Source organism: Malaclemys terrapin, chromosome 12 (genome assembly GCF_027887155.1).
Source record: "Malaclemys terrapin pileata isolate rMalTer1 chromosome 12, rMalTer1.hap1, whole genome shotgun sequence".
NCBI classification, from domain to species: Eukaryota; Metazoa; Chordata; order Testudines; family Emydidae; genus Malaclemys; species Malaclemys terrapin.
Genome location: NC_071516.1, coordinates 45,138,562 through 45,196,950, shown reverse-complemented (window position 1 = coordinate 45,196,950; position 58,389 = coordinate 45,138,562). Strand labels below are relative to the sequence as shown.

The 58,389-nt window shown below is 54.9% G+C and overlaps 3 protein-coding genes across 14 annotated transcripts; 1 reads left to right on the top strand and 2 right to left on the bottom strand.

Annotated features, from left to right (window-relative positions):
- Positions 1 to 4,245: 4,245 nt before the first annotated feature.
- On the top strand, positions 4,246 to 24,028 carry KHNYN (KH and NYN domain containing). Of its 6 annotated transcripts, none has more exons than XM_054045396.1 (10): positions 6,287 to 6,290; positions 7,425 to 7,534; positions 8,024 to 8,068; positions 8,813 to 9,077; positions 17,260 to 18,827; positions 19,841 to 19,971; positions 20,171 to 20,267; positions 20,848 to 20,955; positions 21,291 to 21,392; positions 21,672 to 24,028. In XM_054045396.1, exons 1-10 carry the CDS (start codon positions 6,288 to 6,290, stop codon positions 21,994 to 21,996), a joined length of 2,754 nt encoding a protein of 917 aa, XP_053901371.1. In that variant the 5' UTR covers position 6,287; the 3' UTR covers positions 21,997 to 24,028. The 6 variants fall into 6 exon arrangements, with proteins under 6 accessions (XP_053901375.1, XP_053901376.1, XP_053901373.1 ...); XM_054045395.1 differs by having other exon boundaries at positions 8,021 to 8,068; XM_054045400.1 differs by lacking the exons at positions 6,287 to 6,290; positions 7,425 to 7,534 and adding an exon at positions 4,246 to 4,289 and having other exon boundaries at positions 8,021 to 8,068.
- A 1,465-nt stretch (positions 24,029 to 25,493) lies between these two features.
- On the bottom strand, positions 25,494 to 27,213 carry LOC128846365 (uncharacterized). Its single transcript, XM_054045414.1, has 2 exons — positions 27,032 to 27,213; positions 25,494 to 26,613 (listed from the first exon to the last, which is right to left on the bottom strand). The coding sequence occupies exon 2, from the start codon at positions 26,596 to 26,598 to the stop codon at positions 25,567 to 25,569; it is 1,032 nt and encodes a 343-aa protein (XP_053901389.1). The 5' UTR covers positions 26,599 to 26,613; positions 27,032 to 27,213; the 3' UTR covers positions 25,494 to 25,566.
- A 2,755-nt stretch (positions 27,214 to 29,968) lies between these two features.
- LOC128846363 (uncharacterized) lies at positions 29,969 to 57,752 on the bottom strand. 7 transcript variants are annotated; one of them, XR_008446777.1, is made up of 4 exons: positions 34,890 to 35,153; positions 34,565 to 34,629; positions 32,911 to 34,014; positions 29,969 to 30,055 (listed from the first exon to the last, which is right to left on the bottom strand). XR_008446777.1 is itself a non-coding variant. In XM_054045407.1 (4 exons), exons 3-4 carry the CDS (start codon positions 34,589 to 34,591, stop codon positions 32,965 to 32,967), a joined length of 1,077 nt encoding a protein of 358 aa, XP_053901382.1. In that variant the 5' UTR covers positions 34,592 to 34,629; positions 57,348 to 57,427; positions 57,532 to 57,752; the 3' UTR covers positions 32,735 to 32,964. The 7 variants fall into 7 exon arrangements, 4 of the variants coding, with proteins under 4 accessions (XP_053901382.1, XP_053901380.1, XP_053901381.1 ...); XR_008446776.1 differs by having other exon boundaries at positions 30,008 to 30,094; XR_008446778.1 differs by lacking the exon at positions 29,969 to 30,055 and adding an exon at positions 30,429 to 30,445.
- Between the last annotated feature and the right edge of the window lie 637 nt (positions 57,753 to 58,389).

The window sequence follows — 58,389 nt, the reverse complement described above, 5'->3', positions numbered from 1 at the left end:
CAGAAAATAACTGTTGGGGATGTTGAAATGCCTATCATTAACCTTGGGGACCCAGCCTACCCCTTAATGCCATAGCTCATGAAGCCGTACACAGGCAGCCTGGACAGTTGTCAGGACCTGTTCAACTATAGGCTGAGCAAGTGCCAAACGGTGGTGGAATGTGCATTTGGACGTTTAAAAGCATGCTGGCGCAGTTTACTGACTCAGATAGACCTCAGTGAAGCCAATATTCCAATTGTTATTACTGCTTGCTGTGCGCTCCACAATATCTGTGAGAGTAAGGGGGAGACATTTATGGCGGGGTGGGAAGTTGAGGCAAATCGCCTGGCTGCTGATTACGCGCAGCCAGACACCAGGGCGGTTAGAAGAGTACAGCAGGGCACGGTGCGCATCAGAGAAGCTTTGAAAACCAGTTTTGTGACTGACCAGGCTACGGTGTGAAACTTCTGTTTGTTTCTCCTTGATGAACCCTCCACCCCCGGCCCTCCGGTTCACTCTACTTCCCTGTAAGCTAACCACCCTCGCCTCCCCCCTTCAAGCACCGCTTGCAGAGGCAATAAAGTCATTGTTACTTCACATTCATGCATTCTTTATTAATTCATCACACAACTAGGGGGATAACTGCCAAGGTAGCCCGGGTGGGGTGGGGGAGGAGGGAAGCACCGGGTGGGGGGAGGGAGGAGGGAAGGAAAAGGACACACTGCAGTTTTAAACTTTAAAACTTTAACTCTTATTGAAGGCCAGCCTTCTGATGCTTGGGCAATCATCTGGGGTGGAGTGGCTGGGTGGCCGGAGGCCCCCCCACCGTGTTCTTGGGCGTCTGGGTGAGGAGGCTATGGAACTTGGGGAGGAGGGCTGTTGGTTACACAGGGGCTGTAGCGGCGGTCTCTGCTCCTGCTGCCTTTCCTGCAGCTCAACCATACGCTGGAGCATTTCAGTTTGATGCTCCAGCAGCCAGAGCATCGACTCTTGCCTTCTGTCAGCAAGCTGACACCACCTATCCTCTTCAGCCCACCACTTGCTCTCTTCAGCCTGCGATTCAGCCCGCCACGTCTCCTCTCGTTCATACTGTGCTTTTTTGCACTCTGACGTTGACTCCCTCCTCGCATTCTGCTGTGCTCTGTCAGCGTGGGAGGACATCTGGAGCTCCGAGAACATATCCCGAGTCCGCCGTTTTCTCCTTCTAATCTTCACTAGCCTCTGTGAAGGAGAAACATTTGCAACTGGTGGAGGAGAAGGGAGAGGTGGTTAAAAAAGACACATTTTAGAGAACAATGGGTACACTCTTTCACGTTAAATTTTGCTTTTCACATTACACAGCACATGTGCTTTTGTTACAAGATCACATTTTTCCTCTTATATTGAGGGCCTGCCGGTTTGGTGTGAGAGATCACTCACGCAGTGCCAGGCAACAGAATTCGGCTTGCAGGCAGCCATGGTAAGCCACAGTCTTTTGGCTTTTTTAACCTTCATAACAGGTGGGAATGGTTTCAAACAGCAGCACCCTCATTTCCCATACCAAGGACCCGTTGGGTTGGCCATTTAAAATGGGTTTGCAATGTAAAAGGAGGGGCTGTGATTTCCGGGTTAACATGCAGCACAAACCCAACTACCGCCCCCCCCCCCCCGCACACACACACACACACAATTCTCTGGGATGATCACTTCACCCCTCCCCCCCGCCACGTGGCTAACAGCGGGGAACATTTCTGTTCAGCCGAGCAGGAACGGGCACCTCTGAATGCCCCCTTAATAAAATCACCCCATTTCAACCAGGTGACCGTGAATGATATCACTCTCCTGAGGATAACAAAGAGAGATAAGGAATGGATGTTATCTGCATGCCAGCAAACACCAGGACCATACGCTGCCATGCTTTGTTATGCAATGATTCCAGACTACGTGCTACTGGCCTGGTGTGGTAAAGTGTCCTACCATGGCAGATGGGATAAGGCAGCTCTCCCCAGAAACCTTTTGCAAAGGCTTTGGGAGTACATGAAGGAGAGCTTCCTGGAGATGTCCCTGGAGGATTTCCGCTCCATCCTCATACACGTTAACAGACTTTCCCAGTAGCTGCACTGGCTGCGATTGCCAGGGCAAATTAATCATTAATCATTAAACACGCTTGCTTTTAAACCATGTGTAATATTTACAAAGATACACTCACCAGAGGTCTCTTGTGTGCCCTCAGGGTCTGGGAGCACGCCTTGGGTGAGTTCGAGGGTTACTGGCTCCAGGTCCAGAGTGATAAACAGATCCTGGCTGTTGGGGAAACCGGTTTCTCTGCTTCCTTGCTGTGAGCTATCTTCATTGTCTTCATCATCATCATCTTCCGTGTACCCCAAACCCGCTTCTCTGTTGCGTGATTCTCCATGGATGGAGTCAAAGCACACAGTTGGGGTAGTGGTGGCTGCACCCCCTAGAATGGCATGCAGCTCCGCGTAGAAGCGGCACGTTTGCGGCTCTGCCCCAGGCCTTCCGTTTGCCTCTCTGGCTTTGTGGTAGGCTTGCCTTAGCTCCTTAATTTTCACGCAGCACTGCTGTGCGTCCCTGTTATGGCCTCTGTCCTTCTTGGCCTTTGAGACTTTTTCTAATGTTTTGGCATTTCGTTTACTGCTACGGAGTTCAGCTGGCACTGATTCATCTCCCCATATGGCGAGCAGATCCTGTACCTCCCGTTCTGTCCATGCTGGAGCTCTTTTGCGATCCTGGGACTCCATCATGGTTACCTGTGCTGATGAGCTCTGCGTGGTCACCTGTGCTCTCCACGCTGAGCAAACAGGAAATGAAATTCAAACGTTCGCGGGGCTTTTCCTGTCTACCTGGTCAGTGCATCTGAGTTGAGAGCGCTGTCCAGAGCGGTGACAATGAAGCACTGTGGGATAGCTCCCGGAGGCCAATAACGTCGAATTCCGTCCACACTACTCCAAATCCGACCCGCAAAGGCCGATTTTAGCGCTAATCCCCTCGTCGGGGGTGGAGTAAAGAAACTGGTTTAAAGGGCCCTTTAAGTCGAAAAAAAGGGCTTCGTCGTGTGGACGTGTCCAGGCTTAATTCAATTTAACGCTGCTAAAGTCGACCTAAACTCGTAGTGTAGACCAGGCCTAAGTTTCCTTTTACATCTTCTAGGCTCTTCCCTTTCTCTGGAGGTGACAGGAATATCAGGACAGGAATGTATTCCTAACAGCCAATAGCACCTTATTTCCATGGGACTAGTTTGGAATGTGAGGATGTGACCGTTCACTTCCCAGTTTATGGCTGCCTCTGCTGCTTAGCCGAAGGCCTTAGCCTAAGAACCAGGCCTCAGACTGCCACAGTACGAGAAGGCCCAGACACATACAGAGAGTGATTTTGATTCTTTCTTTTATACCTCTACAACTAGCTAAGTGATAAGAATACACCTAAATTCTTAAAGTATAGGCCTGTGCAGTCAGGCCTGAATATCGATATCCTACCAGGCATACTTCTAACAGGATGGTAACCCAAACTGTGAGACATTCAGATACTAATTTGATTCATACAAGTGACTGGCTCAGTATTGGATAACTGAGGTTATCTGAGGTCTGCACTAGCTGATTTAATGGTCCCTTTAAATCCATGAATATGAGCACCTATATGAACTATTTCCTGCTACCTGAAACTTGCATATGGGCCTTTAACATCCAGATTCACTGGAGAAATGTCAGCAATTTGTCAGCCATGAATTAAAATAAACATAAAGGAACTTTGCCCATTAACAAAGTGTTGTTTGGTTTTGCCCCCACCCCCTTGTTTATGTTTTTTGTGTGGATTTTTTTTTTAAGGTAAGAATTGGGAATGAAAGCGGAAACAAAAGGGATTGGCAGTGAGGTGTAGAGGACTGGACTGAGGGTCTGGACTCCTGGTTCTATCCCCAGCTCTGGGAGAGGAGTGGAGTCTAGTGGTTAGAGCAGCAGGGTTAGGAGCCAGGACTCCTGGGTTCCATTCCAGCTCTGGGAGGGGAGTGAGATCTAGTGAGTTGTTCCCCAGCTGTCCCACCCCAGAGCTGGCTGCATTTCAGTGGGTGGGTGAACACTTCCCTGCAGATAGTCTACAAAACTTGGCAGTAGAAACGTGTCCATCTCACTGAGGCCCCTTTGGGGCAGTTCACAAAGGGTTAAGAGAGGGCAGGGCTGGGGGAGGGATGAATGGAAGTTCATAGACCAGCCCCGCCCCCAGGAAGCTGGAAGCCACTGGCTGTATCAGGTGCATAGGACAGGTGTTTGGGACTCAGGACACAGCTCTGCCACTGAGTTGCTATGAGACCTTGGGTAAGTCCCTTTGCCTCTCTGCCTCAGTTTCCCCCTCACCCTGTGTCTGTTCAGACTATGAGCTCTTTGGGGCAGCGACTGTGTCTGTGCAGCACCCGGCACAACAGGGCCCTGATCTCTGTGGAGGGGCTCAGAAAATATGAGTCAGCCACACCTGGCAGCGGGGAGGCTGGAAGCCTCAGACTTTCCTCCCATTCATACAAAGAGCCAGCTGCACAAACCCACTTCCCCGGCCAGGGCGTCCCCGCCCCTGCCTCGCCCCAGTGTCACAACCTGGAATTTCCCAGCTGGGCCGGGCAGTGGTGGAAGGGGGCCTCTAGGGGGGGTGGGGAGAGCCAGTGACAGCCAGAGTGTATGGGGCCAGCTAGATAGACGGGATGGATGGGATAGACAGAAAAAGGAGTGGATGGATAGAGGGATAGAGGGCTTGGGGATGGATAGACAGAGGGGTGGATGGGTGGATAGATGGGGAGATGGATGGATAGATACATAAAGGGTGTATGGATGCATGGATAGCAGGGTGGATGGATGGAAGGATAAAGGAGCATACGGATGGATAGATGGACGGATGGGTTTGGGGATGGATGAACAGGCAGGCAGAGGCACAGCCAGCCATGGGGCCAGTGTGCAGTGGCCAGCGGAGGGGGCACAGGGCACCAGGCAGGGCAGAGGCCGGCAGGGGTGTGTGTGTGGCACTGGGCGGGGAAGAGGCCGGTTGGAGGGGGCTGGTTGGAGGGGGGCACATAGCACCGGGCATGGGCAGAGGCCGATTGGAGAGGGGCTCGTGGCACCGGGCAGGGCAGAGACCTGCGGGAGGGGGCATGTGGCACAGGGCAGGGCTGAGGCCAAAGGAGGGGGGGTGCTTGGCACCGGGGGGGGCAAAGGCCGGCGGGGGGGGGGGCGCCTGGCACCGGGGGGAGCAGAGGCTGGTGGGGGGAGCGCCTGGCACTGGGTGGGGGCAGAGGCTGGTGGGGGGAGGGCGCCTGGCACCGGGCGGGGGCAGAAGCCGGTGGGGGGAGGGCGCTTGGCACTGGGCGGGGGCAGAGGCTGGCAGGGGGGTACCTGGCACCGGGCGGGGGCAGAGGCTGGCAGGGGGTGTGTGCCACCGGGGGGGGGCAGAGGCCGGCGGGGTGGGGCGCCTGGCACCGGGGGGGGCGCCTGGCACCGGGGGGGCAGAGGCCGGCGGGGGGGGCGCCTGGCACCGGGGGGGCAGAGGCCGGCGGGGGGCGCGCCTGGCACCGGGGGGGCAGAGGCCGGCGGGGGGGGCGCGCCTGGCACCGGGGGGGGGCAGAGGCCGGCGGGGGGGGCGCGCCTGGCACCGGGGGGGGGCAGAGGCCGGCGGGGGGGGCGCGCCTGGCACCGGGGGGGGCAGAGGCCGGCGGGGGGGGGCGCCTGGCACCGGGGGGGGCAGAGGCCGGCGGGGGGGGGCGCCTGGCACCGGGGGGGGCAGAGGCCGGCGGGGGGGGCGCCTGGCACCGGGGGGGCAGAGGCCGGCGGGGGGGGCGCGCCTGGCACCAGGGGGGCAGAGGCCGGCGGGGGGGGCGCGCCTGGCACCGGGGGGGGGGCAGAGGCCGGCGGGGGGGGCGCGCCTGGCACCGGGGGGGGGGCAGAGGCCGGCGGGGGGGGCGCCTGGCACCGGGGGGGGCAGAGGCCGGCGGGGGGGGCGCGCCTGGCACCGGGGGGGGCAGAGGCCGGCGGGGGGGGCGCCTGGCACCGGGGGGGCAGAGGCCGGCGGGGGGGGCGCGCCTGGCACCGGGGGGGGCAGAGGCCGGCGGGGGGGGCGCCTGGCACCGGGGGGGGGGCAGAGGCCGGCGGGGGGGGGGGCGCCTGGCACCGGGGGGGGGCAGAGGCCGGCAGAGACAAGGGCCGGGGGAAGTGAAACTGTGCAGCAGCTGGAGCCTCCCCGGCCTGCTCGGGGCCCCGCGGGGAGGAGCCGCCGACAGCGTTTCCGCCTCGCTGCGTCGCCCGCAGCCTGCTCGGGGCAGCCCGGCCCGGGCCATGGTAAGTGCCAGTCGGGGGTCAGGGCGCCTGGGGTCTATGCGCGGCTCTGGGGGGAGTGGGGTGTAGGGAACGGGGGGGGGGGGGCTGGGAGTCAGGACGCCTGGGTTCCATTCCCAGCTCTGGGAGGGCAAAGTGGCATGGAGGGGGCTGGGAGGGGGTTGGGAGTCAGGACGCCTGGGTTCTATCCCTGGCCTCAGGAGGGGAGTGCGGTCTAGGGCAGGGGTTTTTAACCTTTACTGCCGCCTGCACCCCTTTGGTTCTCAAAATATGTTCTCGCGCCCCTTGAATCTAGATATATTTTTGTTTGTATATTACAGTAATCCTTAAAAAATGTAGAATGTTAATAAATACAGAGGTTTGATGAAACAAAGTAGTTGTACTGATGTGCCTGTGCTTAATTTGTGTTTTCGATGATTTACCTTCTAAAAAAATCTGGCATGTCTCGCACCCCAGAAAGGGCATCTTGCACCCCCAAGGGATGTGTGCACCCCAGGTTAAGAACCACTGGTCTGGGGGATAGAGTGCTGGGAGCCAGGACTCCTGGGTTCTATCCCTGGTTCTGCTACGGGCCTGCTGGCTCACCTTGGGCAAATAAATCCCTTCCCCTTCAGGTGACTCAATTTTCCCATCTGTACAATGGGGAAGACGATCCTGACCCTCTTCCTGAGGTGCTATGGCAGAGCCAGGGATTCCTGGTCACACACCAAACTTGTATCCCCTTGATGCACTCTGGTATCATTTATTATGAGCCATTATTATATTATTTATAATTCACTAGTTGCTATTTATAATAGTTATTATGCATTGTATATTAAATTAAACATTGTGATTATTCCATTTATTTAGTCAGATTGGTTATATATTATTTATAATTCATTAGTTTCCATTTATAATTCAACATTATTATGAACTATATATTTATTGTGAATATTATAAGGTGTTTACTATGAGAAACTATTTATGTCATTAATTACTATTCATTGTTATTGTGTATTGTATATTAATTATGGATTATGAATGAGAATATATTTTATAGTTCATTAATTACTATATATAATACATTATTATTGAAATTAATTGAATTTAATAGGCAGCAGGTTTAAAACAAATACAAGGAAGTTCTTCTTCACGCAGCGCACAGTCAACCTGTGGAACTCCTTACCTGAGAAGGTTGTGAAGGCTAGGACTATAACAGCCTTTAAAAGAGAACTGGATAAATTCATGGTGGTGATTAGCCAGGATGGGTAAGGAATGGTGTCCCTAGCCTCTGTCTGTCAGAGGGTGGAGATGGATGGCAGGAGAGAGATCACTTGATCATTGCCTGTTAGGTTCATTCCCTCTGGGGCACCTGGCATTGGCCACTGTCGGTAGACCGGATACTGGGCTAGATGGACCTTTGGTCTGACCCGGTACGGCCGTTCTTATGTTCTTATGTTATGATTTGTATATTAATATGATTATTTATTTTAGATTGATTATATATTATTTGTAATTCATTGGTATTATGCACTGTAGATTAATCATTGTGATGATCATTGATTGATTGAAGATTATTTACAATTCATTAGTTACTATTTATAATTCATCGTTACATACCGTATGTTAATTATTATGATTATTGTATATTTATGATCAATTATATATAATTTGGAATACATAAGTTAGTATTATCTTGCAGTATTATTAACTTGTAATATTTCATCTATTAATTATTATATATTTTTTGTTAGCAGCGCTCAAAGACCCAAGCCAGCACTACAAAAACGTTTGAAACTCAGGTAGGAACACGTCTGAGCGGTGATTCTGACCCGGGTTAAACCCACGCCTTTAGTTGGCTCCCAGAATGGCTGATATGGGTCACCTGGGAACCATCTGGAGCATTAAACAAAGATCAGAGCATTTACATTGGAGTCGCTGGGCTGGTTTAAAGCTTGATCCCAATGTAGCTTGTGTCCGGATGTAATCAGCTGCGGGGGGGATATTTACCAATATCCCAGTGCAATCTCTAGTGTGGATGCGCTTATACCAGTAGAAATGTGCTTCCACCAAAATTGATTCCCCTTCCTGTCTGGGAATAGTTGGTTGTGATGCTCAGGTTGGGCGCTATTTAGTATTCAGACTACGTGGGCGGCAGATCAGTGGGGGTACATCTTCCTGGCGGAGATAGCCCAGGGGTCGGCACTTGCCTTAGCCCAGCCCATTGTGGGAGCCAGACTCTGTGTCTCTGGGACTTCTGGGGGCGTTTCCCATGGTCCTTTGTGTTGCACCAAGCTGCTCCCAGTGCATTGTGGGAGCCCTCTTGGGGAATTATGGGAAGGCACTGCAAGACTAGGGGGTAGCCTGCGTTGCCAATGCAAAATCTAAGCCCCCCTCCCCACCCGCCAGCCAGGTCACCTCACCTGCCTCTCACCCATCGCCTGCCCGCCCAGCGCCCGCATTGCCCACCAGCTTGGCACCCGCCACCCTCACCCCCATGAATTAACGATGACCAATAATTAACCCCTCCCTCTGTGGCTGTCCAGGCAGGCCGAGGTGGGCACCGTGGCGCCAGGTGGTGCCATGGAGACGGGTGCCATGGCGACGGGGGCGCTGGACGAGTTTGCAGTCCCCGAGGAGGCCCAGGCAGCCGTCATCGAGCAGCGGCCCCGCATCGAGCGGCTCTTCGGCGTGGGGCTCAACGTGCTGGGGGTGCTGGGCGCCGGGCAGGGCCCTTCCCGCGCCCCAACGAGCGCTGGGCAGATCTGGCTGCAGCTGCAGGGCCCTCAGCAGGACCTGCAGAGAGCAAAGGTAATGGGGGGCTGCTGGGTTCTCCCCGCACACCCCCATCTCTCCCACGTCCCCGTCCCCCGACACCCCCCCATCCCCTCCAAGGCCTGCCATCCCCCACACTCCCGTCCCCCGACACCCCATCCATGCCCCCAACCCCTGACACACCCATCCCCATAAACATCCCCATCTCCCCCCACGCCCACCACCCCCACAGTCCCATCCCCCGATATGCCCCCATATCCCCACATCCGCTACCCCCACATTCCCGTCCCCGATCCCCCAACACACACCCATCTCCCCCCACGCCCGCTACCCCCACACTCCCGTTTCCCATCCCCCGACACACCCCCATCTCCCCCCATGCCCGCTACCCCCACAGTCCTGTCCCCCATCCCCCGACACCCCATCCATTCCCCAACCTGACACCCCCATCCCCCAACACACACCCCCATCCCCATACATATCCCCATCTCCCCCCACCCCCGCCACCCCACACTCCTGTACCCCATCCCCCAACATCCCATCCATCCCCCGAACCCCTGACAGCCCCCATCCCCTCACACCCCCATCCCCCAACACCTCCCCATCCCCATACACACCCGCATCTCCCCCCACACCCGCCATCCCCATAGTCCCGTCCCGCAACCCTCCCATCTCCCTCCATGTCCGCCATCCCCCACACTCCCATCCTCCCATCTCATCCCATGTCCGCCATCCCCACAATCCCGTCTCCTATCCCCCGATACACACCCTGTCCCCCACCCCCAATTCACCCCCTCACACCTCCTATCCCCTCATGCACCCCTGAGCTCCCATCCCAACCTCTGACACACACCCCATCACCTGACACCTCCCCATTCCCTAACACCCCCATCACCTGACACTTTCCTACCCCCGCAGACCTCCATCCATCTCCCCAACACACCCCCATCCCCCGACGCTCCTGTCCCACATCCCCCGAAACACCTACCCATCCCCTGACACCCCCATTCATTCCCCCAACCCCAGATATACACCCCCATCCCCACAAACACACACCCATCCTCAGACACTTCCCCATGCCCCCAAAACACACATCCATCCTCCCACACCCCCATTAATCCATGCCCTTCATCCCCCCTTTAATTATCTATCACCATACACACCCCTCTAGCTAGACATTTATTCTTCGATCCCTCATACACCCCCCTCCATCCATCCATCCATCCATCCACCTTTCATCCACCCCTTCATCCATCTATCCATCCCTTCACCCTTCCATCCACCCCCCTCCACAAATCCACCAACCCCATCCATCCATCCATCCATGGCCCTTCACTCTGTACATCCATCCATCCATCCATTCACGTCCCTCTACCCATCCATCCACCCACCCTGTCCATCCATCCATGCATCCATCCATCCATCCATCCATCCACTGCCCTCTACCCATCCATCCACCCACCCTGTCGATCCATCCATCCACCCATCCGTACATTATCCATCCATCCACAGCCCTCCACCCATACATCCGCCCACCCTTCCACACACCCTGTCCATCCATCCATCTGTATGTCCAGCCAAAACTCCTCTCCACCATTTCTAAGCTCTTTGTAAAATGGCCAACCTTTTCCAGCTTTTGTGCAGAAACATAAATCCACCCTCAGACTGTACAGCAGCAACGGTGAGTGTGCATATAACCGTAACACACTCGCCCTGCGTGTGCAAGTGTCCCAACCCCGCCTGCGTAAATATATCACGTGTGGATACTGACAACCATGGCCATTGATACTGATCACAAACCAGCAGGGGTGCAGAGCACAGCACGATGTGTGTGTGTGTGTGGGGATGTATCACAACCGTGAGTGTGAGATAACACTAAAGGGGTTTAATACACACACAGCCCCCATCTCCCTTGTATGTGTATCTATCACAACCCTGCATGCGGGTGTGTCACAATTCCAAAGGGATTCAGTCCGAAGGAATTTAACACCCCCGTCCCCTGTGTGTGTGTTTGTGTGTGTGTGTGTGTGTGTGTGTGTCCCAACACCTTGTGAGTAGGTTTCACACCATCTTGGGTGTGTGACACCTCCGGGTGTAGCTCCGCCAACACCCCGTGTGCAGTTCAACCTCATGACTCTGCTTCTCTCTGTGTTTACATTTGGTAGTTAACTCATATCACCTAAACCTCGCCACACCTGTCTCCACCCTGGGTGAATTTTGATTGTCACTCACTCCCCGGGTTCTGCACCAGTTGTTCTAACATTGAGTCTCTGTGTCTTCACACCATTCCTTGCCTCTGAAATCGATTGATGAATTTTTAACCAGTATTTATGCAGCCTGGACCCCACCACAGTCAATGGGGCCAGATCCCAGCTGCGGTCAATGGGCCGTAGCTCCATTGGAGTCAATAGGGCCAGATGCCAGCTGGGGTCAATGGGCCGTAGCTCCATTGGAGTCAATGGTGCCAGATCCCAGCTGGGGTCAATGGGCTGTAGCTCCATTGGAGTCAATAGGGCCAGATGCCAGCTGGGGTCAATGGGCCGTAGCTCCATTGGAGTCAATAGGGCCAGATCCCAGCTGGGGTCAATGGGCCGTAGCTCCATTGGAGTCAATGGTGCCAGATGCCAGCTGGGGTCAATGGGCTGTAGCTCCACTGGAGTCAATGGGCCAGATCCCATCTGGGGTCAATGGGCTGTAGCTCCATTGGAGTCAATGGGCCAGATCCCAGCTGGGGTCAATGGGCTGTAGCTCCACTGGAGTCAATGGGGGCAGATCCCAGGGGGGTCAATCAGCCGTCGTTCCATTGAAGTTGATGTGAACAGATCCCCAGTCGAGGGACAATGATTCACAGCCCGTTGGGGATTTGGCCCTGTGTTTATATCCCTTTGTCCTTCAGTGGCTCAAGAGCGTGGTACCAACCTCAGAGCAAACTTAGGAACCAGGCACAGAGCCCAAACTGGCTGGGAGTTCTGTGCTTAGATGTCATTGATCGATTCTCAGGTGTGAACTCTTCAGGCACTATCACAGCCTTAGCATGGAGTCACAGACAGTCCAATCTTTCTCACCACCAGGGGAGCCTACCTTTGTGACAGATGGTCCCTTATCTCAAGAATCACAGCAATATTCAGCTTCCTCCCCACCGCAAAGAACCGGTCACTTACCCTAGGTCAGTCACACCTTAGACCTAATGCTGAAGACAACCCTTGTAGTCAATCCTATAATAGATTCTCTCCAGTTTTATTACATAGGAAAGGGAAACAAGGGTAAAACAGGTAAACACCTACACACCAATGAGTTCCAAGCTTGGGTATAAAAAGTGAGAAACATTTCTATAATAAGCCAGCTCTATATGTCCTCCAGGGCTAGCCCAGGCCAAGCACTGGAGATCTTTTGCCTGTGCTTAGTAATCCTCACCCCGCCATGTAAGCATAAAGATACAGCTCCTCCTTGTTAGGGCTTTTTCCTTCCTTCCCCCTCTTCTGCTCTGAGCTGGAAACTCAGCCGACAGGAGGCATCGGCTTGCTCCGTGGGGTGGGGAGAGCAAAGGACAAAGTCTTGCGGCCTCTTTAATCTCCCGCGATTGTTCGGCATTGCTGGGACAGGAGGTTGCTGTTGGAGCCCAGTATTTTGCCCTAGTTCATGTCTTGCCCCTGCCCTCCTGCCTTTTACACCCGTTCATGTCCCTGTCCTGGTGATTTACAGGGCAGATATGACCTCCCGAGCAGGGATATTGGCGTTATAAGCGAGATTAACACAGGCCGCGGCTCACAAGCATCCCCTAAAGTCTCCACACATTCCTAGAACCCTAATACCGATTTCACCAGATAGGGTTACCAATTTTGTTTGGACGTATTCCTGGAGGTTTCATCACATCACATAATCTTTCATCAAAGACTAATCTTTAATTCCTGGAAACTCCAGGACAATCCTGGAGGGCTGGCAAACTTATCACCAACACTGATGCACAGGGGAGCCAGATGGGTGCCCACCCTCTATTTGTCAGTGTTCAGTTGAGGCCTGGGGACCTTGGCACGAGCTGGCACCTGGTCTGCCAGTATCACTGCCTCTGGTTTATTCTGGAAGGCGGGAGGCCCTACAGGGAGCTGACTTGCCATGACTCTCCGGCACCCTAGGAAGTGATTGTATTTCAGGACACGCCCCTGGCTGATTTTGCTTTCGATTCCACCCCAAGCGGCAGGGAATTTTTCTTCTTCTGCAGGCGTGAAACCGACGGGGGAAATTGCAGCCAAAATAACCATCTTCCCCCCGCCCCCCAGTCACGGCCACGCTCTGATCAGCTCTGCACACGGTGGTTTAGGAAGTACATGCAGCTGCGGAAGCCCAGGGCTGGGCTAGCAGGGGGCTGTGGGTCAGGAGTGAGGGGCACCTGCAGAGCTGGGGGTGGGGGCTGGGACAGCAGGGGGCTGTGGGTCAGGATCGAAGGGCATCATCACACCCTTTGTAGCCATTATTACCTGATAAGGGCAACTAGTGGGGTGTATGGAGATAGATAGCTAGATAGAGGGGGTGGACGGAGATAGATAGATAGAGGGGGTGGATGGTGATAGATAGATGGGGTGAATGGGGATAGCTAGATAGATAGATAGAGGGGGTGGATGGTGATAGATAGATGGGGTGAATGGGGATAGCTAGATAGATAGATAGAGGGGGTGGATGGTGATAGATAGATGGGGTGAATGGGGATAGATAGATAGATAGAGGGGGTGGATGGTGATAGATAGATGGGGTGAATGGGGATAGCTAGCTAGATAGATAGAGGGGGTGGATGGTGATAGATAGATGGGGTGAATGGGGATAGCTAGATAGATAGATAGAGGGGGTGGATGGTGATAGATAGATGGGGTGAATGGGGATAGCTAGATAGAGGGGGTGGATGGTGATAGATAGATGGGGTGAATGGGGATAGATAGATAGATAGATAGAGGGGGTGGATGGTGATAGATAGATGGGGTGAATGGGGATAGCTAGATAGATAGATAGATAGAGGGGGTGGATGGTGATAGATAGATGGGGTGAATGGGGATAGCTAGATAGATAGATAGATAGAGGGGGTGGATGGTGATAGATAGATGGGGTGAATGGGGATAGATAGATAGAGGGGGTGGATGGTGATAGATAGATGGGGTGAATGGGGATAGATAGATAGATAGAGGGGGTGGATGGTGATAGATAGATGGGGTGAATGGGGATAGATAGAGGGGGTGGATGGTGATAGATAGATGGGGTGAATGGGGATAGCTAGATAGATAGATAGAGGGGGTGGATGGTGATAGATAGATGGGGTGAATGGGGATAGCTAGATAGATAGATAGAGGGGGTGGATGGTGATAGATAGATGGGGTGAATGGGGATAGCTAGATAGATAGATAGAGGGGGTGGATGGTGATAGATAGATGGGGTGAATATAGATAGATAGATAGAGGGGGTGGATGGTGATAGATAGATGGGGTGAATGGGGATAGATAGATAGATAGAGGGGGTGGATGGTGATAGATAGAGGGGGTGAATGGGGATAGATAGATAGATAGATAGAGGGGGTGGATGGTGATAGATAGATGGGGTGAATGGGGATAGCTAGATAGATAGATAGAGGGGGTGGATGGTGATAGATAGATGGGGTGAATGGGGATAGCTAGATAGATAGATAGAGGGGGTGGATGGTGATAGATAGATGGGGTGAATGGGGATAGCTAGATAGATAGATAGAGGGGGTGGATGGTGATAGATAGATGGGGTGAATGGGGATAGATAGATAGAGGGGGTGGATGGTGATAGATAGATGGGGTGAATGGGGATAGATAGATAGATAGATAGAGGGGGTGGATGGTGATAGATGGGGTGAATGGGGATAGATAGATAGATAGAGGGGGTGGATGGTGATAGATAGATGGGGTGAATGGGGATAGCTAGCTAGATAGATAGAGGGGGTGGATGGTGATAGATAGATGGGGTGAATGGGGATAGATAGATAGAGGGGGTGGATGGTGATAGATAGATGGGGTGAATGGGGATAGCTAGATAGATAGATAGAGGGGGTGGATGGTGATAGATAGATGGGGTGAATGGGGATAGCTAGATAGATAGATAGAGGAGGTGGATGGTGATAGATAGATGGGGTGAATGGGGATAGCTAGATAGATAGATAGATAGAGGGGGTGGATGGTGATAGATAGATGGGGTGAATGGGGATAGCTAGCTAGATAGATAGAGGGGGTGGATGGTGATAGATGGGGTGAATGGGGATAGCTAGCTAGATAGATAGAGGGGGTGGATGGTGATAGATAGATGGGGTGAATGGGGATAGATAGATAGAGGGCGTGGATGGTGATAGATGGGGTGAATGGGGATAGATAGAAAGATAGAGGGGGTGGATGGTGATAGATAGAGGGGGTGAATGGGGATAGATAGATAGATAGAGGGGGTGGATGGTGATAGATGGGGTGAATGGGGATAGATAGATAGAGGGGGTGGATGGTGATAGATAGATGGGGTGAATGGGGATAGATAGATAGATAGAGGGGGTGGATGGTGATAGATAGATGGGGTGAATGGGGATAGATAGATAGATAGAGGGGGTGGATGGTGATAGATAGATGGGGTGAATGGGGATAGCTAGCTAGATAGATAGAGGGGGTGGATGGTGATAGATAGATGGGGTGAATGGTGATAGATAGATAGAGGGGGTGGATGGTGATAGATAGATGGGGTGAATGGGGATAGATAGATAGATAGAGGGGGTGGATGGTGATAGATAGATGGGGTGAATGGGGATAGATAGATAGAGGGCGTGGATGGTGATAGATGGGGTGAATGGGGATAGATAGAAAGATAGAGGGGGTGGATGGTGATAGATAGAGGGGGTGAATGGGGATAGATAGATAGATAGAGGGGGTGGATGGTGATAGATGGGGTGAATGGGGATAGATAGATAGATAGAGGGGGTGGATGGTGATAGATAGATGGGGTGAATGGGGATAGATAGATAGATAGAGGGGGTGGATGGTGATAGATAGATGGGGTGAATGGGGATAGATAGATAGATAGAGGGGGTGGATGGTGATAGAGGGGGTGAATGGGGATAGCTAGATAGATAGATAGAGGGGGTGGATGGTGATAGATAGATGGGGTGAATGGGGATAGATAGATAGAGGGGGTGGATGGTGATAGATAGATTAGATAGGGAGTGCATGGATTAGGGTGACCAGATGTCCCGATTTTATAGGGACAGTCCCGATTTTTGGATCTTTTTCTTATATAGGCTCCTATTACCCCCCACCCCCATCCGGATTTTTCACAGTTGCTGTCTGGTCATGGATACATGGATGGATAGATGGTAGAGATTGTATGGATACAGTGAGAGAGAGAGAGTGGGGGTTTGTATGTGGATAGATAGATACATGTGATTGTGTAATTAAAACTTGTGTGGTGATGTATGCGTGGTAGGGGGCAGAGTTAAGATTACCCAGACATCTGCAATTCTGGCATTTCCTAACTTTTGAGTGCTGGATTTTGCATCTTAAAAAAAATTCATTTAAATGCAGATTTTGTTTATATACAAACATATAATTATGTATCAGGGCCCCATTGTTCTGGGAGCTGCACAGACTCCGACTGATATCAGGGCCCCCATTGTGCCAGGTGCTGCACAGACCCTGACTGAGATTAGGGCCCCCATTATGCCAGATGCTGCACAGACCCCGACCGAGATTAGGGCCCCATTGTTCTGGGTGCTGCACAGACCCCGACCGAGATCAGGGCCCCATTGTTCTGGGCGCTGCACAGACCCCGACCGAGATCAGGGCCCCATTGTTCTGGGCGCGGCACAGACCCCAACTGAGATCAGGGGCCCATTGTGCCAGGCACTCCACAGACTCCGACCAAGATCAGGGCCCCATTGTTCTGGACGCTGCACAAACCCCGACTGAGATCAGGGCCCCCATTTTGCCAGGCGCTGCACAGACCCCGACCCCCGTTATGCCAGGTGTTGCACAGACCCCGACCGAGATCAGGGCCCTGTTGTGCAAGGTGTTGCACAGACAGTCTTTGCCTCAAAGAAAGCTCCAGCCCAGCGCTGAGCAGTACAGGGCTCATGACACACAGTGAGAAGTTCTGATTTCAGCCAGCAGAGGGCACATTCTTGGCAGCCGGTGTCCCGCAATAGCACGTCCTAACCCTGTCCCTGTGTTGTGTCCTCCAGGAGTACATCAAGGGGCTCTGCAGCCCAGAGTTGAGCAAGAAAGTCTGCTACCCTAAGGACATGCAGTGCGTCTTTGTGGGAGCTCAAGGTCTCTTCCTGGACTGTCTCACTAAGGGGACCTCTGCCAACCTGGTCCTGCTCAGCCCTGGGTCCCTGCTGGTCTCAGGCCTAGCCGAGGCCTTTGTGATGGCCCAGAGCCGCATCCAGGAGTTTGTGGAGAAGTACCAGAAGACGCCCCGGCTGCCGGAGGAGCAGGAGGCCCTGGTGAAGAAGGCCTTCCGGGAGCTGGTGGAGTCCCACGACGACAAGCATGCCATAGACCTTCTTATCCTGCCTACCCCGCTCAAGGAGGAGCTGCTCAGCCTAGTGCGGGACATCCAGCAGGAAGTTGGGGAATGGGCACCGAGGAATGTACTGTGGGTGCCACCGGTCATCAGTCAAGACCAGCCGCCGAGGTGGGAAGCCAAAGCGGCAGGTGGGGTTAGGCCTCAGGGATGGCCCCAGGACTTCTGTGACCTCAGTAGACCTCCAGATCAGACCAGGCATCAGGGCTCCAGGTCTGGCATCCCAGGCAGTTCTCAGGACCAGGCAAAGCTGGAGGAGGAGGCCTCTGAGAGGCCAGTGCTTTACAAGCGGTCGTCGAAACCCATCCCAGGTTTGGACGCCAGCCAGCAGGCTCAAGACTTGAAGTTCCCCGCCACCCAGGACAGGGTGAGGGAAGTGGAGGAAAGGGGGCCGGAGGAGAGCAGCCAGGAGGAGGAGGAGGAACCATTGCCTGGGGCCCTGTCATCATCGCGGACAGAGAAGGAGTTCAAGATGAGGCTGAACTTCTTCAAGACTATGGGCTACGAGGAGCAGGTGGTGAAGAAGGTGCTGCTGGAATGTGGGGTGCAGGAAGCCCCCTCAAAAATCTTGGACAGGGTCCAGATGGAGCAGGCCTCCTCCTCCCAGCAGGAGCATGGTCCCGCACCCTTCCAGGAGTCTGGGGCAAGGGAGATGTCTTCTCCTCCTCCTCCGCCACCAGAGATGACCCAAGATGAACACGAATACCTGCTGGAGGTCATCAAGTCAGCAGCGGCCAACTGTGGCCACTCACCCAGTGAGATCCCGGCTGAGATCTGGACAGGGGTCCCCTTGGCCGGCCTGCTGAGAAGGCTCAACGAGAAAGCCAACCATCAAGAGGAGGCCAGGGTTGAGAGTAGGCTGGAGCACAGAGGCAGCCGCAGAGATGGAGAGCTGGCCCTCTCGAATGGCAAGGAGTATCCCCAGGGTCAACATCACTGCGAGCCAGGAAGGAAAGGCGGGTCTCCTATCCACAGGGGAGTCCGTGGCCCCCCTCCCCTCCCAGAAGGCTCTGATTTCCCCATGGATGTGACCCCCATAGCTTCCCCTGCATGGGCTGCCGAGGAGAGCCAGCCAGCTGAGGATGTGTACCCAGTGCCGACGGTGACCGGAGCCCAGCGGTTCAAGGAAGCCATCCGGACACCATTCAAGCTCATCTTGGCCAACACGCCAGGGAAAAAGAACCTAAGGAGGGTCATTATCGATGGCAGCAATGTAGCCATGGTGTAAGTAGCCTGTGTTGCTGCATCTTGCTCCGAGACCTAGGGCATGGTGGGTGCTTAGCCCAGCTAAGAAAGCAGGATGCTTGGTCAGTTGAATACCTGTTAATCCCATTGATTTAGGTCTTGCAACTTGCCTGCAGGCCTCAGTACATCTCAGCTAGCCCTCAAGATAGTAAGCTTTTCTTTCTTGTAGGCCTCAAGACCAGACTAGGCCCCAACATTTTATGTTTGACATGTCCATAGACCTCAGGACCAGAGTAGACCTGGAGAATCTAGGCTTGATGTGCCTTTAGGCCTCAATATGCCTTAAGAGCAGCTAAACTCCAAGACTGTAGGCTTGACTTTCCTGTAGGCCTCAAGACCCAAACAGGCCGCAAGACTTGAGGCTTCACTTTCCTACAGGCCTCAAGATCAGATCAGGCCCCAAATCTCTATGTTTGATCTGTGCCATAGGTCCCAAGAACAGACTAAGACCCTAGACTTGGCATTCCTGTAGGCCTCAAGACTCTAGGCTTGACTTGACCATAGACCTCAAAATCAACCTAGGCTGCAGGTTTCTATGTTAGATTTTCCTGCCCTTAAGACCAATCTAGGCCCTAAGACCGTAGGCTTGACTTGTCTGTAGCTCTCAGGGCCTAGTTTGCTCTTGAGGTCACCACAGGAATGTCAAGCTTAGAGTCCTGAGGGATAGTTTAGTCTTGAGGCCTATGCACAATCCAGTCTCAGGTTTCTGGAGCCTAGTCTAATCTTGGAGCCTCTGGGAACGTCAAGCCTTTGATCTTGGGGCTTCATTTGGATTTGAGATCTCCTGAGGCCCTATGCTTGACTAGTCCGTAGGCATCAGTTGGCTTCAAGACTAAACCAGCCCCAATTCCTCTCCCGCACCTGGCGTAGAGCTCAGAACTCTAGGGCTGTCCTATAGCATTGGCCCGTCTTCCCCTATGTGCCCAACCCTGTGCTTGGGAACCTGGTGCTGCGCCTCCTTGCCTTAACATCGCCTTCCGTCCCTTCTGTAGGCACGGCTTACACCAGTTCTTCTCCTGCCGGGGCATCGCTCTGGCTGTGCAGTATTTCTGGGACCGTGGGCACCGGGAGGTGACGGTCTTCGTGCCGCAGTGGCGGATGGAGAAGGTTGCCAGGGTGGAAGGTAAGAAGGGAGGTGGGTGTGACATTGCCCGGGCCTGCCCCCCAGGGCCCTTCGCTACCCTGCCATGAGCTTGCCCCCCTGGGCCCCTCGTTACCCCACACCACCCTGCCCCCTAGGGCTTGATGTTCATCCACACAAACCCACCTCCTAAAGCCTTGCCCTGCCCCTCAGCCTCATCCCATTTCCCCTCCTCCCCCAGAGAGACATTTCCTGACCCAGCTGCAGGACCTGAGCCTGCTGTCTCTGACGCCCTCACGTCAAGTGGCCGGGAAGCGCATCACATCCTATGATGACAGGTAAACCTGGGGCTCCCTCTCCACCCCCACTCCCGACCAGGGGAGCCCCCCCACACTCTACGCTGCCCCTGCAGGAGCGGAGGGCTCACTGCAGCCACCGATGTGGCACTGTCCGAGCCCAGCTGTCAGAGAGCTGAGGGACCAGGCCTTGGAGGCCCACCCCCACTGGGCTTTCCAAGCTGCGAGTTGCTGATACACCCCTGTCTGGTCACATGAGGAACGAAGGGGTGGCTGTGAAGCAGAAAGTCCCTGCGGCTGCAGCTGGGGGTTAATTGAAGGCTGAGCTCCAGAGGTGGGGATGAAATAGAAAAAGAAACAACCTCCTGCCCAGCTTTGTGGTGCCCCTCACTCCAGACCTGCAGCTCGCTTAGAGCAGGCAGACAGGGATCCCCTTATGCCCATCACCTCATTATCACACTGCTTCCCTATAAGGGACTATGGTTCCACTCATGTGGTGCTGCTGCCACCTTGTGGTCAGTGTCGGGTACAGCTGGCATCTGGGACCCTGCTCTTAGCCTTTTCCTGGAGCCCAGAGCAGGGCCTGGGGTGCTGGGGTCTCACTCTGCCCCCTTCGGGTTAGGTTCATGCTCAGGCTGGCAGAGGAGACCAACGGGGTCATCGTCACCAATGACCAGCTCCGGGACCTCATGCAGGAGTCCAAGAAATGGATCAGAATCATCAAAGAGAGGTGAGGGGGCCAGGGAATGGGACTTGGGGCCTTTCCCCTCTAAGGGGTGCTGGTTCCCACCCAGCCCCTGGGCGGGGACTGGCTGGCTCACGGGGTGCGGAATGGGACACAGAGCCTTTCCCTTCTAGGGGGCATCGGGTCTGATCCAGGCCCAGGGTGGGGGAACTGGCAGGCTGAGCGGGGTGTGAATGGGATCTTGGGCCTTTCCCCTCTAGTGGGAGGCACCAGCTCCAACCTGGCCCCAGGGCAGGAAACTAGCTGGCTCAGGGGGACAGAGAAGGGAACACGGGGCCTTTTCCCCTCTATGGGATTCTGAACTTCTTCCTCACTCTCAGACTGCTGCAGTTCACCTTTGTGGGGAACATCTTCATGGTTCCAGATGACCCACTGGGCCGAGAGGGTCCCACCTTGGATGAATTCCTGCAGAAACCCCTCAGGTACCTAGTCGTGTGGGGAACCACCTTTCCCGCCCAAACCTCCTTCAGCTGGGAGGGTTTGATCTGCAGAAATGCCCCATGTACCAAAATCCCTTTAAGGAGACACTGATTCCTCCTCTTGAAGGCTGGCATTTTTGACTGCCAAATGCTTGCCTGCCCCCTGCTGGTCAGACTTGGGAACTGCATGCCTGTCCCACTGCCAATCATCTGGGGGTCAGGCTTGGGGTTGGGGGTGGCTGGGAGCTGATGCTAACTTTGCCTCAATGCACCTCACTGCAGGCCAAAGCCTCCCACTTGCCACTCCTTTGCGGGGCGTGGGGGTCCCTTGCCCACCCCTGGCCGGCCAGCCTCCCAGACGGAGGTGCTGCAGTTGCGGGACAGGAAGCCCCCTGGGGAGCGGCGGCGGAGGAGACAGCCGCAGGAGGAAAAGGAAGAGGAGGAGGAGGAGGAGGTACGAAAGCCATGGGAGACTGAGCAGCTGAGGCAGGAGCTCCTGACAATCTTCATGGGTCAGGACCAGAAGGTGGACTTCGTCCTGCACAGAGAGCCCTGTAGCCGGGACCTGAACAAGCTCTCTGAAAACCTGCTAAGCCTCAACTTCTGAGACGTCCACGTCAGCCACTGCTGACCCCCTGGGGTCTACCCTCATCCTCCCACCAGCAGGGATCACACCCACCAGAATCCTAGCTGAACTTCATTACCAGCAGTAAGCTATTAACCTCCCACCTGGACCAGCTCTTCACGTGGCAACCTCCCATGGTGCATCATGAACAAGGACTGAACCAATGACCTTCAGGACCAAAATCATGGACTTTGCCCCACATAACTCCACTGGCTGGTAGCAGCAGGAAGCTATTATCCTCTCATGTGGACAAGCCCCGCCCCAAGTCACCAGGAGGGCTTGAACCCACAGGTGTCAGTGCTAATAATCATTGACCACAGCAAACTGAGCTGCAGGAGTAAGCCCATTAGCTGGTAGCAGTAGCAGGTTGTTATCCTGTGTGAACCAGCATGTTATATAGCAGCTGGGTCACCAGCCGGGATTGAAGCCACAACGTTAAGTGCCAACATCACAGACGGAGCTGCAGGTGTAACTCTCATTGTCTGGTAGCAGTAGTAGGTTATCATCCTGTTCTGTGGACCACACACGTTGCAGGTGGGTTAACCGCCACGTCTTTCTCCACTCATCCCTCTGAGGTTGGGCCTGGCATCTGATGCAGGTGCCCCACAGTTAGGACTTCGCCAAACGCTGAAGGACCATTTATAGCTAATCTACGATGCCTTCCCAGAGAGAGACATCCAGCAGCCCTTCTCTGGCTTGGGGAAAGAGATTGCTGCAGCCATGGGAGAACCCACCTGAACTTGCCTCATCACCCATGATGGAGAAGGGACAGATCATGGCGTATTTATTTTGGAAAACTGACCGCTATACCTGGAAGCTACAACCAAAGCCACCCATGGGAGAAGTGTTGGCTGGTCCTTTTCCAAGCCAACCATTTGTGGTGGCAGTGGCAGCTTGAGGTTCACGGGACAACCTGGCGACGGCCTCCAAACTCAGCCAAGCTGGAGGCTCAGAGCCGGGCAGACGGAATGCAAGTGGGTACGGTCTTCTTCATCCTTCATTGCAATTGATGGATGAGGGGGAAGAGGGAGATGGCGAGGAAAGAAAGATTGGAGGAGCCCAAGGTTGGGTCCATACTTCTCTACCCCACTTCTCCTCCTCTCACCTTGGCCTTTGCCCTCTCAGACCCTGCACCAGCCCAAGGAGATCTACAAGGCTCCTTCCAACTATCGTAGGATGCTGGCAATCATGTCCTCTTGCTGCTGCATGGAGATTTCCTGTTCCAGGGACCTGCAGGAAGTCCATAACTCTGGGCTTCCCCTCTGGTCTGTGCTGTGCTGACACATGGATGCTTCTCCAAGTCCATGCCCTACGCCCTAGATCTACCTCTGCCTGGCTCCGGTGTCAACGAAGCAGAATCTGTTCCAAGTGCCTCCGAGCGATGGGTGCATTGTGGACCTTAAAGCATGAGTCGCTCTGGCCTGAGCTCAAAGACGCCCTGGCTGTAGGAGGCTCAACATTTCTTTGCTAGAGTTTCTCTCCAAGCTTTGGCCACCATGCTTCCTCCTTGCTAGCCTGTCTCCTTCTGACCTTGGTCAGCTCCAGCCTTCTTCTCTCTGTCTCCTACCTCTTGCCCTCAGCCAGGCCAAAAATCCCGCTCAAGAGAGAGTCCCCTTCTTTGCTCTACCCATCTTTCCTGGAGTCCCAGCTCCTTCAACATCCTATCCATGTTCTGCCTACAAAGTCTTCCAAGATCTCATCCCCCACCAGCCACACTCTCCCTAAGCCTCACCCCATCTCAGCTCCGTGCTTGGAGATGATCTGACCCGCTTGGCACATCCTTCATCTTCCTGCAATCCAATGGCGCTCTTCCAGCCATGTCTCCTGCATTGCCATCCCCTAAGCCTTGTATTCTCCACCTTTCTTATCTTGTCTCGATCTCACCAAAGCTGAGGGCTTGGTGAGTCATTACCCAGCTGTATCAACCTTTATACATTCAGCGGCTATTCATGTAAATACATTTTTTTGATAATAACGATGATAAATAAATGGCGGGGCCCGTGTGATAAAACTGCATTTTCGTCACTCCAAAATTCAGAGACTGTGAGAGGTGTGGGATAGAATTCAGGGTAACCACTGCTCATCACTCCCCTCCCAGAGCTGGGGATAGAACCCAGGAGTCCTGACTCCTAATCCAGCACTGTAAATGTCAGACCACCCACATGTCTCGGATACTTCTACTCCAGTGTAAACCTGGAGCAACACCATTGCAGTCAATGAGTGATTCCAGATAGATGCTGGTGCGGGAGAGGGGTGCTGAGATCTGAATCCAGCCCTGATCCCAGTGCAGTTGGGAGTGACTCTGGATTGACTCTGGGGGAGCTGAAACCACACCAGGATGGGGCACCTAGGGGGTTCTCAGTTTGAGCCCCTCCCCTCCTCAGGAGACATGGGAAGGAACCAGCTCCCAGGACAAACCTAGTGCCCTAGTCAGACGGGACATTGTGTGTCCCTGGAGAGAGCCAGAGAGTAAGGGCTCCCCATGCCCCCCTTGGCACATGGTTCCCACCCCACACCCTCCTGATGGGCCCTACTTAGATGGGATGGAGATACCTGAACACAGGGTGGAGGGTAAGGGAGCTAAATGGCCCGGTGATGGGATGGATGGAGAGGTAAGAATGGAGATAGATGGAGAGAGTGGCAAATTATTTGTGTTGTGGTAACTCCTAGAATACCCGGACTGAGATCAGGGCCCCTATCATACCGACCGAGATCGGGGCCCATGCCAGGCACTGCACAGACCCTTCGTGAGAATCAGTTCCTGCCCCAACGATCTTAGTCTCACTAGACAATAGGTGGGATCCTCACCCCATTTTACAGCCAGAGAAACCAAGTCACAGAGATGAACATTCCAAATTGTGTTGAAGGTTTGCGACTGGCTCTAGTGCTGAACAAGGTCACAGGAATAGCAGCACTACTTCCCCTAGAGACCCTTCCCTGGCCTTCCCCAGATCCCCCATGTCCCTCACCCCCTGAGCTCCCACTGCCATGACCTCCCCCAAACTGATCCCTGGTCTCTCCCAGGCTGCCATCCCCGCCCACACACACCGCTTCCATGGGGTCCTGCAGCTCAGTTGTCACCTGGGGGTCCCTGTTGGGCCAAACCCCATTTTCCCCCGTACTCCCAGACCCCCTGTGATCTGAATAGTGCAGTGGTAGAACCTGTCCTGTGGGTGCAATACCTGCCTGGGACACTAGGGAATCTTGAAGAAAGAAAAACGTGTTGCTGGCCTTCAGGACTCCTGCGTTCTCTCCCTGGCTCTGAATGGGGAGTCCAGTCTAGTGGTTATGGGGGTGGGGCTGAGAGTCAGGACTCTGGGGTTCTATCCCCAGCTCTGTGATGGGAGTGGGGTCTAGTGGTTAGAGCAGGGGGCTGGCAGCCACAACTCTGTGTCCTCCCCTGACACATTCTGTACCTCAATTTCCCCACCCTGGGAGGGAGCGGGGTGGGGTCCCAAAGCCATCCACAGACAGCCGCCGCCAGTACAACAGAACATCATTTATTCAGCAACAGCGTTAACCTTTCTCCCACCGCCAGCCTCCCTTCCCCAGTCAGATGCCAGCGTCCCCTGAGTCCGACGAGGGCAGCGGGAGGTTGGCAGGTGACGCGGGGCTACGGGTCACCTTGAGGCAGCGGCAGAAGAGTATAGGCCGGTGCCCCAAGCCCAGGTGATACTGCCACCAGTAGAGCTTCTGCCGGGGCTGAAGAATGACCCGCAGCTCCTCTCCCTCTTCGGCCACAGCCTCCCACTCCTCCTGCTCCGTCCTGAGCCCCAGCCCGCCATACACGGGGGGCAGGGAGAACTGGGCCTGGAGCAAGGCCACAGACAGGTCTGCGGGTGCCGGGGAACCGGCCGTGGAGAAGATCCAGTTGGCCAATTTCTCTTCCACGCGTCCGACCTTCCGGGTTATCTCGTGGCTGCCAGGGAGCGGCCCGTCCGTCTCGTTCTGGATCAGCTTGACGCATTCCCATGCCCCGAAGGTGCCCCTGTGGACCAGGGACAGGCCGCCGGGGAGGAAGCTGGCCACGTCCGCGTGGACGGGGAGGACCTCCTGGTGGCCCGAGCTAGAGAAGAACTGGCTGTATAGCCCCCGCTGCTCGTCCACACCCAGGAAAGCCAGGTGGGTAGCATCAGGGGCATAGTAGTAGAGCCCATGGCGGGACGCGGGCTCCAGGGGCATCTCCTCTGCTTCAGCCCCTGTGGTCAGGTCAGCCACAGACAGAACCATGCCGCGGGCCAGGAAGATGATGGAGAAGCGGCTGCCCCATGAGGCATAGTGGTCTCCGCCGCGGCACGTGGGGTGCAGGGGGAGGGCGTCAGGGCTGGGGGCAGCACTCAGGTCCGTGGTTCGGTGGAACGCGTGCCCCCGGAGGATGCAGACAGCGGAGCCGATGTCGTCGCCCACATAGTGTTCCCCGCCCCGGCAGGCAGGGTGCAGGTCCCGGATCTCCACGGCTTCAGGGGAGTGGCACTCGGGCGCCTGGAGGAAGCAGCCCACGTCGGAGCGGACGACGAAGAAGCCATGAGGGGTGGCGAAGACATCGGTGCCAGGGGAATGTGCCCGTGGGGCAATCCCGGCCATGGGGGGGCTGAGAGCCTGGGGGACACCAAAGGGGGAGTGTGAGGGGGGGTCCATACTGAAACAGGCCAGGCCAAGACCAGCCGGACCCTGGCGGTGTGGAGGGTGGGAAGGGCACCACCGCCCAGGGCACAGGGTTGGGGAGAATCAGCCTGGCCCCAGAAAGGGAGGTTGGGGGGAGGATGCGGGTGGGGGAGTCACACCAAGAGGGGCCAGGCCCTGGGTGTGGGAGGGGGAAGGAGGCCTGGGTCCCGGGTGGGGGTGTGGAAACTGGCTCTGCACCGGGCACCGCGGGTACCCAGCAGCCCAGCGCGGCCTCTGCTCCCCCCACCCCAGAAGGGGGGACCCCCCCTGGAGAGGCCCCACTTGCAGAGCCCCCGGGGGAAGGGGCGATGGGGCAGCCCGCGAGGGGGCGGGGCCGGTCCCCGGATCTCACCGGCGCTGGGAGCGGAGACGCGGCCGTGCGCCCCTCCCCAAGGGCTGCGCCTCCAGCCGGCGCGGGGAGCCCGGAGCCGAGCCCGGGCCGGAGATCCGCTCGGCCCGCCCCAAACGGGAAGTCGTAGCTAACGGGGAGGGGAAGCGCCGCCCGGCTCCTCCCAACTGCACAGCCATTAAAGGGCCGGTTCGGGGTTCTGGTGGGGAGGGGCAGGACGCCTGGGTTCTCTGTTCCCGGGCTGGGACAGGGCGTGGTCTAGTGATTAGAGCCGGGGGCGGCTGGGGACCAGGACGCCTGGGTTTTCCCCTGCTATGAGATGAGGGGGTCTAGTAGTTGGGGGGTCAGGCGGCCTGGGGTCTCTCCCTGGCTCTGGACGTGAGTCACGCGGAGCTGGAATACAGCTGGGAGCAGGGCCGGCTCCAGCTTTTTTGCCGCCCCAAGCGGCGAAGAAAAAAAAAGGATAAAGCCGCGATCAGCGGCACTTCGGCGGCAGCTCTACCGCGCCGCTTCATGATGCGGTGGCGGGTCCTTCCCTCCAAAAGGGACTGAGGGACCCGCCGCCGAAGACCCGGACGTGCCACCCCAAGCACCTGCTTCCTGCGCTGGTGCCTGGAGCCGGCCCTGGCTGGGAGGTGACTGGCCCAGATTCTGCCCTGCTTGCCCTACATCTGCGCTGTTGCTGAAGGATCCCTAGGGCCCATCGAGCCTGGCCTTTGAGAGTGGCACCCCCTGGTGGAGAATTGTGCAATAACCTCCCTAGTGGGGCCACTCCCTCCTGCCCCCCTTATTGCTGGGCCATGCCCTGAACTGCAGGCTTTCACTCTGGCTCCCCCACCCCGGCACATGGCTCCTCTGCCTTGCTGGCCGTGATCCCCACGAACTTCTGATTGGCCCTTGAGCCTGTTAAATTCGTGTGGCAGTGAGTTCCACAGGTCATTCCTGTCCCCATGGCTCTCAGGGTCCTATTCCTGCTGCCCCCTCCCCCCCAGCTCTGTCCAGTGGTGATACACTAATAACTCCATGCTGGGGGCTCACGAGGGAGACGGCAGGGCAGATACAGGGGGAGGGGGATGGGGAAGGCTCACCGGGGATGAGATGGGTTTACTGCCTGGGTACCTCCCCCTTACCTGCGCCTTGTGTGTCCCCTGCCCCAAGCTCCATTATAGGGTGTGCCAGGCATTGGCTGGCCCCTGCTGGGGGCTCTGGCATGTGGGGGCACTATGCCCCAAGAAGCTCTCCTGACTGGGGGGGAAGAGCAGCGAGTTCAGACTTGGTCTCGCAGTGGCTACCATGGCCGGGAGTGAGCAGAAGCCAATCAGGACCAAGCGGCCAGTTCAGGTGGAGCAGGATGTAACCGACTGGGGCTGAATGTTCTCCAGGTTGTGAGGGTCGGTGACTGTGTCATGGGGCCTTTCCCCTCTAGGGGGTGCTGGCTCCTATCCAACTCCAGGGCGGGGGGATTCGTGGCTCAGGGAGGCGGGAATGGGACACAGGGCATTTCCCCTCTAGGTGAACTCGGGGGGACAAAAGTTAAAGAATTAAATCAACGCAGCTCAACATGCTGCTAGCTCTTGCAGCCCTGTACAAAGACAATTACGATCATCCCGGCTCCCTCCTGCTTTTTACCCTTCTACAGACCCTGAGCCAAGGAGAAACTCAAGGAAATTCCACCCTAGCAACCTGGGGAATGCTGAAAAAAACCAATGATCTATCCAGGCTCAACTAATTCTTTGTGCTTCGGCAGCAGATCCAACCCCAGAATGATCCCAAAGCAGAATTCAGGCTGCGGGTTACAGCGAGAGAAGACAGAACATGCCAGGAAATCACCTGCCCCGGTGACACAATTGCAGAGAAGCTGGGGGAGGGGAAGCAGATGAGCTGGGTTTGCGAGCAGGGAGGAGTGCGCTGGGAAGCGCTAAGTATGGATTTGAAGGGGCTGATTTGATCCCATTCATTTCCAGGAGGCCAACGCTCACACACACAGGTCAACAATAGCATCTTGGTAGTGCTGGCGTTCTCCATCCTCTTTGGATGCTTAGGGAACTGGAGGCAGTGGGATGCAGTTGGGTGGTTTGTTTTCTTTGGTGAAATGGACGTCCCTGCAGAACAAGACAGGCTTGTGGCCTATGCAGAGGCGGTACTGCCAGATGTAGAGGTTCTGATTGCACTCCAGGTTCACCTGAATTGACTCCTCTTCTTCTGAGGCTTCGTTCCAGTCCTCCTGCTCCATGTGGATGCTTCTCCCACCGTGCTCGGCCCTGAAGGAGAACTGGAACTGGATGATGAGCTTGGTGAGGGCTCCGGCCCCAAGGGACAGCTCAGCGGAGATGCTCCAATTGTGCTCGATCCTGGACATCTGGTGCTTGCAGGTGACCTTGTCAGACCAGGTGATGGAGGAATCGGAGTCGTTGTGCAGGGTCTTGATGCACTCCCAGACTCTGATTGAGGCGCCCTTGGTGAGGGCCCACCCCCCAGGGAAGAAGTTGTGCATGTTGGGGTGGATGGAGAAGTAGACTGGGGGAACCGAGCTGCACATGTCATGTACAATTAGCACTGAGCCGCCCATTTCTCATCCACCTGGATCAGGGGTGGGGTGACAGAGATGCTAAAATAACAGAGCCCCTTATGGCATTCCAGCTGCAGGGGAGTGTCATCCCCTTTTTCAGCTGTGCTCAGGTCAAGGACCTGGCGCATAACCCCCGCTCTAGGAAGATGATGAAAAAAAGGAAACACAGTGTGTGTAGTGGTCCCCACCGCGGCAGTTCTAATGCAGCTCATGGACCTCGGCCTCACCGTCTGTGCTCAAGTTCTTCACCATCGGTCGGAGTCACCCTTGATGATGTTGACGTTGGATTGTTCATGGGCACCCAAGTAGTGATCCCCACCCTGGCACCCAAGGGGCAGTCTCCAGATCTTGATACCAGTCCCGCTTTTTGGATCCTCTGTCCGCAGGTAGCAGCCCAGCTCGCCATGGACGATGAAGAATCTGCCTTGGCCATGGAAGATGTCTGTGCCTGGGGCATCCTTGTGAAGGAAACAATGGTCCATCAACAGGAGTCAAATCTTGAGGGAGGAGAAGGGAGGGCAGGACATTAGCTCATCTCATTGTTTGTAAATCTTTGATGCTTGAAGACCCCCTGGTTCCAACAGCGACCAGGCACCTGGGACAGGAGTTGGGCAGATCTGGAAGATGCCGGCAGTGAAGTCTCCTAGATGTGCCCTGCAGCCCTGTCTCCAGGGAGTGGCGCTGTCCTGAGGCAGGGTGGGAGGGAGGGGAAAGCCCAGCGTCCTGACGCAGGACGCCTGCTGCCTGCATAGGAACAGTTTAAACTCAGCTGTTCACTCCCTGGTTCAACCCGGGGGTTTAGGGGCCATTTCTGGCATCCTTGTTAATTTCACTCACAGTTGTTGGAGCTGGAGGAGGAGGGAGGAGAGAAACAGATGTGACAGTGAGTTTTCTCCTTCCACTGGCTTTTATTAGCTCTGGATTTAAGCTGTGCAGCCAAATTAGTGTGACGAGATTAGCAGTATAATATATCGGGATGGCGGGGAAGCAAAAAGAAAGGGGGGGGCGGAGCAAAAAAAAAAGGGGGGGAGCAAAAAAAAAAAAAAAAGGAGTTTGAGAGTTTAAAAGGGGCCTGGGGCATTAGCAGGCCTTGGCCCCGCGTGCTGCCCTCCCCACGGAGCCTTCCACCCCACGGCCCGCCACGGGCATATGCGGGGCGTGGTGGGTCCGGGCGGGGGTAGCGGGGAGCGGGCAGGAGCCGGGTGGGCGGCAGGGGCCGAATCCCCGCTGCTGCCAGGGAGTCCTGCACCTCTCCCTCCTGCTCGCGGCCGCGGCTCCTTCCCAGCGGGACGCGCCTCCCACCGCCCCGGCCACATGCGGCGTGGGTCCCCCATGCCTAGTCTCTCTCCCACCGGGAAGGAGCAGCTGGACGCGCGCCGCATGTGCCCGGGGCAGGCCAGGGGGCGCGTCCCGCCGGGAAGGAGCCGCAGCTGCGAGCTGGAGGGAGAGGTGCGGGGCTCCCCGGCAGCAGCAGGGATTCGGCCCACGCCCCCACGCCGCCCACCCAGCCCCTGTCCGCTCCGCGCTGCCCCCGCCCAGACCCACCGCACTGCCCCACGGGCTGCAGGGCTGGAGCAGCCTCCAGGCTGCGCTCCTGGCCCCGGGTGCAGCGGCCCAGGCAGGAGCCCTCTGGTGCGGCGGGGGGGCTCACAGCTGAGCCCCCCATCTCCCTCCCTTGCCAGCCCCCCTTTGCCCGCCCGCCCGGTGCCTGGGTGCTGGAGATGATTCACCAGCTCCAGGATCCAGGCACCGCCGCCACCCCCTCCCTCCCAGGCTTGCCCTGCCATGCTGCAAGCCTGGGAGGGAGGAGGAATGCTGCGTGGTTGGGGAAGAGGCGGGGCCAGGGCAGGGATTTGGGGAGGGAGCCAATGGGGGAAGGAGGGGGCAGAGCCGGGGCGGGGGGAGGGGGCGCGAGCGCCAGAGCGGAGGGCAAAATTTCTTTTTAGTCCAGTGTCCCGACCAAACATCGGTCGGGACGCAGGACAAAGAAGCAGATATCGGGACAGTCCCGATAAAATCGGGACGTCTGGTCACCCTAAGCCAAATGCCTATTGTATTCTGCCCCACCTTGGTCTCACCCCCGCCCTCCCCAACAACTGTGAGTGAAATTAACAAGGATGCCAGAAATGGCCCCTAATCCCGCGGAGTGAACAGCTGAGTTTAAACTCTTCCTATGCAGGCAGCAGGCGTCCTGGGCAGGCTTCTCCCTCAGCCAGTCCCCCTGCTCCCTCCGCGGCAGCCCCTGCTGAGTGCGGGGGTCGGGGAACATGGAGCCAAGCCTCGCCCCCAGCCTGGCTGGAGGAGGAGGGAGGAGAGAAACTAATGTGACAGTGAGTTTTCCCTTTCCAAGCTTTCATTAGCTTTGAGTTTAAACTGTTTTTGATGCAGCCAAAAGAGGTGAAAGAAGCCAGTATTGAATGCTCCACTTATTTGCCTGTACTCTGCTGCACCCTTTTTAACTGGTACTCCGTACCGGCCTGTACCGGCTCACTTTCACCTCTGCTGGTACTGCTCTCCAGTGGCTCCTCCCCCTTTCCATTGACTCCGCCTTCTTCAACAGGCTCCTCCTTCCTCTCCCATCCAATGCCCCCCTTCCGCCCCCAAGTGTCCCCTCCCCTTCCACCTCCCTTCTCCCACTCCCGCTTCCACCCCCTAACCCTGCCCCATCGAGCCCCTTCTCCATGTTAAGGGGGGTTGGTGGCTCATGGAGGTGGGAATGGGACACGGGGCCTTTCCCCTCTAGATGAACTGGGGGGATGGAAATTAAGAAACTAAACCAGTGCAGCTCAACATGCTCATAACAATTGCAGCCCTGTATGAAGACTATTATTACCATCTGATCTCATGCTTCAGGGCTTCCCCGGCAGGGTCAGGCAGGAAGCGTTACCCTGGTGCCCCATTGGTTCTTTGGGATTTTTTTTCACCATCCTCTGAAGCCGCCCGATCCACCAGTCAGGCATCTCAGAGCCCTGGCCCACCCAGGCCCATCTCCAGCTATGGATGATCCCTGATGCTCATCAATCTTACCCTTCTATAATCCTACAATTTAACTCTCTTCAGCTTACAATGATTACATGTGCCACGACATGTTAGTTAATCATAAGATCACACAATAAATGAACAATCAACTAAAACCGTTGGCTAAAATAGGAAGGGAAGAAAGTTTAATTAAACCATCTTTGTTGCAGACAAGATTTGAGTAAAGCTGGGAACAGGAGGAAAACCAGGAGGAGAACAGCTAGGATGAGGTGGGTGAAATTTGGCCAGCCCAGGGAAAGACCGGAAGGGGTAATACTAATTCAAAGAAGCTCACATGCACACATCCAGAATAGCATCATGGTGCTGCATTCTCCATCCTCATGGGCACTTAGGGGACTGGAGGCAGTGGGATGCGGTCGGGTGGGTTGTTTTCTTTGGTGAACTGGATGTCTCTGCAGAACAAGACGGGCTCCTGGCCTATGCCGAGCTGGTACTGCCAGATGTACAGGTTCTTTTGGGGCTCCAGGGTCACCTGGATTGACTCCTCTTCTTCTCGGGCTTCATTCCAGTCCTCCTGTTCCGTGCGGATGCTTCTCCCGCCGTACTCAGCCTTGAGGGAGAACTGGAGCTGGGTGATGAGCTTGGTGAGGTCTCCAGCCCCGATGGACATCTCAGCGGAGATGCTCCAGTTGTGCTCAATGGTGGACATCTTCTGCTTGGCATAGCCCACCTTGCGGGTGACCTTGTCAGACCAGGTGATGGGGGAGTCGGAGTTGTTGTGCAGGGTCTTGATGCACTCCCAGCCGCACGTTGAGATGCCCTTGGTGAGGGTCAAGCCCCCAGGGAAGAAGTTCAGCACGTCGGGGTGGATGGAGAAGAAGGAGTCCAGCTTGTCTTTGCTCGCGTCTGGGTACAGGTAGAAATGAGCTCCCCACTTCTCATCCATCTTGATCAGGGCTAGGTACTGATCGATGCCAAAGTAGTAGAGCCCCTTGCAGCATTCAGGGTGCAAGACAAAGTTTTTTTCACCCTCAGCTGTCCTCAAATTAGTCACCCAGCGGATTTCACCCTGGTTTTGGAAAATGATGAAGAAGGTCCAACCAGCCCTCCCGTAGTGGTCCCCACCGCGGCACCTGGGATGCAGCTCAAAGATCTGAGCTCCCTTATCTGTGCTCAGGTCCCTCACAACCCGATAGGAACTGCCCTTGATGATGTAGATATTGGATTCCTGCCTGTTGCCCACATAGTGATCCCCACCCTGGCATGCAGGGTGCAGTCTCCGGATCTTGATGTCATGCCCCCTCTCAAGGAAATCTTTCGTCTGCAGGTAGCAGCCCAGGTCGGAGCGGACGATGCAGTCTCCACTGTCATCGCGAAAGACGTCTGTGCCCAGGGAGTCCTTCCGAGGGACCAATGATCTAGGGACTAGACTGGAGCCCTGGGACGGGGACAAAGGGGAGGGGGAGAAAGGGGAGCAGTTGGCAAAAGGACCAAGGCAGTTGGAGGAGATCATGTGCACGTGGAGTTGGCATGGGACACAGCAGGGGGCTTCTCTGTTTCTATCAATGGAAAAAAATTTTAGTGACACCAGGAGTGAATCCCTCAGGGCAACAAGGACTCCTCTTCGCTCACCCCAGTGGAGCTACGGCCGATATACACCAGCTGGAGTATGGCCCATTGACACCACTGGAGCTGTGGCCCATTCACACCAGATGGGGGCTGGCCCAATGGCACGAGTGGAGCTGTGGCCCTTTGACATTAACTCATCTGATCTTATATGATTCTTCTATGTTTGAAGGCCCCCTGGTTCCAAGAGCGACCAGGCACCTGGGACAGGAATTGGGCAGTACTGGAAGGTACTTGCAGTGAAGTCTCCTAGATGTGCCCTGCAGCCCTGTTCCCAGAGGGTGGCGTTGGCCTGAGGGAGGGAGGGGAAAGCCCAGCGTCCTGACCCAGGAGGATCCCATCTCACACGGGTTCCCACTTACCACTGTTGATCTATGTGACTGGGCCATGTCTCCTCAGTCTCACCCTGTACGTATGAAGGGCTGCCCTGCGTGGAGAAAAGAGGGGAGGAAATATTAACAATATCCTGACCTGTAACTCTGCACTCAGCCAGTAATCCGTGAATCGAGCGCATAGGAAAACAACGCACCAAAGTTCCCTCAATCCTGACCAGCTGTAGTCCCCTGGTATCCCAGCCCTGTGCTTAACCCTCCCACCACCTCTGCCAGTGCCCCTCAATCCCAACCCATAGCCCCCAGCTATACCAGCCCTGGGTTCACCCCACACAGCTCCAACTGACATTCACACCTGTAGATGCTCTTGGCTGATGGCAGCCCCCCTTGGGGACAGGAGTGAGCTCCTGGGCCGTACCGAAATGGACAGGACCTTAGAGAAAAGCAAAACCAGCCCTGCAATATTCTGGGTGTAAACACTGCAGAGTGCTGTTTATCTCCTCTCCGATGGCTCCCTCCCCTTTCCACTGACTCTGCCTTCTCCTACAGGATCCTCCTTCCTCCCCCATTCAATGCCCCATTTTCTCCCAAAGTTTCCCTTTCCCATCCCACCTCCCCCTCTCTCACTCTGGCTTCCGCTCTGTAACCCTGCCTCTGTGGGCCAATCAAGCCGCTTCTCCTAGATAAACAGTCCCCAGTTCAGTCCACCCCCTTGCTCTGCTCTCTTCCAGGGTCATGGCTGCTTGGCCAGAGGGTGGGATCCCTGCCAGACGTTTATCTGCGTGGTCTGTATTGCAGCCAGCTCCTATCAGCCCATCCATGTCTGCAGCAGTTTGTGGATTTCCAGTGGGGGGAGCAGGACGTAACCGATTGGGGCTGAAGATTTGCCACTTTGTGAGACAGTTGGTAAATGTATCATGGGGCCTTTCCCCTCTAGGGGATGCTGGCTCTGATCCAGCCCCAGAGCGGGGGGTTCTTGGCTCAGGGAAGTGGGAATGGTAAACGGGGCAGCTCAACATGCTCCTAACACTTGCAGCCCTGTATGAAGACAATTATTATAATCCAGTCTCATGCGTCCCTGCAAGGTTCAGGCAGGAAGAGTTACCCCGATGCCCCATTGGCTCCCTGTATTCTGGGATGTTTTTTCACCTTCCTCATAAGCATCAGGGATCATCCACAGCTGGAGACAGGACGGGGTGGGACGATGCTCTGAGGTGCCTGGCCGATGGGTCAGGCTGGCATGTTCATGATCCAACTGGTCATCAGAATTGACATGGAAAATGAATTACCCCCCACCTGCCATGTCAGATTGGCAGCGAGCTGAGGGAGAGGGTCATCTTTCTCTTCAGTGTGGGGCAGGTGTCACCTACTGGGGTCATCTGGCACTGACTCAGTCCCTTGCCATTGCAGAGGGCTTAGGCATTGGTGCCCCAGGGTTCCTCCTTTTCTCTGCTGGTGGCCAGTCACTGTAACCTATAAGGCTAACCTGCTTGCTTGCCTATATTTTTTTTCTTACGGATTTCTTATTTCTTTATGGTGTTTATTATTTGTTTTATTATAATGCTATGTGATGAAGTGAGGTTTTGTTCACCTTGTTATGTTGCATGTGAGTCTTACTGTTCTGTACTAATACCGTGTGTACCTCAGTTTCCCTATGTGCTGCACCAGTGCCTATATGGGGATGGGAATTGGGGGGGTGATTTTTACTGAGGCCCTCGGGGCAGGTGAGGCTGCCCAGTTGTATCCACGTAGAGGATGGCCGATGCCCTTCGTGACCTGAGCCCAGGAGGGGATGCAACGAGGTAGCAGGACAAAGGCTGGAGGAGGAGCTGAAACTGAAAGAGCTGGAGGACCATGAAAAGGAACGGCAGGACCGTGTGAAAGAATGGGAGGACCATGAGAGACAGAGAAAACATGAGAAAAAGCAGAAGTGGCATTGGCGAAGCTGAGAAGCAGAGAGATCTCTACCATGGTGAGTGGGGATGGGCCCGGGGGGGCCAAGCTTGCAGGGAATTTCGATATAAAATTGTTGCCCCAGTTTAAGGATGGGGAGGATATGGACACCTTCCTTACTGCCATTGAGAAGGCTTGCAGTTTGCACCAGATTGACCCGGCAGACAGGCTTTGGCATCTCACTCCCTTGCTGGGTCCCAAAGCCATAGGGTTGTTCAGCCAGATAGATGGGGTAGAAGCAAAGGACTATGAACTGTTCATCTAAGCCCTGCTGCACAAGTATGGGCTGACCTCTGAGGTCTACAGGAAAGGGTTCTGGAGTTTGCAGAAGACCCTGGGGGGTGACTTATCTGGAACTGGCCATCTGGATGAGGGGATACACCCGCAAGTGGGAGAATGGGGCTGGGGCCCAGACCAAGGAGGACATGATCGAACTGGTGGGGCTGGAGAAGATGACTGAGGGCTGTCTCCCTGACCTGAGAATGTGGCTAGTGGACAAGAAGCCGAAGGACCGTGCAGCGCAGCACAGGGCAGCTGGCTGATGAGTTTGTAGACAGAAGGTAGGGATATGGAATGGAATCCCAAGGGGACAGGCCCATGTCGGTGTGGAAGGGAGTCACTCAGGGGCCCCCCAAAAGGAGGACTTGGATAAATCCCTTCCAAGGGGGGCAGCCAATACCAAGGCTGACTGACCAGCCCCAGGGGACCAATGGGACATGAGGTGTAATTACTGTGGGCAGAGGGGCCACAGATGAGCCCGATGCCACAAGCGCAGGGACAGGATGAACAAACCGAGCCCTCAAAGGGTAACTGGGTGGGATCCCAGCCGGAGGAGGGGCAGGCTCCCCAGGCAGGAGGGGCTGGCAGTTTACCCATGACTCAGGAGGGAGGCGTCTCCCAGGCCAGCTCCTCGGGGAGTGGGCCTTGATACTTTGTATTCAAAGTTCTCAGTCTACAGGTTGGGCACAGGACAGCCCCTGAGGAGCGATTGCCTCATTCCCCTGGAGGTGGATGGTCACCGGGTACTGGGAGACAAATGCTGAGGTGACACTGGCCCAGCCTGAGATGGTGGCCCCAGACTGGGTGGTGCCCAACACCTATCTGACCCTGCCGGGCACGTGCGGGCCCCCAATTAAGGTACCTGTAGCGAGGGTGTGTCTGAAATTGGGGGCCAAGGAGGGCCCCAAAGACATGGGGTGCACCATCAGCTGCCAATCGAGGATTGGCCGGGCGGACCCCAGAGTGCCCAAGTCATTACCCATAGCCAGCAAGGGGTGCGGGGCCCTACCCCAGTGGGAAGGGAGCCACCAGGACAGGGCTCGGTGGCGTTGTGACCCCAAACCCAGCCAGTGAGAGGGAGCAGGTCGCCATCCCTTCCCCAGCTGTGAATTCCATGCCAAGTTACGGAAGGATCCCTCCTTGGAGAAGCTGCGGGAACTTGCTGGCCACAGCGTGGCCCCTGGGAGAAGGCTGCCGGAAGAGATTCCTGTGGGAGAAGGGATTCCTGTACCATGAATGGGTTCCCCAAGGAGCAGTGAAGTTATGGGGGATCTGGAGTCAGCTGGTGGTCCACCCGAAGTACTGCCGCAGACTGCTGTACCTGGCACATGATATTCCTCTCTCGGGACACCAGGGGATCCAGCGCGCCAGGCAGAGGTTGCTACAGAACTTTTACTGGCCCGGAGTCTTTGATGACATCCAGCAGTACTGCAGGTTCTGTGACCCCTGACAGAGGGTGGGGAAGGCCCGGGATAAGGGTAAAGCCACCTTAAGGCCTCTTCCCATCATAGAGGAGCCTTTTCAGAACGTGGCTGTGGACATAGTGGGGCCCTTCAGCAAGGCAACCTGGTCAGGGAACAAATAGATTCTGGTGGTGGTAGATTTTGCCATCCGGTACCCAGAGGCAGTGGCCTTGTCCTCTATTGAGGCAGACACTATGGCAGACTCACTGCTGACCATTTTCAGAAGAGTGGGGTTCCCCAAGGAGGTCCTTACAGATCAGGGGTCCAAATTCATGTCAGACCTGCTCTGGTGCTTGTGGGAGAAGTGTGGTGTCCGGCACAGCTGGGCCTCAGCGTATCATCCTCAGTCCAACTGTCTTCTTGAGAGGTTCAGTGGGACTCTAGAGTTGATGCTGAAGACCTGTATGAACCAGCACCCAGAGGACTGGGAAAAGTATTTACCCCATGTTCAGGGAAGTGCCCCAGGAATCTACAAGGTTCTTTCCTTTTGAGTTGCTGTATGGGAGGAAAGTGAGGGCCCCCCTGGACTTAATGAGGGATGAATGGGAGGGGAAGGCCTCTCCCGATGGGGAGTCATGGGCTTGGCCAGGGAGAATCTAGCCAGGGCCCAAAGGAAGCAGAAGATCTGGTATGACTTCTCAGCGCATGCCCACGCCTATGCCACTGGGGACCAGGTGATGGTTCTCATTCTCGGGAGAAAGAACAAACTACAAGCTGCCTGGGATGGGCCCATTAAGGTCATCAAGCAGCTGAATGAAGTGAGCTATGTGGTGGAACTGTCTAACCACACTCATAGCCACAGGGTGAACCATGTCAACACGATGAAGCCGTATTTTGACAGGGAGAATTTGGTACTGGCCGTGTGTGGTCAGTGGGAGGAGCAGGGAGATGATCCCTTGGTGGCTCTCTTCCCTGAGACAGGAGCTGGGCCATCGCTGGAATCAGTTCCCCTGTCTGACCAGCTAAGCTCTATCGAGCAGGCAGAGATCAGAGAGGTGCTGTATTCCTATCTGCAGCTGTTTTCCAACCTGCCTGGGCTCACTAACCTGGCTGTGGAGGAGTGGAGACAGGAGCCCACTCTCCTGTAAGATGCTTCCTGTTCATAGTCACAGGGAAAACTGCCCAAGACCTGGAGAGAGAGGTCAAGGACATGTTGTCTCCAGGGGTGATGCAGCCATCCTCCAGCCCTTGGGCGTCTCCCGTGGTGCTGGTTCCCCAAAAGACGGGTCTATCCGCTTCTGTGTGCACTACTGGAAGCTTAATGCCATCACCGTGTCCGATGCCTACCCCATGCCTAGGCCTGATGTGCTCCTAGACAAGCTGAGGGGGCTCGTTATCTCACTAGTATGGATCTTACCAAGGGCTACTGGCAAGTGCCATTGGATCCAGATGCCAGGCTGAAATCTGCTTTTATCACCCCTTTGGGGCTATATGAGTTCCTTTCGGCCTCAAAGGGGGACCTGCAACCTTCCAGTGCCTGGTGGACCAATTACTGAAGGGGCTGGGGGACTTTGCCCTGGCATACATTGATTATATCTGTGTCTTTAGCCAGATCTGGGAGGAGCATGTGTCCCAGGTTAAACAAGTGCTGGCCAGGCTCCAGGCTCCAGGACTGACTATAAAAGCTGGGAAATGCAACGTAGGGATGTCAGAGATATCACACCTGGGCCACAAGATGGGGAACAGCTGCCTAAAGCCAGAGCAGGCTAAGGTGGAGGCGATCAGAGATTGGCCAGCTCCCCATACTAAGAAACAGGTCCAGGCTTTTATCGGGATGGCGGGGTACTACCAGAGGTTTGTGCCCCACTTTAGCTCCATAGCCACCCCCATCACTGAGCTTTGTAAGAAGGGGAAGCCAGACAAGGTGGTCCAGTCTGAGCAGTGCCAGAAGACTCTCTGTGCTCTGAAGGAGGCTCTGGTCAGGGACTGGTAAACCCCGACTTTGACAAGCCCTTTATGGTGTTCACCAACGCTTCAGATAAAGGGCTGGGTGCGGTGCTAATGCAGGTTGACAAAAGGGGGAGAGACACACCCCGTCATGTATCTGAGCAGGAAGCTATTGCCCCGAGAGCAGAACTATACAGCTATAGGGAAGGAATGTCTGGCTATGCTCTGAACTCTTAAAAAGGCAGAGCCGTATCTATTTGGGCAGCGCTTCACTGTGTGTACACCAACCACTTCCCTTTGACATGGCTACACCGGATGAAAGGGGCCAATGCCAAACTCCTGAGGATTACGATAGCGAAGTGTAAAAAGCAACAGAGGGTCCTGTGGCACCTTAGAGACTAACAGATGTATTGGAGCATAAGCTTTCGTGGGTGAATACCCACTTCGTCACCCACAAAAGCTTATGCTCCAATACTTCTGTTAGTCTTTAAGGTGCCACAGGACTCTTTGTTGCTTTTTACAGATCCAGACTAACACGGCTACCCCTCTGATACTTGATATTGAGGTGGTCCATGTTATGGGGAGCACCAACATTATAGTAGATGCTTTGTCCTGGAGAGGGGTGGCCTGAACTTCCCCAGGCCACTGGCTAAAGTGACCCCACTCAGTTCAGTCTCAGAGGGGGGAGAGATGTCACAAAGTGGGGTTTTATTCACCTTGTTATGTTGCATGTGAGTCTGACTGTACTATGCTAATACTGTGCGTACCTCAGTTTCCCTGTGTGCTGCACCAATGCCTTCATGGTGATGGGAATTGTAGGTGTGACTTTTACTGAGGTCCTCGGGGCAGGTGAGGCTGCCCAGCTGTCTGAAGTGGGACCGCTGAAGACTATAGATGGAGTGGAGATTAAGGATAATCTAGGCATGGCACAGTATCTAAACGAATATTTTGCATCGGTCTTTAATGAGGCTAATGAAGGGCTTACGAATAGAGGCAGAGTGACAAAGGGGAATAAAGGAGGGGGGATTGACATTACCATCTCCGAAGTAGAAGCCAAACTTGAACAGCTTAACGGGACTAAATCGGGCGGACCGGATGATCTTCATCCGAGAATATTGAAGGAACTGGCACGAGAAATTGCAAGCCCGTTAGCGATAATTTTTCATGAATCTGTAAACTCGGGGTGGTACCGTTGGACTGGAGAATAGCTAATGTGGTTCCTATTTTCAAGAAAGGGAAAAAAAGTGACCCGGGTAACTACAGGCCTGTTAGTTTAACATCTGTAGTATGCAAGGTTTTGGAAAAAATTTTGAAGGAGAAAGTAGTTAAGGACCTTGAGGTCAATGGCAATTGGGACAAATTACAACATGGTTTTACAAAAGGCAGATCGTGCCAAACCAACCTGATCTCCTTCTTTGAGAAAGTAACAGAGTTTTTAGATAAAGGAAATGCGGTGGATCTAATATACCTCAATTTCAGTAAAGCGTTTGATACGGTACCGCACGAGGAATTATTGGTTAAATTGGAAAAGATGGGGATCGATATGAAAATCCAGAGGTGGATAAAGAACTGGTTAAAGGGGAGACTGCAGCGGGTCATACTGAAAGGTGAACTGTCAGGTTGGAGGGAGGTCACCAGTGGAGTTCCTCAAGGTTCGGTTTTGGGTCCGATTTTATTTAATCTATTTGTTACTGACCTTGGAACCGAATGTATGAGTGGGCTGATAAAGTTTGCGGATGACACAAAGTTGGGAGGTATTGCCAATTAGGAGAAGGATTGGGATATTCTGCAGGGAGACTTGGATGACCTTGTAAATTGGAGTAATAGTAATAGGATGAAATTTAATAGTGAAAAGTGTAAGGTGATGCATTTAGGGATGACTAACAAGAATTTTAGTTATAAGCTGGGGACGCATCAGTTGGAAGTAACAAAGGAGGAGAAGGACCTCGGAGTCCTGGTTGACCGCAGGACGACTATGAGTCGGCAATGTGACGTGGCCGTGAAAAAAGCGAATGCGGTCTTGGGATGCATTAGGCGAGGTATTTCTAGTAGGGATAAGGAGGTGCTGCTTCCATTATACAAGGCACTGGTGAGACCTCATTTGGAGTACTGTGTGCAGTTCTGGTCTCCCATGTTTAAAAAGGATGAACTCAAACTGGAACGGGTACAGAGAAGGGCCATTAGGATGATCCGAGGAATGGAAAACCTGTCGTATGAAAGGAGACTCGAGGAGCTCGGTTTGTTTACCTTAACCAAAAGAAGGCTGAGGGGGGATATGATTGCTCTCTTTAAATATATCAGAGGGATAAATACCAGGGAGGGAGAGGAATTATTTCAGCTCAGTACTAAAGTGGACACGAGAACGAATGGATATAAACTGGCCGTGGGGAAGTTTAGACTTGAAATTAGACGAAGGTTTCTGACCATCAGAGGGGTGAAGTTTTGGAACAGCCTTCCGAGGGAAACAGTGGGGGCAAAGACCCCTCTGGCTTTAAGATTAAGCTTGATAAGTTTATGGAGGGAATGGTTTGATGGGATAAAGTGATTTTAGTCAATTAGTCAATAACGTGCCATCATGGGTAAATAGTATCAATGGTCAATGAGGGTCTGGATGGAGAATCTTGCCTGCATGCTCAGGGTTCTACTGATCACAATATCTGGGGTCGGGAAGATCTATCCTCCAGGGTAGATTGGCAAAGGCCCTGGAGGTTTTTCGCCTTCCTCCGCAGCATGGGGCAGGGGTCGCTGGCTGGAGGATTCCCTGCGACTTGAAGTCTTTAAATCACAGGATTTGGGGACTTCAACAGCTGAGTTAAGGGAAAGTGGGTGGTTCAGCTTTTGTGGCCTGCATCATGCGGGAGGTCAGACTAGATGATCATAATGGTCCCTTCTGACCTTAAAGTCTATGAGTCTATGAGGATGGCCGATGCCCTACGTAACCTGAGCCCCAGGAGGGGATGCAAACAGGTGACACCTTTTGCCCAAAAGCAGGACAAAGGCCAGAGGAGGAGCAACAGGCAGGCCAGGCACTGGGGTCCTGGTCAGTCTGCGTTTTGGGACTTGGGGAGTCCTGGGTGCTGGGCCTGGAGTGTCCGCAAGATGAACTTGATTGAAAGTCCTTGATTTCTGTGGTAACAATCTCTGTTCTACGCTGTGCTCCTGTCAACTAATAAACCTTCTGTTTTACAACGCTGGTTGAGAGTCACGTCTGACTATGGAGTTGGGGTGCAGGGCCCCCTGGCTTCCCCAGGACCCCTGGCCAGGTGGACTTGCTGCGGGAAGCACACGGTGTGGAAGAGGATGCTGAATGCTCTGAGGTCAGACCCAGGAATGTCAAAGTAACTGTGTAAGCTTCTTGTCCTGGCAACAGTGATATCCTGGCTGGCTTCATACGGAGCAGTTCTAGAGCCTCTCCCCGAGAACTCCATGACATGTGATGGTAGGTTTTCAGGTTTATATTAAAGTAGTTTGGTTGTAATGCAAGGGCACACAGGCCACATCCTGTAATTGGAGCGAAGGCAAAGTCAGCATACAGATGTCTGGGACCTTGATGAGCTGAAGCATAAGGTCCATATGTGACGTTGCACCCCCTAATGCTTTATAGAAATATGATTATGAGTGTAAATATGACATAACTGGAATATGTTTTATGCTAGATATGCCATGTAACATATCTTAGCAAAGGTTACTCTACTGAATATATTCATCCTATTTGTATGCGTGTATTGTTTTTATATCTGAAGTTATGAGCGTTGGCTCGGTGCTTGTATTTAGAGTGTTTGCTGTAGAAAGCACATAAGACAGATTTGGTCAACATAGTGTGAAGGGGTTATTCAAGTAATTACTTGAATTTATTTGGTGTTTGGATCCCACTGGGACCTGGGTATCTGGGTGCTAGAGACAGGAGCACTTCTTAACTAACAATGGACTTTAAGAGATGCCAATCCACATCTGAGCTTTCCTGGGAATGTTCAAACTAACATGTAAACAATGGCCTTGGCCTGCAAAAAGCTGAATCATTCATAGACATGTGATTTGCCCAGGTGGCTAGAGACCCCATCTTGTGGCTGTGATGTTGCACAAGAGAGAATATAAAAAGCCCTAGAAACCCCTCCATTTTGTATTCAGCTGGCTCAAGAGATAGCCTCTTCCCCCAAAGAGATGCCTGAAAGAAATTGCAACAAAGAACAGTAACTATGGGGGTCTGAGTGATTGCTGGAGCCAGACTAGGAAGGAGTCTAGTCTGTCAAAGAAGCTTATTGGAACATCTCTGAGGGTGACATTTACCGGCATTTAGTTTCCTACTGTATTAGGCTTAGACCTGTGATTTTTTGTTTTATTTTGTTTGGTAATTTACTTTGTTATGTCTGTTATTACTTGGAACCACTTAAATCCTACTTTTTATTAATTAACCCAGAGCAAGTATTAATACCTGGGGGAGTAAACAGCTGTGCATCTCTCTCTATCAGTGTTATAGAGAGTGAACAATTTATGAGTTTATCCTGTATAAGCTTTATACAGAGTAAAATGGATTTATTTGGTGTTTGGATCCCACTGGGACCTGTGTGCTAGAGACAGGAGCACTTCTTAAGCTGTTTTCAGTTAAGCCTGCAGCTTTTGGGGGATGTGGTTCAGACCTGGGTCTGTGTTTGTAGCAGGCAAGCGTGTCTGGCTCCACAAGGCAGGGTACTGAAGTCCCGAGCCGGAAGGGAAAACAGGCTCAGAGGTAGTCCCAGCACATCCAGGTGGCAGTCCCTAAGGGGGTTTTTGTGGCCCAACCCATCACACCATATATGGCTGCAACCTTGGATGTGAGGATGATCTAATGTCATTAATATGTATGTATATGTCATCAATACATACAAACATACCGGCCTATGGAGTAAGTGCACCCTTCAATGTTTGTGGGTGAGGAAGATAAGTTTGGACATAGAAGGAGGGCCTAAGCATCCATGCCCTATAAGAAGGGGTGACCCACCTTGCCAAAAGAGTTTGTTTTCAGAGCTTGATTTTGTTGTCTGAGCTAGTTTCTAGATTTCCAAGCTTTATTCTTAGTTTATTAGTCTCTTAGTTTTAATTGTAAGTTTTAAGTCAGTTAGGTAAGTAAAACTAAGTTAGCTTCCATAGCTCTTCGCTTTAGCCTCTCCTAAGCTCTGCACCTCCCACTGAAGAATTGGGGAACCTGGACCTGAACTCTCTTGGCATGCCAGAGGCTGGTCCTTTGTCTTTTACCACCAGGTTATCAAGGAAGGGTGTGAGTATATTAATCAATAGCTTTATAGTATATAACATCATATGTATCTTTATAATAATAGCACTGCATTTTTAATTCTGATTATTTTCCCAATTGATTACACTTTGATTACTATTCCATTTATTGTAATAAAAGTCTTTAAGATTGTATTTGTCTCAGTGTGAGCATCCTGTCATACCCCCTGAGGTCCTTGGCATACTCTGTGTAGTGTCACAAAGCTTTGTCCTTGTCTCCATGGGTCCCACGCTTCCAGGTGGATTATGCTAGCCTCAGAGGCTCACTGTGACCCTCCACGTAGCCCTTCTTTCTCTAGGGGCAACGGTCACAGCCTACTGAGGCATTTTCATCATAAGCCAGCAAGGGAGGTGAGGAGAAGCAACCCTCCCTCACACAGTCTCTGTTGTCTCCCAGTCTCAGTGATTAATCAGGGAGGAGAGGGGGGAGCCCAGGCCCGCCCTCTACTCTGGGCTCCAGCCCAGGGACCCTAATAGTAGCAGCTATGGTAGCTGACTTTTTGGAAATAGGACGTGTACAATTCCCTGGGCCACTTCCCCGCAGCAGCCTCCACTTCCTCAATATCTACTTCACCGTTACCTCAGGGACTCCTTCCTTGCACCTGAAATGGTTTGTACTGCTCAGTTCCTCCAACAGCACAGCTTCCTCCTACAGCTCCTGACACGCACACCCAACTGACTAACTGGGAGGCTTTTAACTAGTTTCAGCCAGCCACTAATTGGCTTCAGGTGTTCCAATCAACCTAGCTATCTTCCCTGCCTTCTGGAAAGATCTTAATTGGCCCAGGTGTCTTAATTGACCTGGAGCAACTGCCATTTACTTATTCTAGTAACAGGGATTTGTTTAGCCTGGGGCTAATATATCCTGGATCCCAACAGGACTACTTTTCTATAGCCTTCTGGCCTTGCCCCATCACAGTAGCCTGATTCTGGGACAAGAACCTTATTGTCTTCTGATCAGATTAATTGGTGAGCCTATAACCCATACTATCCAAATTAATAATATTAACCTCCGAAATTAGGTAACAGAATTTGTGAGCCAGCCAGGAGACTCGAGGAGCATGTGACAGGAATTTTTAGGAATTCCAGGCATCTTTAGACCCTTGGGAATCTCACCTGAGGCAAAAGTGAAGAGTTAAATATAGAGAGCTAGAGTCTGACAGTCAACTAACTGACTGTCTTAGAGCACAGGAAACCTGATTTTCTGAGACTGCTTCTTAGCAGTGGCCCCAGTATTTCCTGTTTCATATTGTCGTTTGACTTAGAGTTTTGACTTAGAGGGTTTTTTTTCCATTCTTTTCTAGCCAGAGGTTTTGTAGTCTAATCATGCAAGATAAAAAGTAATAAAAAGTAATACACCTCTACCTGGATATAACGCTGTCCTGGGGAGCCAAAAAATCTTACTGCGTTATAGGTGAAACCGCGTTATATGGAACTTGCTTTGATCCGCTGGAGTGCACAGCCCCACCCGCCCGGAGCGCTGCTTTACCGCGTTATATCCGAATTTGTGTTACATCAGGTCGTGTTCTATCGGGGTAGAGGTGTAGTATTATTTAAAGTGATGCATGCTGCAATCATTTAGTCCCCTCAGTTCTCCCAGGCTGCACCCCGATCCATTTGCCTGAGTTTCTCCCAGCTGTTTGGCAGGTCCTGACAGGGGAAAGAGACCTCTCAATCAGCTGGGAGCACATTAGCCATCAAGGGAAGAGAGGGGAACTCGCCCCCATCCCCTTTTGTTTTCCTGGGATTTGTTGAAATAAGTGTGAAAACTGGTTTGGGGTGTTATTTCCTATTTGTCTCTCTGAAGGTATGGGTCAGTTTCAGAGTTAAGAGCAGCAGAGTGTTCATCATACAGTTTATTATCTAGACTAGCCAATAGTGAAATGAAGTTCTTTATTTTAGATTGTAAATGAATTCTATTTTACACGTTAAGATGAGTGGAGCAAGGGCAAGAGTAGACTCTGTAGGAGTTGCCCACAGTATGGCTTTGGAAAACTTTGCCAGAAATATGTTCAGGAACGTGGAGGAGCTTTAGTACAACAAGAGATAGTGAGATGATATCTGAGCATTGTAACCCAGGGGGTTTTGTGGGTGAGGTGTTTGATGTAGAAACAGAGCAGAAGAAAAGAGAGGCTAACCTGGTGAAAGGAATAGCTGTTGAATATCTGCTCGTGGTTTGCAATTCGCCGGGGAGGAAATGGAAAAAGAAATTAGAATTACTGAGAAAAGCCCAGCAAACTTTGGAGAAGAAAGATAAGGCTATTAAGGAGTTAACAAATTGGCTGCATGTAGTTTTGGAGGAGCGATTAGTACTTTTTCAGAAGAAGCAGGAGTTAGAGAAAAAGTTAGACTGAAGTAGGTATCAGCTACGGGAAGCAGGAGAGGAAATATGCTGATGGCAGGAGTGAGCGGCTGCCAGCTTAAGATCACTGGACGGTTATAAATCGACTGTGGTCGGCTGGTGGAGGGAATCAGAGAGTTGGGAAGTGTTTGTGATGGGTTAGAGCAGGGGTGGGCAAACTTTTTGGCCTGAGGGCCACATTGGGGTGTGAAACTGTATGGAGGGCCGGGTAGGGAAGGCTGTGCCCCCCCAAACAGCCTGGCCCTCACCCCCCATCTGACCCCTCCCACTTCCCGCCCCGACTGCCCCCCTCAGAACCCCCAACCCATCCAACCCCCCGCTCCTTGTCCCCTGACTGCCCCCTCCCAGGACCCCCCACCCCTAACTGCCCCCCAGCACTCCACCCCCTATCCAACACCCCTTGCTCCCTGTCCCCGGTCTGCCCCGACCCCTATCCACACCCCTGCCCGCCCTCCTGGGACTCCACCCCCCATCCAGTCCCCCCTGCCCCCACGTGGCTGCAGGGGAGGGGGAACAGCAGGGGAGGGGCCGGGGGTGAGCCTCCCCAGTGGGGAGCTCAGGGGCTGGGCAGGACGGTCCCACGGGCCGGATGTGGCCCGCGGGCCATAGTTTGTTCACCTCTGGGTTAGCGAGAGATAAGACTTGGAGCAGCGCTGAGTGAGTGCCCACTGTTGAAAGCTGCTTGAGAGAAAGAGTGAGCACAGAGGTACACGTGGAGGCTCAGATTGTGAGAGAGAGAGGAGATGAGTTAGAAGAGGAGGACGTAATGGTCCCCGTCCCCATTAGTATGGTGGAACCGATGGGGATAGAGCAACCTGTGGGGCCAATTACTAGAAATAGGGCGAGCGAGTTAGCACAGGCTGGCACAGTACCTTCAGGAGCGGAGCCGGAGATGGAGTCTCAGGAGCCACAGGGAGAGTCAGAAGAGGACGTTAGCAGTTAGCAGTGCTGCAGAAAAGGGAAGTCCCAGTGTGGTACAGCTGGTGGTGGAGTCAAATGCCATTAGAGGAGGTGATTGGTGACGCAAAGGATGAGACAAGCGGAGCAAAGGGGGAGGCGATATCCTCTCCTCTGTTAGTGTCTGCCCCGATAGTGAAGATGCGGTGTCATAGGTGACACTAGCTCTGTGCGCACGGGGTATGCCGGGTGTGCCTGGGCACACCCTAATGCCCTCTCAGAAGCAGCCGGCAGGGCACCATGTCCCTGGGGCCGGGGGGGGGGAGGGGGTTTGCTCCAGGCACTGCCCCCCACAGCTCCTATTCGCTGGGAACAGGGAACTGCGGCCAATGGGAGCTTCGGGGGAGGTACCTGGAGGCGTGGCAAGAGTAGCGTGCAGAGCCGTATGCCGCCCCGCCCCCCCGGGCTGCGCGGGGACATGGTGAGCGGCATGGGGCCAGGGCAGGCAGGCAGGGAGTGCGCCGCTGCGGGTAAGTGGCGCCGGAGGAGCCCGAACCCCTCCTGCACCCTGCCCCCCCCGCCTGCACCCTGTTGAACCGGGCTCCCCTTCCCCAGGGCCGGGCCCGGCTGCTTTAACAGCCCCATATGCTCGCTGGCAGCCTCCCACCCAGCAGCACCAACACAGCTGCTTAAGGTGGCCCGTGGGGCTCACGGGGGCGCTGCCGCAGCCTCCCGCCCCCAAGGCAGCTTCCCCTTCCCAGCGCCCAGGGCCCCAAACCTGCCTGCGCTCCGAGCGCCGGCCGCGGTCCCAGGCACCGCCTGGGAGGGTCAGGCCGCCCCCGAGCCCAGCTCACCTTAAGTGGGGCCCGGGAACCAGCGGGCCCGGAGCAGGGGGCAAGCCTGACCCACAGGCCCCCCCAGAGCTCAGCTTCCCAGCGTTGTTCGGGGGCTCCGGCCCGGCTCCCTTGGCCTTGAGTCCAGCTCTGGGAGCAGCCCGGCCCTGCTGCGATCCGCTCCGGCTGCCTCTGCCCGGCCTGGCCCCAAGCGCCCATCCTGGCCCCCTCGGCCCGGCCCGGTCCCCGAGCCTGCCCGCCGGGACGGGGGAGCCCAGATCCCCAGCCTGGGGCTCGCCTGAAAACAGCCTACCCTCCTGCACCCCAACTCCTTGCCCCCCGCCCCCCAACCCCCTGCCCTGAGCCCCTCCTGACCCTAACCCCCTGCCCTGAGCCCCCTGCCTGCACCCCTCCTGCACCCCAACTCCCTGCCCTGAGCCCCCTCCTGCACTCCGCACCCCTCCTGCACCCCAACCCCCTGCCCTGAGCCCCTGGCTGCACCCCAACCCCAACCCCCTTCCCCGAGCCCCCTCATACACCCCGCACCCCTCCTTTGCCCTAATCCCTTGCCCTGAGCCTCTTCCTGCACACCGCACCCCCTCCCACACCCCAACCTTTATGATGTTCGCCTTTAAAAAAAAAAATTCCCTGGGTGCACACCCTAATGAAATGTGCTGCGCACGCCTATGCAGAGATGGGCAAACTATGGCCCGTGGGCCACATCCGGCCCACAGGACCGTCCTGCCCGGCCCCCGAGCTCCTGGCCTGGGAGGCTAGCCCCCGGCCCCTCCCCTGCTGTTCCCCCTCCCCCGCAGCCTCAGCTCACCCCGCCGCTGGCGCAATGCTCTGGGCGGTGGGGCTGTGAGCTCCTGGGGCAGTGCAGCTGTGGAGTTGGGGCCTGACCCAGTGCTCTGTGTTGGGCGGTGGTGGCGGTGGCGTGGCGCGGCTCCAGACGGACAGTGCGGCTCCAGGCAGCGCAGTTAGGGGGCAGGGAGATGAGGGGGTTGAATAGAGGGCAGGGGAGTTTGGGGTGGTGGTCAGGGGGTGGGAGTGTGGATAGAGGTCGAGGCGGTCAGAAGGCGGGGAATGGGGGAGTTGAATGGAGGCAGGGGTCCCGGGGTGGCAGTCAGGGGACAGGGAGAAGGGGAGGTTGGATGGGGCAGGGGTCCCGGGGTGGCAGTCAGGGGACAGGGAGAAGGGGAGGTTGGATGGGGCAGGGGTTCCGGGGTGGCAGTCAGGGGACAGGGAGAAGGGGAGGTTGGATGGGGCAGGGGTTCCGGGGTGGCAGTCAGGGGACAGGGAGAAGGGGAGGTTTGATGGGGCAGGGGTTCCGGGGGGCCGTCAGGAATGAGAGGAGGGGTTGGATGGAGCAGCGGGGGGCAGTCAGGGGCAGGGGGCCGGGGGCGGTCAGGGGACAGGGAGCGGCGGTGCGTGGATGGGACAGGGGTCCCAGGGGTGCTGTCAGGGAACAGGGAGTGTTGAATGGAGCAGGAGTCCCGGGGGGGGGGGGGCAGATAGGAGGTGGGGGCTGGGCCACAACCCCCTCCCCTAACCGGCCCTCCATACAATTTACGAAGCCCGATGCGGCCCTCAGGCCAAAAAGTTTGCCCCGCCCCTGGCTTAGACAGTGTGCCAATGACAATACGGTAGGTCAGCGTGGAGCCCCAGTTGCCATGGTTGGAGAACCACAAACTAATCCCACAGTTAGGATTGAGGGACCTCCAGGGTTAGGCTGGGGTGTTCCAAAATTCCCTAAGGACCTGTGTTGTCAAAATGACTCTAACCCATGTAATAATCCTGGACTTCCGAGTGAGCGTATCCCTCGACAGGGTTATGTGTTTTGTTTGGACCCTGTGTCGGGGCCCAGGACCGTGATCCTTTCTTTTCAGATGAAGCCCAGAACCATCCGTGCCCGCAGGGGTCCAGATCACCGCCACCCTGCAGAGATAAGGACTCAGTAGTGACGATGTTTAAGGCAGTGCAGGAGACGCTTGAGGCTCAACGGCAGGATATTCAGGAACTTTGAGTGCGCTTGAATGAGCTGATACTAGAAGGCCAAGGCCCAGCCCTGTGGCCTCCATTGAGTCATTTTCTTCTATCCCATGGACAGGCTCCCCTCCTACAGGGTTGGTTACCTCCAAGAAGGTAGAAGGAGAACCCATGGACTATTTGTCTGCATAGTCTACAGCAGGGGTGGCCGAATTGTTTGGCCTGAGGGCCACATCAAGGTTCAGAAATTGCATGGAGGGCCAGGTAGGAGTCCACCCCCTATCTGACCCCCTGCTCCCTGGCCCTGACTGACGCCCTGGACCTCACGCCTCCTAATCAACCCCCTCTGCTCCCTGCCCTCTGGGACCCACTGCCCCTATCCCACCCCTCTGCCCCCTGCCTCCTGACTCCCCCGGGATTCCCTGCTGCTATCCAACCCCCCCCTGCTTCCCACCCACTGACCGCCCCCAAGACTCCCTGCTGTTCTCCAACCCCCGCTGCTCCCCGCCACTGACTGCACCGCCTGGAGCACCGGGGCTGGCGGCGCTGCAGCCGTGCCACTCAAGGCATCAGGGCTGGCGGCACGGCAAGCTGAGGCTGCAGGGGAGGAGGATAGAAGGGGAGGGGCTGGGGGTAGTCTCCCCGAGCGGGAGCTTGGGGCCAGACAGAAGGGTCCGGCAGGCCAGGACTACAGAGTACCCTGCTCTACAGAGTACCCGGCATGAGGCCAACAGGCCCCTTTAGGCTGGGATGCAAGCGGGAGACCCACAGTATCTGCACTGGTAAGGGGCCATCACAGGAATTTTATCATAGATACTGGGGCAGCGATTAGCATTATCCATATTAAGGATCCCAGATCCTCTCCTCTGTCATCAGGGCATACAAAAATGCTATCAACTTTTGCAAGCAATGAGGTCATTGCCACACTGTCTAAACCAGGGGCGGGCAAAATTTTTGGCCTGAGGGCTGCATCTGGTTTCGTAAATTGTATGGAGGGTCGGTTAGGGGAGGGGGTCGTGGCCCGGCCCCCACCTCCTATTTGCTCCCCCCGGGACTCCTGCCCCATCCAACCCCCCAGTTCCCTGACGGCCCCTCTGTGACCCCTGCCCCATCCACACACCCCTGCTCCCTGTCCCCTGACTGCCCCCTGCCGCCCCATCCAACCCCCCCTCCTTCCTGACTGCCCCCCGGGACTCCTACTCCCATTCAACCTCCTGTTTCCTCCCCGACCATCCCGACCCCTATCCATGCCCCCGCCCCGACCACCACCCCGAACTCCCCTGCCCTCTATCCAGCCCCCCCGCTCCCTGCTCCCTTACCGCGCTGCCTGGAGCACCGGTGGCTGGCAGTGCTACAGCCGGGCCACACCGCTGCTGCCGCCACAGCCACCGCACAGTACAGAAACCGGGTCAGGCCGGGCTCTGCAGCTGCACTGCCCCAGGAGCTCGCAGCCCCACCGCCCAGAGCATTGTGCTGGTGGCGGAGTGAGCGAGCTGAGGCTGCGGGGGAGGGGGGACAGCGGGGGAAGGGCTGGGGATGAGCCTCTCGGGCCAGGAGCTCAGGGACCGGGCAGGACAGTCCCGCGGGCCGGATATGGCCTGCGGGCCGTAGTTTGCCCAGCTCTGGTCTAAACCCGCTGAAGTACAGGTAGGTCACCTGAGAAAGGTTCATACTTTCGCATTGATTAAATTGGCCAACCTAAGAAATAACCTACTGGGACCCGATTTCCTGTACAAGCAGGGATGTGCTCTTGACTTGGTTAATCAGTTGTTGTGTTTTACTATAGAGCAGGCAAGGGATTACCCACCAGCGATTGTACCTGAGTGTGGCGTGGTGTCTCCAGTGGAGGAATCTGAACTGAGGAGGGGTATGTGACGTTGCAATCTATATGATTTTATAAAAATATGCTAATGAGTGTGAATATACTGTAACTGGGATATGCTTCATGCAAAAGGTCTCTTGTAAGGTATCATTACAAAGCTTATAATCTACTGAGTGTGATCATCACATTTATACAAATAGATCACTCTTGTATCTGAAATTAGAAATTTGAAATATAACTCTGAGGGCCTATTGTAGTTATGCAAAGTGTGGGCCATTATTGGTGGTTTGGAATCTTAATGGCTCCCATTAACCAGGACATTGTCTGCAGATGGCTCTCTTTTACTTGTAAGTCTTCCTGTATACGTGTGTGCTGGCAAGGGGTAATGAAGTCTTACATGTCTGCATGGTCTGTATTGCAGCCAGCTCCTATCGGCCTATCCCGGGTCTGCAACAGTTAGTACATTTCCAGTGGGGGGAGATGGACATGACCAATTGGGGCTGAAGATTCCCCTGTTTGTGAGAGGGTCGGTGAATGTGTCACGGTACCTTTCCCCTGTAGGGGGCGCTGGCTCTGATCCAGCCCTAGGATGGGCAGCTCAGGGAGGTGGGAATGAGCCTTTCCCTGCTAGAGGAATTGGGGAAACACAATTTACGGATTTAAACAAATGCGGCTGAACATGTTCAAACCACCTGCAGCCCTGTATGAAGACTAATCTCATGCTTCCGTGCTTCCCCTGCAGGGGTCAGGCAGGAAGAGTTACCCCGATGCCCCATTGGCTCCCTGTATTCTGGGATGTTTTTTCACCTTCCTCTGAAGCATCATGGATCGTCCACAGCTGGAAACAGGACAGGGGGGCCGGACCCGCTATGCCCAGCACCCCCTGCCCAGAGACCCCTCCTGCTGACCTCCCACCACAACTGTACAGCACCCTGCACACCGTGCACCCTGCACACCGTACCCCCTGCCCAACCCCCCACCCATAGATCCCCTACTGTCCAGCACCCCCTTCACAGTCCCACCATCACAGCTGTACAGTGCCCCATGTTCCGGAGGGAATTCTGCATCACATTCTGGGCATCATATTTTAAAATTCTGATTTTTTTGTTAACAAAAAATGAATGTGGAAGCTCCACCATGGCAGTGGGGAGCACAGGCCACTGAGGTGGGAGAATACGCCCGGGACAGGGACTTGGCAGTGAGGCTGAACCTGACCCTGACACAGCACAAGGGCCAGGCCTGCCACAGAAACACCCGGGGGCCCTGCCCCTTTTGCGCCAGGCACCCCAGATGTGGGCAGGGAGGCTCAGCCCGGCAGCAGGATCCAAGTGCAGAAGGACTTAGTGGGGGGGGATCCAAATGGGGGTAGGAGGGTTCTGTGTGTTTGGGGGGTAAGAGGGTTCTGTGGGGGGCAGTCTTGGTGCAGGCAGCTCAGTGGGGGATCTGGATGCACAGGGAGGTGCCAGGTGCAGGGGCAATGGGAGAATGCAGGGGGGACCAAGTGAAAGTGGTTGGAGCTCGGGGTGTGTGTGTAGGTGGTTGGGGCTCATCGGGGTGGTATAGAGGCAGGGGAGGTGGGGCTTGTCAGTGGGAGGGATCGATGGGTCTGCTTAATAGGGGAGCCCCAGCTGCTGCCAAGGGGATCCACATGCTGGGCCCCCACTTCCCCTAAACCCCTTCTCTTCCCCATCCCATCATAGGTGCTGACTTTGGGTTTTGCCAGTGGGTGCCCCATCCCGGCTCTGCCCTCTCCCCCAGGGCCCCAGCCCCACTCCACCCAGGGCGGGTGCAAGGAATTTTCACGCCCTAGGTGAAACTTCCACCTTGTGCACCACCCCCACCCAGCTAACCCCGCCCCCCGTGGCAGCTAACCACGCCCACCCCCCACCAGAGGAGCCCCCCCTGTGGCAGGTATCCCCGTCCACCGCAGCAGCTAACCCAGCCCGCCACCCTGCCCTACATGGCAGAGTGGAGGTGATCTGGGGCAGGGAGTGGTTCCCCTGTGGGCCCCCCCTGTTACTGCGAGCAGCCCTCCCTGCGCCCCCCCACCCCAGCTCACCTCCACTCCATCTCCTCGCCTGAGCGGGCTTTTAGACGCCCTCAACCACCAGGTGCCCTAGGCGCCACCTAATTCGCCTAGTGGTTGCACCGGCCCTGACTCCACCCCACCCCTTCCTGTCCCCACTCTGCCCCCTCCCGCTAGGCCCCCTCCCCTGAGGGCCTCCCACTCACTCCTTTCTGCCCCCTCCTGCCTTAAGGGCAAGGTGTGTGTGTGTTTGGGGGGCTCAGCTCCCCCCAACTGGCAATTTTCAGCCTATTTATGCACTTTTCATATTCTACTTATTGAATGTGCCTATCATTGGTATCTTAATGTCATCATTAAAATAGTACTGAACTACATAATGACATTCTCATGAATTACAGTGTATTAAAATCATTACACAGCTCCAAGCTGTCTTCACTAACAGCCCAGTGTAGACATGACGTTCACTCTGCTTCACACCCACTTGGGGCCTCTTTGGGAGCTGCGGGCGGCTGATGGCAGTGGCAAGGTGGCAGCTGCGAGGGACAAGCAGTGGGGAGTCTCTCCCCTCTCCCTGCCCTTTTCCCCCTCTCTTGTTTCTTCTCGAAGTCCTTGCTCCCCTTCCTGATGTTTCCCCTTCTTGCTTCCCACCCATGTCCCTTTTCCCATCCCCCTCCTAGTGGCTGGGTCTAGTGCCTGGCCCACCCACGCACTCAAAGCGCAGAGGAGGCTCCCCCTCCTTGCGGTAGGAAGGATGACCTAGTGGTTAAGGCACAAGCCTGGGGGCCAGGTGTTCTGGCTTCATTTCTCTGCTCTGCCACAGACTCCCTGCTTAGCCTTGGGAAAGTCACTTCACCTCCCTGTGCCCTAGATCCCACCTGCCAAATGGGGCTAATGCTGACCCTGCCTCCTAGGCTAAATCCATTCTTGGCTGTGTCATGATGGGGGAAATGAACGTTCCTAGGTTGGTAGATTGGGGCTGAATTTCTCCACAGCCTGAGAGTGAGAGCCAGCTCCACATAGGGGGGAACGGGAGAGAGAGGGGCTCAGGCCAGCTCTGCACAGAGGGGGGTCCTGGCTTCAGTGCTGCATCTCCTGCCCTGGTTGGGGCTTCTCCCCCAGTGCAGCTCCTGCCGGGGTCGGGGCTTCTCCTCCCCACCCACAGCACAGCTCCTGCTAGAGTCGGAGCTTCCCCCCGGCCCTCAAGCACAGCTCCTGCCGGGGTCAGGGCTTCTCCTCTCCCTAAACTGCCACTGCACCCACCAGCCCTAGGCTAGCTGGGCTCACTTGAGTCACCTGATGGCTGCTGTGGCAGGAGTGGAGCCTGAAACCCTACAGGTGGATGCCATGACGGCCTCCAGCCCAAGAGGAGCGGGGCAGTTCCCAGTGATCAGGGGCGGGGCGGGGGCAGAGCAGGGGTGGGAAGAGGCAGGGCGGAGGCAGAGCAGTGGTGGGGGCAGTTTTTGTGGCTGGCTCAGCCAGTCAGGGGATCGGGCTGGCCAGGGCCATGGTAAACCTGTACTGCCTACTGGGATCATCTCCCACCGAATGATTCCCCTGCTATTGCATTGGTGCACCTCCATCCCACCTGTTCTCTGCTAGAGGCCACAACGGCTTAGCCTCCTGCGCAGTCAAATACTTTGGTCTCACTAAAGTCTTTTGAATTCACAGCGGGGCATCCGGGTGACTACAGGGGCCAGGCTGGGTGCTCCAATGGTTCCTTCTGGCCTTAGAAATCATGAAAGGTGAAAGTTGTTGATATCCAGATATTGCTGTGACCCCAGGACCCTTGGATGCACATAATTACAGATTGGAGCTGAGATCCAAAGGAGCCTCTCTCTCGTGTGTGTGTGTGTGTGTGTGTGCGTGTGTGTGTGTGTGTGAGTCACTTATCTCCAGGGGAGACCATGTCATACCATCACAGTCTGTTAGAAATAGAAAACCTGCCTTATAGAGACAGTCTCAAGGAGCTCGACCTATTTAACTTAACAGAGAGAAGGTTAAGGGGAGCCTTGAGCACAGTCTATAAGCACCTACCTGGGGAATGAATATTTCATAATGGGCTCTTCAGTTGAGCAGAGAAAGGTCTAAGACGATCCAATGGCTTGAAGTTGAAGCTAGACAAATTCAGACAGGAAATAAGGTGTAAATTTTAAGCAGTGAGAGTAAATCACCATTGGGACAGATTACCAAGGGTCATGCTGAATTCTCCATCACTGACCATTTTGACATCAAGGTTGGATGTTTTTCTAAATGATCTGCTCAAGGAATTATTTTGGGGACATTCTCTGTCTTTTGAGATGAGATGATCACAATGGTCCCTTGGAATCGGTGAATTCACATTATTAATGAAGAGCTGACGGAGACTTGAGAAGGAAACTAACAGAAGAGGTCAACAGCACTGGAGCGGCTACCTTGGGGTGAAGATCAAAGGTCTGGCTGCTATACTAGGAGGGCAGAGAGACACCCTGGCATCCGTCACCTGGGAAGTAAACACAGTGAGTTTGCGTCATGAAGAAGGAATCTCAAACAGGCCTGGTTGAAAACGCTGCAGATAACGTTGGGTGAGATAAGCGTCTCTAGCCAGGAGGAGAACTTGTGAATTACATTTGGTTTCTAGACAATGTGTGATGTTGTTTGTTTTACATGTAGCCCATTTGTCCCTGTCTCTCTAGCTGCTATTTACTTGAATTTCTAGTCTTTCTTGAACAAATTTCCTTTTGTTTTATAATTGAATCCAAGTGGTGTGGGTGATACAGGATGGGGAGCCCAGGTAAAACAGGTGAATTGGGGGCACACCATTCCTTTGGGTGCCAATAGACTGGGATTTCCATAGGGATCCCATCATCAAGGTTTGACAGTAGTAGGGAGTCAACAACCAGCTGGTACAGGCAAGACCCACTCTCTCCAGAAGAAGGAGCTAACGGGGTGACACATAGGTCAGGATGAATTTCTTCCTGTGGAGCTGGCTGAACACTTCCAATGAAATCGATTTCCAAAAGGGAAACAACCCCCCCATTGGGTCTTCAGACAATGGGACCGTTTTGTTCTGTGGCTTATGGAAAAATCCAAACCCACA

What these genes read in the sequence shown, in the direction of transcription:
- KHNYN (XM_054045395.1), top strand. An exon ending in GGCAGCAATGTAGCCATGGT is followed by an intron (nt 18,828 to 19,840) that starts GTAAGTAGCCTG and finishes TCCCTTCTGTAG; the next exon opens with GCACGGCTTACACCAGTTCT. An exon ending in TTCCTGCAGAAACCCCTCAG is followed by an intron (nt 21,393 to 21,671) that starts GTACCTAGTCGT and finishes ACCTCACTGCAG; the next exon opens with GCCAAAGCCTCCCACTTGCC.
- LOC128846365 (XM_054045414.1), bottom strand. Translation starts at nt 26,598, where the DNA reads ATGGCCGGGATTGCCCCACGGGCACATTCCCCTGGCACCGATGTCTTC.
- LOC128846363 (XM_054045407.1), bottom strand. Translation starts at nt 34,591, where the DNA reads ATGGCCCAGTCACATAGATCAACAGTG. An exon ending in AGTCACATAGATCAACAGTG is followed by an intron (nt 34,015 to 34,564) that starts GTAAGTGGGAAC and finishes TCCCCGTCCCAG; the next exon opens with GGCTCCAGTCTAGTCCCTAG.